Consider the following 72089-nt stretch of genomic DNA (forward strand, 5'->3'; position numbering starts at 1 on the left):
TAACCCTCCGGCACTCTGGTTTTATCTGAAAATTCTCCGGAACACTTCCGGTGTCCTAATATAGTCGTCCAATATATCAATCTTTACGTCTCGACCATTTCGAGACTCCTCATCATGTTCGTGATCACAACGGGACTTCGAACAACCTTCGGTATATCATATCGCATAAACTCATAATACTAATTGTCATCGAACATTAAGCGTGCGGACCCTACGGGTTTGAGAACTATGTAGACATGACCGAGACACGTCTCCGGTCAATTACCAATAGTGGAACCTGGATGTTCATATTGGTTCCTACATATTCAACGAAGATCTTTATCGGTCAAACCGCATAACAACATACGTTGTTCCCTTTGTCATTGGTATGCTACTTGCCCGAGATTCAATCATGGTATCTCAATACCTAGTTCAATCTCGTTACCGGCAAGTCTCTTTACTCGTTCCGTAATACTTCATCCTGCAACTAATTCATTAGTTAACAATGCTTGCAAGGCTTATAGTGGCCAGTATTACCGAGAGGGCCCAGAGATACCTCTCCGAAACATGGAGTGAAAAATCCTAATCTTGATCTATGCCAACCCAACAAACACCTTCGGAGACACCTGTAGAGCACCTTTATAATCACCCTTTTACATTGTGACGTTTTGTAGCACACAAAGTGTTCCTCCCGTATTCAGGAGTTGCATAATCTCATAGTCCGAGGAACTTGTATAAGTCATGAAGAAAGCAGTAGCAATGAAAGTGACACGATCATAACGCTAAGCTAACGGATGGGTCATGTCCATCACATCATTCTCCTAATGATGTGATCCCGTTCATCAAATGACAACACATGTCTATGGTTAGGAAACATAACCATCTTTGATTAACGAGCTAGTCTAGTAGAGGCATACTAGGGACTATATGCTTTGTCTATGTATTCACGCATGTACTAAGTTTCCGGTTAATATAATTCTAGCATGAATAATAAACATTTATCATGAATTAAAGAAATAAATAGTAACTTTATTATTGCCTCTAGGGCATATTTCCTTAAGTCTCCCACTAGCACTAGACTTAGTAATCTAGATTACATAGTAATGATTCTAACACCCATGGAGCTTTGGTGCTGATGATGTTTTGCTCGTGGAAGAGGCTTAGTCAACGGGTCTGCAACATTCAAATCCGTGTGTATCTTGAAAATATCTATGTCCCCCTCCGACACTTGATGACGGATGGAATTGAAGCGTCTCTTGATGTGCTTGGTTCTCTTGTGAAATCTGGATTCCTTTGCCAAGGCAATTGCACCAGTATTTTCACAGAAGATTTTCATTGGACCCGATGCACTAGGTATGACACCTAGATCGGATATGAACTCCTTCATTCACTGCTTCCGAAGCAACAATGTACTCTGCTTCACATGTAGATCCCGCCATGACGCTCTGCTTGGAACTGCACCAACTGACAGCTCCTCCATTCAATAAAAATATGTATCCAGTTTGTGACTTAGAGTCATCCGGATCAGTGTCAAAGCTTGCATGGACGTAACCGTCTCTTTTTGACCTTCATAAATGAGAAACATATCCTTTGTCCTTTTCAGGTATTTCAGGATGTTCTTGACTGCTGTCCAGTGTTCCACTCTGGGATTACTTTGCTACCTCCTTGCTATGCTTATAACAAGACATACAACAGGTCTGGTACACAACATTGCATACATGATAGAACCCATGGCTGAAGCATAGGGAATGACTTTCATTTTCTCTCTATCTTCTGCAGTGGTCGGGCATTGAGTCTAACTCAACTTCACACCTTGTAAAACAGGCAAGAACCCTTTCTTTGACTGATCCATTTTGAACTTCTTCAAAACTTTATCAAGGTATATGCTTTGTGAAAGTCCAATTAAGCATCTTGATCTATCTCTATAGATCTTGATGCCAATATGTAAGCAGCTTCTCCGAGGTCTTTTGTAGAAAAACTCTTATTCAGGTATCCCTTTATGCTATCCAGAAATTCTATATCATTTCCAATCAACAATATGTCATCCACATATAATATCAGAAATGCTACAGAGCTCCCACTCACTTTCTTGTAAATACAAGCTTCTTCAAAAGTCTGTATAAAACCATATGCTTTGATCACACTATCAAAGCGTTTATCCCAACTCCGAGAGGCTTGCACCAGTCCTTAAATGGATCGCTAGAGCTTACACACTTTTTTAGCACCCTTTGGATTGACAAAACCTTCTGGTTGCATCATATACAACTATTCTTCCAGAAATCCATTCAGGAATGCAGTTTTGACATCCATTTGCCAAATTTCATAATCATAAAATTCAGCAATTGCTAACATGATTCAGACAGACTTAAGCATCGCTACGGATGAGAAAGTCTCATCATAGTCAACTCCTTGAACTTGTATAAAACCTTTTGCAACAAGTCGAGCTCTGTAAATAGTAACATTACCATCTGCGTCAGTCTTCTTCTTAAAGATCCATTTCATAATCTAATAAGGGAGAAGGTACAATTACCTCATCAAGTTCTACTTTTCTCCCACTCACTTCTTTCGAGAGAAACTCCTTCTCTAGAAAGGATACATTCTTAGCAACAAAGATTTTGCCTTCGGATTTGTGATAGAAGGTGTACCCAACAGTTTCCTTTGGGTATCCTATGAAGACGCACTTTTCTGATTTGGGTTCGAGCTTATCAAGTTGAAGCCTTTTCACATAAGCATCGCAACCCGAAACTTTAAGAAATGACAACTTTGGTTTCTTGCCAAACCACAGTTCATAAGGCGTCATCTCAACAGATTTTGATGGTGCCCTATTTAAAGTGAATGCAGCCGTCTCTAAAGCATAACCCCAAAATGATAGCGGTAAATCAGTAGGAGACATCATAGATTGCAACATATCCAATAAAGTATGCTTATGACGTTCGGACACACCATTTCGCTGTGGTGTTCCAGGTGGCATTAATTGTGAAACTATCCCATGTTGTTTCAAATGAAGACCAAACTTCTAACTCAAATATTCTCCTCCATGATCAGATCGTAGAAACTTTATTTTCTTGTTATGATGATTTTCCACTTCACTCTGAAGTTCTTTGAACTTTTCAAATGTTTCAGATTTATGGTTCATTAAGTAGATATAACCATATCTTCTCAAATCATCTGTGAAGGTAAGAAAATGACGATACCTACCACGAGCCTCAATACTCATTAGACCACATACATCGATATGTATTATTTCCAACAAGTCAGTAGCTCGTTCCATTGTTCCGGAGAACGGAGTTTTAGTCATCTTCCCCATAAGGCACGGTTCGCAAGCACCAAGTGATTCATAATCAAGTGATTCCAAAAGTTAATCAACATGGAGTTTCTTCATGTGCTTTACACCAATATGACCCAAATGGCAGTGCCACAAATAAGTTGCACTATCATTATTGAACTTATATCTTTTGGCTTCAATACTATGAATATGTGTATCACTACTATCGAGATTCAATAAAAAAAGACCACTCATCGAGGGTGCATGACCATAAAAGATATTACTCATATAAATAGAACAACAATTATTCTCTGATTTAAATGAATAACCGTATCGCATCTAACAAGAGCCAGATTTAATGTTCATGCTCAACGCTGGTACCAAATAACAATTACTCAGGTCTAAACCTAATCCCAAAGGTAGATGTAGAGGTAGCGTGCCGACTGCGATCACATCGACTTTGGAACCATTTCCCACGTGCATCGTGACCTCGTCTTTAGCCAATCTTCGCTTAATCTGTAGCCCCTGTTTCGAGTTGCAAATATGAGCAACAGAACTAGTATCAAATACCTAGGCGCTACTGCGAGCATTAGTTAAGTACACATCAATAACATGTATATAAAATATACCTTTCACTTTGCCATCCTTCTTATCCGACAAATACTTGGGGCAGTTCTGCTTATAGTGACCAGTCCCTTTGCAGTAGAAGCAGTCAGTTTCAGGCTTAGGTCCAGACTTGGGTTTCTTCTCTTGAGCAGCAACTTTCTTGCCATTCTTCTTGAAGTTCCCCTTCTTCCCTTTACCCTTTTTCTTGAAACTAGTGGTCTTGTTGACCATCAACACTTGATGCTCCTTTTTGATTTCTACCTCCACAACCTTTAGCATTGCGAAGAGCTCGGGAATAGTCTTGTTCATCCCTTGCATATTATCGTTCATCACGAAGCCTTTATAGCTTGGTGGCAGTGATTGAAGAACACTGTCAATGACAAAATCATCAGGAAGATTAACTCCCAGCTGAGTCAAGTGGTTATGGTACCCAGACATTCTGAGTATGTGTTCACTGACAGAACTATTCTCCTCCATTTTGCAGCTGTAGAACTAGTTGGAGACTTCATATCTCTCAACTCGGGCATTTGCTTGAAATATCAACTTCAACTCTTGGAACATCTCATATGCCCCATGACGTTAAAAACTTCTTTGAAGTCCCGATTATAAGTCATAAATCATGGCACACTGAACTATCGAGTAGTCATCAGCTTTGCTCTGCCAGATGTTCTTAACATCATCAGTAGCATCTGCAGCAGGCCTGGCACCCAGCGGTGCTTGCAGGACATAATTCTTCTCCACATCAATGAGGATAATCCTCAAGTTACGGAACCAGTCCGTGTAGTTGCTTCCATCATCTTTCAACTTAGCTTTCTCTAGGAACGCATTAAAATTCAAAGGAACGGAAGCACGGGCCATTGATCTACAACAACATAGACATGAAAAATACTATCAGGTGCTAAGTTCATGAAAAATTAAAGTTCAGTTAATCATATTACTTAAGAACACCCACTTAGATAGATATCCCTATAATCATCTAAGTGATCACGTGATCCAAATCAACTAAACCATGTCCGATCATCACGTGAGATGGAGTAGTTTTCAATGGTGAACATCACTATGTTGATCATGTCTACTATATGATTCACGCTCGACCTTTCGGTCTCAGTGTTTGGAGACCATATCTGTATATGCTAGGCTCGTCAAGTTTAACCTGAGTATTCTGCGTGTGCAAAACTAGCTTGCACCCGTTGTATGTGAACGTAGAGCTTATCACACCCGATCATCACGTGGTGTCTCGGCACGACGAACGTAGCAACGATGCATACTCAGGGAGAACACTTGTACCTTGAAATTTAGTAAGGGATCATCTTATAATGCTACCATTGTACTAAGCAAATAAGATGCATAAAAGATAAACATGACATGCAATCAAAATATGTGACATGATATGGCCGTCATCATCTTGTGCTCACGATCTCCATCACCGAAGCATCGTCATGATCTCCATCATCACCACCACGACACCTTGATCTCCATCATAGCATCGTTGTCGTCTCACCAACTATTATTACTACGACTATCGCTACCGTTTAGTGATAAAGTAAAACAATTACATTGTGATTGCATTGCATACAATAAAGTGACAACCATATGGCTCCTGCCAGTTGCCGATAACTTTGTTACAAAACATGATCATCTCATAAAACAATTTATATCACATCATGCCTTGACCATATCACATCACAGCAAGCCCTGCAAAAACAAGTTAGACGTCCTCTACTTTGTTGTTGCAAGTTTTATGTGGCTGCTATGGGCTTCTAGCAAGAACCGTTCTTACCAGTCATCAAAAACAACAACGATTTTTCGTCGAGTGTGCTGTTTTAACCTTCAACAAGGACCGGGCGTAGCCACACTCGATTCAACTAAAGTTGGAGAAACAGACACTCACTAGCCACCTGTGTGCGAAGCACGTCGGTAGAACCAGTCTCGCGTAAGCGTACGCGTAATGTCGGTCTGAGTCGGTTCATCCAACAATACCGCCGAATCAAAGTATGACATGCTAGTAAGAAGTATGAATATTATCGCCCTCAACTCTTTGTGTTCTACTCGTGCATATAAAATCTACGCATAGATATGGCTCGGATGCCACTGTTTGGGAATGCTACGTCTTGAGCTAGCGTTGGTTTTCCCCGAAGAGGAGAGGGTGATGCAGCAAAGTGTAGCGTAAGTATTTCAGTTTTGAGAACCAAGGTATCAATCCAGTAGGAGGCTCCTCAAAAGTCCCACGCACCTACACAAACAAACTAAGAACTTGCAACCAACGCAATAAAGGGGTTGTCAATCCCTTCACGATCACTTACGAAAGTGAGATCTGATAGAGATAGTATGATAAGATAAATATATTTTTGGTATTTTATAATATAGATGCAAGAAAGTAAAGATGCAAATAAAAGTAGATTGAAAGAAAATATGATAAGAGTTAGACCCGGGGGCCATAGGTTTCACTAGAGGCTTCTCTCAAGAGCATAAGTATTACGGTGGGTGAACAAATTACTGTCAAGCAATTGATAGAAAAGCGAATAATTATGACGTTATCTAGGCATGATCATGTATATAGGCATCACGTCCATAACAAGTAGACCGACTCCTGCCTGCATCTACTACTATTACTCCACACATCGACCGCTATCCAGCATGCATCTAGTGTATTAAGTTCATAAGAACAGAGCAACACATTAAGCAACATGACATGATGTAGAGGGATAAACTCATGCAATATGATATAAACCCCATCTTATTATCCTCAATGGCAACAATACAATACGTGTCTTGCAACCCTTTCTGTCACTGGGTAAGATCACCGCAAGATTGAACCCAAAGCTAAACACTTCTCCCATGGCAAGAAAGATCAATCTAATAGGCCAAACCAAACTGATAATTCGAAGAGACTTGTAAAGATAACTCAATCATACATAAAAGAATTCAGAGAAGATTCCAATATTATTCATAGATAAACTTGATCATAAACCCACAATTCATCGGATCTTGACAAACACACCGCAAAAAGAGATTACATCGAATAGATCTCCGCAAGAGAGGGGGAGAACATTGTATTGAGATCCAAAAAGAGAGAAGAAGCCATCTAGCTAATAAATATGGACCCGTAGGTCTGTGGTAAACTACTCACAACTCATCGGAGAGGCTATGGTGTTGATGTAGAAGCCCTCCGTGATCGATTCCCCCTCTGACAGAGTGCCGGCGAAGGCTCCAAGATGGGATCTCGCGGATACAGAAGGTTACGGCGATGGAAATTTTGTTTCATGGTGCTCCTGGATGTTTTTGGGGTCTGTCGATATATATAGGAGAAAGAAGTACGTCGGTGGATGCCCGAGGGGCCCACGAGACAGGGGGCGCCCCCTAGGGGAGGGGCGCGCCCTCCTATCTCATGGGGCCCTCGGAGATTTCTTGACTTGCACTCCAGGCTCTCCAGATCAGATTTGTTCCAAAAATAACGCTCTTGAAGGTTTCATTCCGTTTGGACTCCGTTTGATATTCCTTTTCTTCGAAATACTGAAATAGGCAAAAAAACCAGCAATATGGGCTGGGCCTCCGGTTAGTAGGTTAGTCCCAAAAATGATATAAATGTGTAGAATAAAGCCCATAATCATCAAAAAGGGGTAATATAATAGCATGGAACAATAAAAAATTATAGATACGTTGGAGACGTATCAAGTCCCCAAGCTTAATTCCTGCTCGTCCTCGAGTAGGTAAATGATAAAAAGAGAATTTTTGATGTGGAATGCTACCTAGCATAATTCTTAATGTAATTTTCTTTCATTGTGGCATGAATGTTCAGATCCAAATAATAAAAAATAAAAGTTCATAAAGACAGAAGAAATAGTAATACTTCAAGCACACTAATCAAGGTAATCATGTCTTCTCAAAATAACATGGCTAAAGAAAGTTATCCCTACAGAATCATATAGTCTGGCTATGCTCTATCTTCATCACACAAAGTATTTAATCATGCACAACCCCGATGACGAGCCAAGCAATTGTTTCATACTTCAATAATTTCAAACTCTTTCAACTTTCACGCAATACATGAGCGTGAGCCATGGACATAGCACTATATGTGGAATAGAATGGTGGTTGTGGAGAAGACAAAAAGGAGAAGATAGTCTCACATCAACTAGGCGTATCAACGGACTATGGAGATGCACATTAATAGATATCAATGTGAGTGAGTAGGGATTGCCATGCAATGGATGCACTAGAGCTATAAATATATGAAAGCTCAACAAAAGAAACTAAGTGGGTGTGCATACAACTTGCTTGCTCACGAAGACCTAGGGCACTTTTGAGGAAGCCCATCATTGGAATATACAAGCCAAGCTCTATAATGAAGAATTCCCACTAGTATATGAAAGTGACAACATATGAGACTCTCTATCATGAAGATCATAGTGCTATTTTGAAGCAGAAGTGTGGAAAAAGAGATAGTAGCATTGTCCCTTCTCTCTTTTTCTCTCATTTTCTTTTTTTTTCTTTTTTTCTTTTTCTCTTTTTTTTCTTTGGCCTCTTCTTTTTTTCTCTCTTTTTTCTTTTTTTAAAGTCCGAAGTCTCATCCCGACTTGTGGGGGAATCATAGTCTTCATCATCCTTTCCTCACGAGGACAATGCTCTAATAATGAAGATCATCACACTTTTATGGATTTACAACTCAAAGCTAGAACAAAATATGACTCTATATGAATGCCTTGGCGGTGTACCGGGATATGCAATGACTCAAGAGCTACATGTATGAAAATTATGAAGGTGGCCTTGCCACAAATATGATGTCAACTACATGATCATGCAAAGAGCAATATGACAAAAGTAATGTGTGCCATATGAACGGAACGGTGGAAAGTTGCATGGCAATATATCTCGGAATGGCTACGGAAATGCCATAATAGGTAGGTATGGTGGCTGTTTTGAGGAAGGAGTATGTTGGGTATATGGTACCGGCGAAAATTGCACGACACAAGAGAGGCTAGCAATGGTGGAAGGGTGAAAGGGTGCGTATAATCCATGGACTCAACATTAATAAAAATAACTCATATACTTGTTGCAAAAATTTAGAAGTCATCAAAAATCAAAGCACTACGTGCAAGCTCCTAGGGGGATAGATTGGTAGGAAAAGACCATCGCTCGTCCCCGACTGCCACACATAAGGAAGACAATCAATAAATAAAATTGTGCTCCAACTTCATCACAAAGCGGTTCACCATACGTGCATGCTACAGGAATCACAAACTTCAACACAAGAATTCTTTAAATTCATAATCACCCAACTAGCATGACTTTAATATTACTACCTCCATATCTCAAAACAATTATCGAGTATCAAGTTGATCATAGCATCCAATTCACTTCTCATGATAGTTTTTATTATACCCAACTTGGATGCTCATCATTCTAGGACCAACTTTGTAACAAAAGCAAATACCATGCTGTTCTAGAAGACTCTCAAAATGATATAAGTGAAGCATGAGAGACTAGCAATTTCTTCAAAATTAATACTCCATCGTCGTGCTCTAAAAGATATAAGTGAAGCACTAGAGCAAAAACTATCAAGCTCAAAAGATATAAGTGAAGCACATAGAGTATTCTAGAAAATTCTAATCAAATAGACTTCTCCCAAAAGGTGTGTTACAGCAAGGATGATTGTGTTAAACTAACAAGCAAAGACTAATATAATAGACGATGCTCCAAGCAAAACACATATCATGTGGCGAATAAACATATAGCTCCAAGTAAAGTTACCAATGAACGAAGACGGAAGAGGGGATGCCTTCCCGGGGCATCCCCAAGCTTAGGCTTTTGGATACTCTTGAATATATTGGGGTGCCATGGGCATCCCCAAGCTTAGGCTCTTGTCACCCTTTATTCCATAGTCCATAAAGGCTTTACCCAAAACTTGAAAACTTCACAACACAAAACTCAACAGGAAATCTTATAAGCTCCGTTAGTGAAAGAAAACAAAACCACCACATAAGGTACTGCAATGAACTCATTATTTATTTATTTTGGTGTTAAACCTACTGTATTCCAACTTCCTTATGGTTTATAAACTAATTTATTAGACATAGATGCATTGAAATAAGCAAACAACACACGAAAAACAGAATCTGTCAAAAACAGAACAGTCTGTAGCAATCTGTAACTAACGCAAACTTCTGGAACTCTAAAAATCCTACCAAAATAGGACGTACTGGTAAATTTGTCTGTTGATCAGAATCAAAAAGAATCAATGCAAAATCATGTTTCTGTGATTTACTGAATTTTTTCTCGTGAGTGCAAAGTTTCTGCTTTTCAGCAGAATCAAATCAACTATCATTGTAGCTTATCCTATAGGTTCTACTTGGCACAAACACTAATTAAAAGATAAAAACACATCTAAACAGAAAGTAGATGCAGGATTTATTACTAAACAGGAACAAAAGCAAAGAACATAAAGAAAAATTGGGTTGCCTCCCAACTAGCGCTATCGTTTAACGCCCCTAGCTAGGCATAAAAGCAAGGATAGATCTAACTAGTGCCATCTTTGGCACTTGATTCCTCAATAGAGAACTTATAATATTTAGGAGGTTCTCTCCTTTCAGAAATGATTAAAACTTTGGGCAAAAATTCAAGAAATTCGGTTGTAGCAAAAGGTTCCTTAATGATAGAAAGACAATTGGGATGAACACTTATGGATTTGAGGTCCGCGTCTTCCTTACTAGAGGTTTCACCCTTATTTTTAGGAACATAAATAAACTTGGTGGTTTTTGTAGGGGGTTTTGGAGTGTTTTTTATGGGAGAAAATGCCCAACCTAAGTTGTAATTATATCCTCAAGTTTACCAATTCTAGCAGAATCAAGATCTATTTTTTCTTTAACTATAGGTTCTTTCTCTTTAAGGTTTTTCAAAGTGACTCCAATCCTAGATTCATATTGAGTGATAAGATTATGAATCTTTTTATCCAAATTTTCAACCAACTCAACAGTGGAAATTTTATTTTCAATAATATCAAGCCATTGCATAACGTGTTCTAAGCTTAAAACAGTTCCGTTGACCAAAAGAGGTGGTGAGCCAAACAAATCTAACATAGCATTATAAGCATCAAACGTATGGCTACTCAAGAAATCACCTCCGGCGACAGTATCAAGAACACATCTATTCCAAGGAGTGATGCCTCCATAAAAATTGCGGAGAAGAACGGAAGTGGAAAGCTTCCTAGTAGATCTATTTTGAGCATTGCAAATTCTATGCCAAGCATCTTTTAAAATTTCTCCCTCCCTTTGTTTAAAATTGAGGATTTCATGTTCGGGAGTAATAACGAGGATAGGAAGACTAGCCATAATGACGGAGCAAACGAGCAAACACACGGGCAACGGAAAAAGGCAAACGAAAAGAGAGGAGGAGATTGGGAAAGAGAGGGCGAATAAAACGGCAAAGGTGAAGTGGGGGGAGAGGAAAAAGAGAGGCAAATAATGTAAATGCGAGGGAGATGGGTTTGTGATGGGTACTTGGTATGTCTTGACTTGAGAGAAGACCTCCCCGGCAACGGCGCCAGAAATCCTTCTTGCTATGTCTTGATCTAGCGTTGGTTTTCCCCGAAGAGGAGAGGGTGATGCAGCAAAGTGTAGCGTAAGTATTTCCCTCAGTTTTGAGAACCAAGGTATCAATCCAGTAGGAGGCTCCTCAAAAGTCCCATGCACCTACACAAACAAACTGAGAACTCGCGACCAACACAATAAAGGGGTTGTCAATCCCTTCACGGTCACTTACGAAAGTGAGATCTGATAGAGATAGTATGATAAGATAAATATATATTTGGTATTTTACAATATAGATGCAAGAAAGTAAAGATGCAAATAAAAGTAGATTGAAAGCAAATATGATAAGAGTTAGACCCGGGGGGCATAGGTTTCACTAGAGGCTTCTCTCGAGAACATAAGTATTACGGTGGGTGAGCAAATTACTGTCAAGCAATTGATAGAAAAGCAAATAATTATGACGTTATCTAGGCATGATCATGTATATAGGCATCACGTCCGTAACAAGTAGACCGACTCCTGCCTGCATCTACTACTATTACTCCACACATCGACCGCTATCCAGCATGCATCTAGTGTATTAAGTTCATAAGAACAGAGCAATGCATTAAGCAAGATGACATGATGTAGAGGGATAAACTCATGCAATATGATACAAACCCCATCTTGTTATCCTCGATGGCAACAATACAATACGTGTCTTGCAACCCTTTCTGTCACTGGGTAAGATCACCGCAAGATTGAACCCAAAGCTAAACACTTCTCCCATGGCAAGAAAGATCAATCTAATAGGCCAAACCAAACTGATAATTCGAAGAGACTTGTAAAGATAACTCAATCATACATAAAAGAATTCAGAGAAGATTCCAATATTATTCATAGATAAACTTGATCATAAACCTACAATTCATCGGATCTTGACAAACACACAGCAAAAAGAGATTACATCAAATAGATCTCCGCAAGAGAGGGGAAGAACATTGTATTGAGATCCAAAAAGAGAGAAGAAGCCATCTAGCTAATAACTATGGACCCATAGGTCTGTGGTAAACTACTCACAACTCATCGGAGAGGCTATGGTGTTGATGTAGAAGCCCTCCATGATCGATTCCCCCTCCGACAGAGTGCCGGCAAAGGCTCCAAGATGGGATCGCATGGATACAGAAGGTTACGGCAGTGGAAATTGTGTTTCATGGTGCTCCTGGATGTTTTCGGGGTCCGTGGATATATATAGGAGAAAGAAGTACGTCGGTGGATGCCCGAGGGGCCCACGAGACAGGGGGCGCGCCCTAGGGGAGGGGCGCGCCCTCCTATCTCGTAGGGCCCTCGGAGATTTCTTGACTTGCACTCCAGGCTCTCCGGATCAGATTTGTTCCAAAAATAACGCTCCCGAAGGTTTAATTCCGTTTGGACTCCATTTGATATTCCTTTTCTTCAAAATACTGAAATAGGCAAAAAAATAGCAATATGGGCTGGGCCTCCAGTTAGCAGGTTAGTCCCAAAAATGATATAAATGTGTAGAATAAAGCCTATAAACATCCAAAAGGGGTAATATAATAGCATGGACCAATCAAAAATTATAGATACCTTGGAGACGTATCAGGGAACACGATAATTTCAAAAATTTCCTACGATCACGCAAGATCTATCTAGGTGATGCATAGCACCAAGAGGGGAGAGTGTTGTCTACGTACCCTCGTAGACCGAAAGTGAAAGCGTTATGACAACGTGGTTGATGTAGTCGTACGTTTTCACGATCGGACCGATCCTAGCACCGAAGGTACGGCACCTCCGCGATCTGCACAAGTTCAGCTCGGTGACGTCCCATGAACTCTAGATCCAGCTGAGGTCGAGGGAGAGTTTCTTTAGCACGACGATGTGTTGAGGTGATGATGAAGTTACCAGTGCATGGCTTTGCCTAAGCACTACGACAATATGCCCGAGGTGGAAATCTGTGGAGGGGGGCACCGCACATGGCCAAACAATCAACTTGTGTGTCTATGGGGTGCCCCCCTCCCCCATATATATAGGAGGAGAGGGGAGGCCGGTCGTCCCTCCTTGGGCGCTCCCCAAAGAGGGGATTCCTACTAGGACTCCAAGGCATAGTAGGTTTCTGTCGGATTTCGGGTTCCGGCAGAACCTTAAGGTTCGAACTCTAGGGTGCGCGCGGAGATCACTCCCCCTACCGGTTCATGTCTCGTCGCCTCACAAAGGATCTAGGCTACACGAAGAACGACACAAGGGACGCAAGGTTTATACTGGTTCAGGCCACCATTGTGGTTTAATACCCTACTCCAGTGTGTGGTGTGTGGATTGCCTCAGGGGCTGATGATGAACAATACAAGGGAAGAACAACCTCGTAAGGGGAGGAGTTCTTGTGGTGGTGTTGTCCCTTTGGTGGGGTGATTCCAGATCCCTTTCTACTATGGTGGCTAGCCCTATTTATAGAGCAAGGCCCTGGGCCTCTTCCCAAATATTGAGCGGGAAGGGTGCCAACAATTGGCCATTTTGAAGGGGAACATCTAGTACACTTATCCTAACTAAAGTTGGTCCTCGCCTGCCAAAGGCTCTGACGATGACGCCTTCTTGGGCTCCATGATGACCTCCATCCTGCCGTTCTGCTGGTCTTGGTCTTGTTGCACCGAAATGGTCACCTTTGCCTGATGCCTTGGCCTGTGCTTGCCCCCTTTGCACCAAAGGGGAAACAAGGACTCTGCCCAGGCTGTTGCCCGCCTGGCTTCGGTCGTCATGGCTTGTGTCACGGGCACCTTGTGAGGTACCCTGCCTTGATCTCTTCGCCTCGTCGCAAGCCAGCCTAACGAGGCTGCACCTGAGGAAGCTTCCTGTCGCTCGCCCCGCGAGGCCTGGCCCCTCGCGAGGGTCTTGAGCTTGTGTTGACGAAGATGGGCCGTACTGAGCCATTCCTTGAGCCACGCTGCAGGCCGCAGGCAGACAAGTCTGGGTACCCCCGTTCCCAGAACGCCGACAGTCACCCCCAGGCCAAGGCGCGCCCAGACTTGGCTTAGCAGAGAAGCGAAGGGACAAGTGCGAAGCGCCGCGGGCCCCAACAGCCTGCGGCCTTGGGCGCCGCGTGGTGATTGATTGGACGTGGGCATCCCCGCTTCCCCATGACGCCTCGGCCACCGCGTGACTTGACAAGTCCCTGCATGCAAAACGGGTCATGATTACCTGTGATCGTGGAGGCCGACGGTTGGTTTCCTCCGGCTATATGTATGGGATGGCGCGAGCCCTTCCAGTCCATCCCTTTGTGCTACTCTCTTTCTTCTTCTTCTCGGCTACTCGCCATCCCCATGGCTCCGCCGAAGAGGTTCTCGGCCGTGGAGAAGGGAAAGGCTCGTCAGGAAGGGCCTGACTCTCCTCCGACCAAACGTGGCCGGGGCCGCCCTCGTAAGCACCCTACGGCCCCCGCGGTGGCTTCGCGTGGTCGTGGAGGCGGTCCTTTGCACGGAGATGGACGCTCGGCTGCCGATGGGAGGCACGATGTGGCTGCGCGACCCCCCAGGCCGTGCTTCCGCTCGGCGGAGGTGCTACCGGAGTTCGTCGTGTGGTCGGCGGACCCAACCAGCACTTGGCTCCAGCTCCCCCGCTTCTTTGTAGGTGAACTTCCGGCCGGCGCTCCAGGCGGCCTCTGGCTTCAGGCAGATGGTTGTTGTAGCAGGGCCTCCTGGGCATCACTGGAGGTCTCCTTCGCCGGGGAGGCGGCCCTCACCTGCGGCTGGCAAATGTTTGCCCGCGCATGCAGCCTCAGCTGGTGATGCACCCTGCACTTCAATTTCGACGGTGATGCCACCCTCTACGTGAGGGTGTTTGGGGAAGACGGCCGCCGTGCTGGGTGCCCCCCTGAAGACGACGACCGCGGCCATGAGCCCAGCCCCGGCGTTGATCAGGATGAAGGCGGCGGCAGGCACGCAGGCAGTGGTGCCCAGGGCCCGCCAAGCTTCAGTGACTCTCCTTCAGACGACACCTCATCCAACGGTGGTCGTGACCAGCACCCGCGCCATCGCGCCCGCCTGGGGAGGGCAGTGGGTCGGTCCGCCATCGCACCCCGTTGAAGGAGGAGATGGGATCTAGCTAAGCCCCGGAGGCGGAACAAGCCCCCGTCGTGAGTTGGTGCCGAGCGAGTCGCGCCTGTTTTGCTTTTCTTCCTTCCCTGCGCAAAAGAAGGTAGTCTGGGGCCCCGTGGGGGCGTGTTGAACTGTTGCTGTTAATTATCGTGCTATTTCTGCTATTTCCGTGCTATGTTTTCATGCCGCGTGCTCATGCGTGGAAATTACTTGGCTCGAGGAGGCTTGTCATGGTCTTAGCCTCCCGAGGCTGGGGCCTCGCCATGCGTTTCATGTCCTGTAAGGGTTAGTCGGTGGGGGTAGTTTCCATCCTTGGTAGCAGGGGCGACCAACCCAGGTCCCGTGCTCGCGTCGTGATGCCCGTGGGGCACGGACTGGGAGGAGTGCTCCCGCAGCGAACTCGGATAAGGAAGCTTCAAACGACCAGGGGCAGAACACACTCATGGGGGTGCCCGCGTACCCCCCTCGCGAGACTTGTGCGAGAGGAAAACAAGGCAAACAAGCGAAAAAGGCAAAGGGTCACAAACTAGAGATGGCAACAACTTCAACAAAACTTCAAATAGGAATGAACAAGCTAACTGCAGAAAGAAAATGAAAAAACTGTGTCCAGCACCTAATCTAGTCTTCGACATCTTCCCACCAGCGCGGAGCTAAGTGCTACCACTGGGCATGGGCGGGAGCCCCCGAGGCCCGAGGGCGGCACTCCGCAGACTCCGGGGCGTGTACAACCCCACTCATTATTACGTGAGAGTGTCACGGGTGGCGAGCTTCACAGGCATTCGCCTTCTTCATAGGCACCGTGCCTTTTCCAAAACGCAACAACTTCACAGGCATTCGCCTTCTTCACAGGCACCGGGCCTTTTCCAAAATGCGGCAGCTTCACAGGCATTCACCTTCTTCACAGGCACCAGGCCTTTTCCAAAACACGACAGCTTCACAGGCATTCGCCTTCTTCACAGGCACTGGGCCTTTTCCAAAACGTGACAGCTTCACAGGCATTCGCCTTCTTCACAGGCATCGGGCCTTGCTCAGGGGTAAAACCTTCAAAGATGCTGAATGTTCCATGCATTCTGGACGGACACCCCCTCCTGGGTCTCCAAGCGCGTGGGGCCGGGCCTGGAAACATGAACAACCTTGAATGGGCCCTCCCACATGGGAGAGAGCTTGTGTAGCCACTCCTTGGAGAGAACCCGTCTGAGCACGAGGTCCCCTACCTCAAGAGTCCTGGGGCGGATGTTGCGACAGTGGTATCGCCGCAGCGCCTGTTGGTACCTTGCCGCTCATAGCGCGGCCTCTCGATGGTGTTCCTCCCCCAGCACGAGATCCGTCCCCCGCATGGTGTCCTACTGCGCCTCGTCGAACGCCAGGACCCGTGTGGAACGACGGTTAACCTCGTGAGGGAGAACGGACTCAGCTCCGTAGACAAGGAAGAACGGGGTCTCGCCAGTCGGCTTGGTCGCGGTCATGCGGATAGACCATAGCACGGATTGGAGCTCTTCGTACCAGCCCCTGCTGCAGGCCTCCAGCTTCTTCTTGAAGGTCCTGGTTTTGAGGCCCCTCAGGACCTCTGTGTTGGCTCGTTTGGCCTGGCCGTTGCTCCGGGGGTGTGCCACCGAGGCGTAGCATATTTGCATTCCAAGGTTAGCACAGTATGTTTTGAAGAGATTGCTGGTGAACTGCGAACCATTGTCGGTGATAATGCGGTTAGGCACCCCAAATCGGCTCACGAGGCCCTTGATGAACTTGACTGCTAAGCCCGCGGGTATGGTGCGGACAGCTTCCAGCTCAGCCCACTTGGTGAACTTGTCCACGACGACATAGAGGTAGCGGTAGCCCCCTGGCGCCCGAGGGAATGGGCCCAGAATGTCCAGCCCCCAAACTGCGAATGGCCATGAGAGGGGTATGGTCTGCAGTGCCCCCGCCGGCTGGTGGATCTGCTTGGCATGGAATTGGCAGGCCTCACAAGCCTTCACCAGCTCAACAGCGTCGCTGAGTGCTGTGGGCCAGTAGAACCCGCTGCAGAACGCCTTGCCAATGAGGGTTCGCGAGGATGAGTGGTGTCCACAGTCTCCACAGTGTATGTCCGCCAACAGCTCCTTCCCTTGCTCTCTGGGAAAGCAACGCAGGGACACGTCATTTGGTCGCCTCCGGTAGAGCTCCCCATCCTTGATGCAGTAGGCCGTGGCCTGCCGCGCCACGTGCTCCGCGTCCTCTTCCTTCTCCGGCAGGGTCCCTTGCGCCAAGTAGTCCTTGAATTCTGCCATCCAACATCCTTCCTGAGGCTCCAACGCCAGGGGCAGGCGTGCCCCTGAGGCCGGGCCGTAGGCCGAGGCTCCCGAGGCGGGCGGCTGAGGGAGCTCCTCCCTAGGTTGCGCTGTGCTTGATAGCGACGGTGTCACCGAAGGTTTGAAGAGTCTCTCCTCGAAGACGCCAGGTTCCTAACGCAGCCGCCTGGATGCTCTCTTGGCGATGTCGTCAGCCTCTTGATTGGTACCGCGAGGCACATGCTGCAGGTCCAACCCCCAAAACTGTTTCTCCATCTTGCGGACCTCCATGAGGTACGCTTCCATGTGCTCGCCCTTCGGCTCGTACACCTTATTGGAGAAGTTGACGAGGAGTTGCGAGTCACCCTTGACGGTGATTCGTTTCACTCCCAATGCGGTGGCTGCCTTTAGGCCCGCTATCAGGCCCTCGTACTCTGCTATGTTGTTGGAGACCTTCTCCCCATGCTGGAAGCAGAGCTGCACGACATAGTAAAGCTTGTCCTGAATGGGGGATATGAGCACTGCGCCAGCCCCTGCACCCTGCCGTGTGAATGCTCCGTCGAAGTACATTACCCAACCATCCGCCGCTTCGCTCCCCGGGGAGAGCGACCGGTCCTCGCCCATTTGAGCCCTGGTGCCTATGTCCATTCCACCATGAAATCTGCGAGTGCAGCTCCCATATTGACCCTGGTAGTGTTGAATTCTAGCTGGAATGCTTGTAGTTCGATATTCCATTCGGCGACCCTCCTTGCTGAATTGGGGCTCCCGAGTACCCTTTCCAGGGGGTAGGCTAAGACGACCTTGATGGGATGGCCTTGAAAGTAGTGTTGTAGCTTGCGCGAGGCCACCAACAGCGTGAGGAGGAGTTTTTGAGGCATTGGGTACCGTGCCCTTGCATCCCGCAGCACCAAACTAACGAAGTACACCAGGTGCTCGACGAGATTGAGGGTGCTAGCACAGCCCGCGTCCTCTGGAGGTTGAGGTGTCTCCTGAGGCGGCGGGGCCCCCAGTCCTTGGTCGCCTGAGGGGGCCTCCTCCGCTCTAGGCGCGCTCCCTTGATGAGGCTGGTCCTTCTCTGCTGAGGTCGTGGTCCCTACGAGGCCTTCCTGGCCTTGTTCTGTCTCGGCCAGGAGTGCGGCTGCGGCCGAGGCCTGGCGCTCCTTTCTGACCGCCACCAGGGCTGCGCTAGCGGAGTAAGGGGTGGCTACAAGGTAGAGCACCAGGGGCTCTCGAGGGCGCGGGGCCACCATTACTGGGGGGCAGGTAAGGTACCTCTTGAGGTATTGGAATGCTTTGTTGGCCTCTTTAGTCCATTCGAAGGGGCCTTTCTTCTTCATCAACTTGAAGAAAGGTAGCGCCCGCTCTCCCAGCTTGGAGACGAAACGTCCTAAAGCGGTTACATGCCCGGTGAGCTTCTGCATTTGCCTGAGGGTCATTGGCGGGCTCATGTCCTCGACTGCCTTGACCTTCTCTGGGTTAGCCTCAATGCCCCTGTGAGATACGAGGAAGCACAGGAGCTTGCCTGAGGGGACTCCAAACACACACTTCTCCGGGTTGAGCCACAGGTCCACTTCGCTGAGGCTCGCAAAGGTTTCTTCCAAGTCCTGTATCAGGGTTTTCGCCTCCCGAGACTTCACCACAATGTCATCAACATAAGCTTTGGCGTTCCTCCCGAGTTGTCGCCCCAGAGCGATGTGCATTAATCGCTGGAAGGTCACGCCTGCATTGCGCAACCCAAACGCCATGCAGGTATAGCAATACACCCCACACGGGGTCAGGAAGGCTGTTTTCTCCACGTCCTCCACCGCCATATTGATCTGATGATAACCCGAGAAGGCATCCAGGAAGCATAGTAGGTCGCACTCAGCGGTGGAGTCAATGATCTGGTCGATGCGGGGGAGCGGAAATGGATCCTGCGGGTAGGCTTTGTTTAGGTTGGTGAACTCGACACACATGCGTTCCTTTCCTCCCTTTTTTGGCACGACGACAGGGTTGGCCAGCCAATCAGGGTAGCGGACCTCGCGAATGACCCCTGTTGCTTCTAGCTTGCGGGTCTCTTGGACGATGAAGGCCTGCTTTTCAGTGGACTGTCGTCTTGCCTTCTGCTTCACTGGGCGCACGTTGGGCCACACATTGAGATGATGCTCAATTACATCCCTCGGGACTCCCGCCAGCTGATTAGGCTCCCATGCAAACACCTTCCTATTTGCGCGCAGGAAACTAACCAGGGCCTCCTCCTGTTCAGGCACAAGGTTGGTGCCTATGGTGAAGGTAGCACCAGCGGGCTCGTCCTCGTCGACCGACACCTGCTTGGTCTCCGCCTTGTCTTGGCTGAAGAATTGCTTCTTTTTGGCTGGCGTGGCCCTCTTGGACTCGAGCGCGACTAAGCTGGCGGGCTGCGCTACTGCGGCAGTCTTGAAAGCAAGCTTCAGTGCTTGCAATGCATCCCCGGTGTCTCCGTACACGGTAAGGACGCCGTTGCTCCCGGGCATCATCATGAGGTTGTACGCCGAGTTAGTCGCGACCATGAACCGGGCCAGGGCTGGGTAGCCGAGGATGGCGTTGTACGGGAGACCGATGGGGGCGATGTCAAAGTCGATCAGCTTCGTGCGGAAGTTATCGTAGGTGCCGAAGGTCACCGGGAGGCGGATCTGTCCCAGGGAGCCGGTGGAACCGCCTCCGACGCCTGAGAAGGGCCTGCTGGGCTGAAGCCGCTCCGGCGGCACGTGGAGGAGGCTGAAGGCTTCTACTGAGAGCATGCTGAGGCCAGCACCGCCGTTGATGAGGGTCCTGGTGACGGCCACCTGGCAGATGGTGGGGGTGCACAGCATCGGGAGCGTGCCCGAGCAGGCTGGGTTGAAGGGGTGATCATCCGAGCTGAAGGTCAAATCGGCCTGGGGCGCCATCCAGCCCGGGGGGGGTTTCTTGGCGCTTGGAGGCGGCGCCGATCTGGCGGGTGAACGGCTTGATGTGGCGGCTCGAGGGTGGTGCCTTTAAGCCGCCCAGGAGAGCCACAACGACGGGGGGCACTGGCGCACCATAACGGGCAAGGAAAAGGCCGCACAGTTCCCCCCATGAGGTCACAGAAGCTGCCGGCAGGTGGAGCAGCCACATGCGAGCGACACCGGTGAGGGCCATGGAAACCAGTTGGCCATCACCCTGTCGTCGCCCCCCGCCTGGAGGATGACCTCCTCATACGCCAGCAGGAAAAACTGCGGGTCCGTCGTGCCGCTGTAGCGCGGCGGCACCTCTGGCTTGAACTCGCGTGGCCACTGCACCTGCTGCAAGGCAAGGGCCAAGGCTTAGAGCCCCCTGGCCCCAGCACTGGCATCGGCGGCCGGAGCGTGCAGTGCGTTGTCCGCCATGTGGGCGAAACGCGATGTCGGCGGAGAACGGGCCGGCAGAAGGGAGAGCTTTGGCGCACCCCTACCTGGCGCGCCAAATGTTGGATTTCGGGTTCCGGCAGACCCTTAAGGTTCGAACTCTGGGGTGCGCGCGGAGATCACTCCCCCTACCAGCTCACATCTCGTCGCCTCGCAAAGGATCTAGGCTACATGAAGAACGACACAAGGGACGCAAGGTTTATACTGGTTCAGGCCACTATTGTGGTGTAATACCCTACTCCAGTGTGTGGTGTGTGGATTGCCTCAGGGGCTGATGATGAACAATACAAGGGAAGAACAGCCTCGTGAGGGGAGGAGTTCTTGTGGTGGTGTTGTCCCTTTGGTGGGGTGATTCCAAACCCCTTTCTACTGTGGTGGCTAGCCCTGTTTATAGAGCAAGGCCCTGGGCCTCTTCCCAAATATTGAGCAGGAAGGGCGCCAACAATTGGCCATTTTGAAGGGGAACATCTAGTACACTTATCCTGACTAAAGTTGGTCCTCGCCTGCCAAAGGCTCTGACGATGACGCCTTCCTGGGCTCCATGATGACCTCCATCCTGCCGTTCTGCTGGTCTTGGTCTTGTTGCACCGAAATGGTAACCTTTGCCTGATGCCTTGGCCTGTTCTTGCCCTCTTTGCACCAAAGGGGAAACAAGGACTCTGGCCAGGCTGGCGCCTGCCTGGCTTCGGTCGTCATGGCTTGCGTCACGGGCACCTCGTGAGGTGCCCCGCCTTGATCTCTCCGCCTCCTCGCGAGCCAGCCTAACGAGGCTGCGCCTGAGGAAGCTTCCTGTCGCTCGCCCCGCGAGGCCTGACCCTCGCGAGGGTCTTGAGCTTGTGTTGATGAAGATGGGCCGTACTGGGCCATTCCTTGAGCCACGCTGCAGGCCGCAGACAGGCAAGTCTGGGTACCCCCGTTCCCAGAACGCCAACAGTTTCCACCTAAAGGGAGAGAGGGGAAGGAAGGAGAGGGAGAGGGGAGAGGAAAGGGGGGCGCCCCCCTGCTTCCTCGTCCTATTCAGACTCAAGGGGGAGGGGCATGCGGCCTGGCCTGCCCGTTCCTCTCTCTCTCCACTAAGGCCAATCAAGGCCAGATAGTTCCCCCGGGGATTCCGATAACCCTCTGGCACTCCAGTTTTATCCAAAACTTCTACGGAACACTTCCGGTGTCTGAATATAGTCGTCCAATATATCAATCTTTATGTCTCGAGAATTTCGAGACTCCTCGTCATGTCTGTGATCACATCTAGGACTCTGAACAACCTTTGGTATATCATATCACATAAACTCATAATACTAATCATCATCAAATGTTAAGCGTGTGGACACTACGGGTTCGAGAACTATGTAGACATGACCTAGACATGTCTCCGATCAATAACCAATTGCGGAACCTGGATGCTCATATTGGTTCCTATATATTCTATGAAGATCTTTATCAGTGAAACCGCATAACAACATACGCAGTTCCCTTTGTCATTCGTATGTTACTTGCCCGAGATTCGATCGTTAGTTTCTGAATACCTAGTTCAATCTCGTTACCGGCAAGTCTCTTTACTCGTTCTATAATACCTCATCCCACAACTAACTCATTAGTTACAATGCTCGCAAGGCTTATAGTGATGAGTATTACCGGGAGGGCCTAGAGATACCTCTCCAAAACACAGAGTGACAAATCCTGATCTCGATCTATGCCAACCCAACAAACACCTTTGGAGACACCTGTAGACCACCTTTATAATCACACTTTTATGTTGTGACGTTTGGTAGCACACAAATTGTTCCTCCGATATTCGGGACTTGCATAATCTCATAGTCTGAGGAACTTGTATAAGTCATGAAGAAAGTGGTATCAATGAAACTGACATGATCGTAATGCTAAGCTAACGGATGGGTCATGTCCATCACATCATTCTCCTAATGATGTGATCCCGTTCATCAAATGACAACACATGTCTATGGTTAGGAAACATAACCATCTTTGATTAACGAGCTAGTGTAGTAGTGGCATACTAGGGACTATATGTTTTGTCTATGTATTCACACATGTACTAAGTTTCCGGTTAATACAATTCTAGCATGAATAATAAACATTTATCATGAATTAAGGAAATAAATAATAATTTTATTATTGCCTCTAGGGCATATTTCCTTCAGGACGGGCCATTGAAATACAATAAAATAGACATGCAACATAACTATAGGGAGTAAGTTCATGATAAATTAAAGTTCAATTACTCATATTACTTAAGAACTCCCACTTAGATAGACATCCCTCTAGTCATCTAAATGATCACGTGATCCAAATCAACTAAACCATGTCTGATCATCACGTGAGATGGAATATATTTCAATGTTGAACATCATTATGTTGATCATATCTACTATATGATTCACGTTCGACCTTTCGGTCTTAGTATTCTGAGGCCATATCTTCATATGCTAGGCTCGTCAAGTTTAACCCAAGTATTCTACGTGTGCAAAACTGGCTTACACCCGTTGTATGTGAACATAGAGATTATCACACCCAATCATCACGTGGTGTCTCGGCATGATGAACTGTAGCAATAGTGCATACTCAGGGAGAACACTTATACCTTGAAATTTAGTAAGGGATCATCTTATAATGCTACCGCCGTACTAAGCAAAATAAGATGCATAAAAGATAAAAATCACATGCAACCAAAATATGTGACATGATATGGCCATCATCATCTTGTGCTCATGATCTCCATCACCGAAGGGTCATCATGATCTCCATCGTCACCGGCGCGACACCTTGATCTCCATCGTAGCATCGTTGTCGTCTCGCCAACTATTGCTTTTACGACTATCGCTACCGCTTAGTGATAAAGTAGACAACCATATGGCTCCTGCCAGTTGTCGCTAAGTCTGTTACAAAACATGCTCATCTCATACAACAATTTATATCACATCATGTCTTGACCATATCACATCACAACAAGCCCTGCAAAAACAAGTTAGACGTCCTCTACTTTGTTGTTGCAAGTTTTACGTGGCAGCTATGGGCTTCTAGTAAGAACCACTCTTACCTACGCATCAAAACCACAACGATTTTTCATCAATTGTGTTGTTTTAAGCTTCAACAAGGATCGGCCGTAGTCAAACTCGATTCAACTGAAGTTGGAGACACAGACACCCCCAGCCACCTATGTGCAAAAGCACGTCGGTAGAACCAGTCTCATGAACGCGGTCATGTAATGTCGGTCCGGGCCGCTTCATCCAACAATACTGTCGAATCAAAGTAAGACGTTGGTGGTAAGCACTATGACTATTATCGCCCTCAACTCTTTGTGTTCTACTCGTGCATAAAACATCTACGCATAGACCTGGCTAGGATGCCACTGTTGGGGAACGCGATAATTTCAAAAAAAATCCTACGATCACACGAGATCTATCTCGGTGATGCATAGCAACAAGAGGGGAAAGTGTGTCCACGTACCCTCGTAGACCGAAAGCGGAAGCGTTTCAATAACGCGGTTGATGTAGTCGAACTTCTTCGTGATCCAACCAATCAAGTACCGAACATACAACACCTCCGCATTCAGCACACGTTCAGCTCGATGACGTCCCTCGTTCTCTTGATCCAGTTGAGGAAGAGGGTGAGTAGCGTCAGCACGATGGCGTGGCGACGGTGATGATGATGTTACCGGTGCAGGGCTTCCCCTAAGCTCTATGATGGTATGATCGAGGTGTGTAACTCTGGAGGGGGGCACCGCACACGGTTATGGGAAAATTGTGTTTTTTAGGGTGCCCCCTTGCCCCCGTATATAAAGGAGGGAGGGGGAGGCTGGCCGGCCCTATGGCACGCCCCAAGAAGAGGAGTCCTACTAGGACTTCCTAGTCCTAGTAGGATTCCCGTCCAAGGAAGAGAGGGGGAAGGAAGGAGAGGGAGAGGGAGTAGGAAAGGGGGCACCGCCCCCTTCCCCTAGTCCAATTAGGACCCAAGGGGGGCGACTAGCCCTCCTGTGTCCCTTCTCTCTCTTCACTAAGGCCCATGGTGGCCCATTAGTTCCCCCGAGGCGTTCCGGTAACCCCTTTGGCACTCCATTTTTACCCGAAACTATCCAGAACACTTCCGGTGTCCGAATAATATGGTACAATATATCAATCTTTATGTCTCGACCATTTTGAGACTCCTCATCACATCCGTGATCTCATCCAGGACTCCAAACAAACTTCGGTCATCAAAAACACGTAACTCATAATACATATTGTCATCGAACGTTAAGCGTGCGGACCCTACGGGTTCGAGAACTATGTAGACATGACCGAGACACATCTCCGGTCAATAACCAATAGCAGAACATGGATGCTCATATTGGCACCTACATATTCTACGAAGATCTTTATCGGTCAAACTGCATAACAACATACGTTGTTCCCTTTGTCATCGGTATGTTACTTGCCCGAGATTCGATCGTCGGTATCATCATACCTAGTTCAATCTCGTTACCGGCAAGTATCTTTACTCGTTCTGTAATACTTCATCCCTCGACTATCTCATTAGTCACAATGCTTGCAAGGCTTATATTGATGAGCATTACAGAGAGGGCCCAGAGATACCTCTCCGAAACATAGGGTGACAAATCCTAATTTTGATCTATGCCAACCCAACAAACACCTTTAGAGACACCTTTAGATCATCTTTATAATCACCCATTTACGTTGTGACGTTTGATAGCACACAAGGTGTTCCTCCAGTATTCGGGAGTTGCATAATCTGATAGTCTGAGGAACATGTATAACTCATGAAGAAAGCAATAGCAATGAAATTGTAACGATCATAATGCTAAGCTAACGGACGGGTCATGTCCATCACATCATTCTCCTAATGATGTGACCCCGTTCATCCAATGACATCACATGTCTATGGTTAGGAAACATAACCATCTTTGATCAATGAGCTAGTCAAGTAGAGGCATACTAGGGACACTATGTTTTGTCTATGTATTCACACATGTACTAAGTTTCCGGTTAATACAATTCTAGCATGAATAATAAACATTTATCATGAAATAAGGAAATAAATAATAACTTTATTATTGCCTCTAGGGCATATTTCTTTCAGATAGGTCCACTTCCCCGTGACCACATTAACACCTGCAGGCTTAGGCACCAAAGACCACATAGAGTTATTCATTAAAGCAGTGTACTCATCTAGCATAGCTTGTCACCAATGAGGGTCTTTGAGGGCTGACTTGTAAGTGGGGGGAATGGGTGAGATGGAGGTGGATGAAGTGTCTGCAAGAAACAGGCGTCTAGGCATGCAAAATCCAGATTTGGAGCGAGTGGACACCTTGTGAGCAGTATGTGGTGGTGGAACATGTACGGCACGGGGCGGGACGTGATGTGGAGGCATGCATGGGTGGTGATTCCTAGGAGGATTCGGTGGGGCTGGTGGTAGGCTGATCCGATCCGTTGGGCACATGGAGCGAGGAAGATGCGGGTACAGTGGAGCTGGCAGGTGCGGCAGAGGCAAGCGGGGTTTGGGGGGAGGTGGTCCATGAGGTAGTGGTGGACCCGCTGGAGCGGCCAATGAGAGGGGGCGCGTGGTGGAGTCAGGCATGTTGCGACGTGTGCGCACAGGCGTGCATGGAGAGGTAGGGCCCATAGGCGTGGGATCCAAGGGAGGTGGATCGGGGCGATCTGGCTGCGGCGGGTCCGAGGAAGTGGGATTGGCGAGGGACCTAGGATGGGAGATTTGGTGTGCGGGATCGTCTGTGGACGTGCGGGTTTGTGGTGGTGTGTACGGGAAATAGGTTTCGTCAAATATGACGTGGCGAGACACTATAACATGCCGTGAATCTAGGTCAAAGTAGTGATACCCCTTGTGTTCGAGGGGATACCCTAGGAAGATGCAACAGACAGAGCGAGGGGAGAGCTTGTGAGCCATGGTGGATGATGTGTGGGGGAAGCATAAACAACCAAATATCCATAGATGATCATACGTGGGATGTGTGCCATGGAGAAGATAGTATGGCGTGACATTGTCTATAACACGAGAGGGGCGCCTATTTAGTAAGTATGTGGTTGTGTGGAGAGCTTCTGCCCAGAAGGGAGGGGTGAGATTGGCTTGAAAGAGGAGGGTAAGAACGATGTCATTTGTAGTCCGAATGAGGCGTTCAACCTTGTCGTTCTGTGACAACGTGTGCGGACAAGAAAAACGGTAGGCTATGCTGTTGGATGAGAAAAACATACGGAGGGAGGTGTTGATGAACTCGCCACGGTTGTCACATTGCATGGCTTTAATCACTACATTGTATTGGCTGTGGACAAAGGAGAAGAAGCGTTGTAGAGTGATAGACGTGTCGGATTTGTGGCGTAGAGGAAAGGACCACGAGTAGTGGGTGTAGTCTTCCAACACAACGAGATAATATTGATAGCCAGAGAAGCTTACAACCAGTGAGGTCCACAAATCACAATGTATTAGATCAAATGGTGCAAATGATTTACTAAAAGAAGAGAGGAAAGGGAGGCGAGGTTGACGGCCAAGTTGGCAAGCATTACAAGGTGAGTGAGCCTCCTTATTACAATCAAGAAGAAAATCTTTAGCTAAACTGGAAAGGGTTTGGACGCCGGGGTGCCTGAGCCGGCGATGCCACAAGTCTGGTAAGGAGAGTGGACTTTGGTGTTGCATTATTGCCAACGAAGGGGTAGAGGTCGTTGTTGCTAATGGAGATCATGAGGATCCGTTGCGTTCGAAGATCCTTCACAAGAAAACCACAAGGGTAAAAATCAATGGAACAAGAATTTTCCGAAGTGAACTTGCAAACGGAAATAAGGCTGGTGACTACATGTGGAGAAACGAGAACATTGGTAAGGCAGAAGTCGTGTGGGGGAAGGGCAACAGTGTCGGTGGCCGCGACGGGAATATGTTGGCCGTTCCCGACAAGAATGTTAGTAGGTGCATGCTTTAAAGAAGAACTGGATGAGGTAAGGTTACCTGGATTGCCGGTGATGTGGGAGGAGGCGCCGCTGTCGAGGTACCAGTCCAGCGACGGAGTGGTAGGGAGGCCACTATTGCTGTAGGCGGTGTTCAACATGGTGAGGTGCTCCCAGGAAGCTGGTGCAGGCATGTAGTATGGGGACGGTGGAGAGGGCATCGACTGGTACATCGGATAGGCGTGGGCATGCGAGCCAGGTCGGGGGCCGAGAACCCCAACAGAGTTGGGTGGCACCCATCTAGAGCAAGGCGAGGGAAGCGCCATGTCGTACGAAGCGAAGTAGCCCGTGAATGGAGGGAGAGAGGGCTGAGAAGACTGGACGTGGCCACCAAATTCATGGCGGCCACGCCCGCGCCCACGTCCACGCCCATGGTCACGGTCGGCACCGCCACCGTAGTCACCACGGCCGCGAGTCTGCTGTTGAGGCGGAGGCGGGGCCTGTGGACAATCAGAACTACAATCATCCGGAGCGGTCGCTATGATCACCTTGGGAGCGCACACCAGATCTAGAGGCATCCCCGCCTGAATGAGTTCCGCCAGGGAGAGCAAATGCCGAGGCGCTCTCCTCGGCTGCACATTGGAACTAGGACTCCTCCGTCAGGACGACGCGAGATAGCACAGTGTCGAATGGCATGGTGGACGCCTGGTCACCGAGGACGACACGGATGGTGTCAAGGCTCTTATCAAGGCCGTGAAGAAACTGGGTGGTGAGATCCACCTCTTTGACGGCATGGTCGATGTCGGCAAGGCCGTCGGTGAGAAGCTTCATGTGACAAGCATACTCGGTGACGGAGAGATCCCCTGCTTCATATTACGGTACTGGAGGTGAAGGACCTTGAACTGTGCAGCCCGATTGGCGAGGAAGAAGTCCTTGATCTTTGTCCAGAGGGCGTAGGTGGTGGTGGCACCAACAACATGGTCAATGAGGGGATCAGCGAGGGTGACGTATATCCAGAGCACAACATGGGCGTCCAGCTTTAGGTATTGGGCATCGGTGTTGGGTGGAGGGGATGCTCGATGAGGAAGGTGACGCCGTAGCGGACGAGGACCAGCAGGAAGAAGGACTTTCACTTATGGTAGTTGTGCTCAGCCGGATTGAGCAGGAACTTGATGTGGTTGGTGATATGATCATAGAAGATCGGGTTGCAAGGAGCAGGAGGGTTGGCACAGGGGCCGAAGAGGAGAATAGTGGGGTGAATTGAGAGGGACCGGAGCTGCCAGACAAGCCAGAGGAGATGAAAGGGGAGGTTCCCGACGAGGTTGCCGCAGATGTGGAAGGAGCAGTCGCTGTAGAGGAGAGGGAGCTCGGCGAGGTCGCAACACTGGTGGTGGCGGAGGCGGAGGAGCCGTGCTCAACCATCGCGTTGAAAGAGGAGGGCCTGGTAACTGATACCAACTTGGAGGAAATAATTCTCTCTCTGTTTATCATCAAGTGTTACACATACATGGTTATATACACCGGGCGCTGCTCGAGTCAGAAGGCACGCGGGCCCTTGATCCTATTTACATGGGCATGCACAACAGCACATTACAACACAACTCAACACTTCCTCCTTCCTCTCCAACGGACGCCACCTACTCCTTCCTCGCCTCCGCCCCATGCCACCTGCTCCCCTCCCAACCCCCTGCCGCCCCACGCTGTTACCATTTTGCTTCCCCCACGCCGCACTGCTGCCGCCGCCCCATGCTGCTATAGAAGCTTGGATTTTTTGCCAACCTACTCTCCGATAGCGAGTTGTAGCGCTGCTTGTCTATATCCGGAGCATTGGGAGTGTACGTTGCCGGAAAGGCGGCGGTGCCTGATACGTCTCTGACATATCTATAATTTTTGATTGTTCCATGCTATTATATTACTTGTTTTGGATGTTTATGGGCTCTACTTTACACTTTTATATCATTTTTGGGACTAACCTACTAACCGGAGGCCCAGCCCGAATTGCTGTTTTTTTGCCTATTTCAGTGTTTCGCAGAAAAGGAATATCAATCGGAGTCCAAATGGAATGAAACCTTCGGGAGCGATCTTTTTGGAACAAACGCAATCCAGGAGACTTGGAGTGGACATCAAGAAGCGGATGAGGCGGCCACGAGGGTGCCCGGCGTTCCCTAAGGGGGTGGGCGCGCCCCCACCCTCATGGGCCCCTCGAGCATCCACCGACCTACTTCTTCCTCCTATATATATCTACGTACCCCGAAACCATCCAGGAGCACCACAAAAAACTATTTCCACTGCCGCAACCTTCTGTATCCGCGAGATCCCATCTTGGAGCCTTAGCCGGCGCTCCACCGGAGGGGGAATCGACCATGGAGGGCCTCTCCATCACCACCAAGGCCTCTCCAATGAGTTGTGAGTAGTTTACCACAGACCTTTGGGTCCATAGTTATTAGCTAGATGGCTTGTTCTCTCTCTTTGAATATCAATACAAAGTTCTCCTTCCTCTTCTTGGAGATCTATTCAATGTAACTCTTTTTGCGGTGTGTTTGTCGAGATCTGATGAATTGTGGGTTTATGATCAAGTTTATCTGTGAGAACTATTTGAATCTCCTCTAAATTCTTTTATGTATGATCGGTTATCTTTGCAAGTCTCTTCAAATTATCAGTTTGGTTTGGCCTACTAGATTGATCTTTCTTGCAATGGGATAAGTGCTTAGCTGTGGGTTCAATCTTGCGGCATCCTTTCCTAGTGGCAGCAGGGGCAGCAAGGCACATATTGTATTGTTGCCATCGAGGATAAAAAGATGGGGTTTATATCATATTGCATGAGTTTATCCATCTACATCATGTCATCTTGCTTAATGCGTTACTCCGTTCTTCATGAACTTAATACTCTGGATGCAGGTAGGAGTCAGTCGATGTGTGGAGTAATAGTACTAGATGCAGAGTTGTTTCGGTCTACCTTTTGCGGACGTGATGCCTATATACATGATCATGCCTAGATATTCTCATAAATATGCACTTTTCTATGAATTGCTCGACAATAATTTGTTCACCCACCGTAATAATTATGCTATCTTGAGAGAAGCCACTAGTGAAACCTATGGCCCTTGGGTCTATCTTTTATCATATAAGTTTTCCATCCACTTTTATTTTCCAATCTATATCATAAAAATACCAAAAATATTTATCTTATCTTATTATCTCTATCAGATCTCACTTTTGCAATTTACCGTGAAGGGATTGACAACCCCTTTATCGCATTGGTTGCGAGGTTCTTGTTTGTTTGTGTAGGCGCATGGGACTTGTGAGGAGCCTCCTACTGGATTGATACCTTGGTTCTCAAAACTGAGGGAAATACTTACGCTAGTTGCTGCATCACCCTTTGCTCTTCAAGGGAAAAACCAACGCATGATCAAGAGGTAGCAAGAAGGATTTCTGGCGCCGTTGCCGGGGAGGTCTTCGCTCAAGTCAAGACATACCAAGTACCCATCACAAACTCATCTCCCTTGTATTACATTATTTGCCATTTGCCTCTCGTTTTCCTCTCCCCCACTTCACCCTTGCCATTTTATTTGCCCTCTCTTTTCTGTTTGCCTCTTTTTTGCTTGTCTTTTGTGTGCTTGTGTGTTGGATTGCCTGTCACGATGGCGCAAGATAATACTAAATTGTGTGACTTTTCCAATACCAATAATAATGATTTCCTTAGCACTCTGATTTCTCCTCTTAATGATGTTGAATCTTGTGAAATCAATGCTGCTTTGTTGAATCTTGTTATGAAAGATCAATTCTCCGGCCTTCCTAGTGAAGATGCCGCTACTCATCTAAACAACTTTGTGGATTTGTGTGATATGCAAAAGAAGAAAGATAAGGATAATTATATTGTTAAACTGAAGTTATTTCCGTTTTAACTTAGAGATCGTGCTAAAACTTGGTTTTCATCTTTGCCTAAAAATAGTATTGACTCATGGAATAAGTGCAAAGATGATTTTATCTCTAAGTATTTTCCTCCCGCTAAGATTATCTCTCTTAGAAACTATATTATGAATTTTAAACAACTTGATCATGAGCATGTTGCCCAATCTTGGGAAATAATGAAATTAATGATTCGCAATTGCCCTACTCATGATTTGAATTTATGGATGAACATACAAAAAATTTATGCCGGATTGAATTTTGCTTCTAGAAATCTTTTAGATTCGGCCGCGGGAGGCACTTTTATGGAAATTACTTTAGGAGAAGCTACAAAACTCCTTGATAATATTATGGTTAATTATTCTCAATGACACACCAAAAGATCTACTAGTAAAAAAGTTCATGCTATAGAAGAAATTAATGTTTTAAGTGGAAAGATGGATGAACTTATGAAATTGTTTGCTATTAATAGTGCTCCTATTGATCCCAATGATATGCCTTTGTCTACTTTGATTGAGAATAATAATTAATCTATGGATGTGAATTTTGTTGGTAGGAATAATTTGGGTAACAACGCGTATAGAGGAAACTTTAATCCTAGGCCGTTCCCTAGTAATTCCTCCAATAATTATGGTAATTCCTACAACCACTCTTATGGAAATTTTAATAAGATGCCCCATGATTTTGAGATTAGTGTTAAAGAATTTATGAATTCTCAAAAGAATTTCAGTGCTTTGCTTGAAGAAAAATTGCTTAAAGTTGATCAATTGGCTAGGAACGTTGATAGACTTTCTCTTGATGTTGATTCTTTGAACCTTAGGTATATTCCTCCTAAGCATGATATCAATGAGTCTCTCAAAGCCATGAGAATTTCCATTGATGAGTGCAAAGAAAGAACCGCTAGGTTGCATGCTAAGAAAGATTGCTTTGTAAGAGCGTGTTCTTTTAGTTTCCATGAAAATAATGATGAGGATCTAAAAGTTATTGATGCGTCTCCTATTAAATCCCTGTTTTGAAATATGAATCTTAATAATGATGGGACTGGATGTGAATCAACTTTAGTTAAAAGGTGTTCCGATGATTTGAAGTATTTTGCTCTTGATGCTAAAATTGGTAAAAGTGAGATTGGAGAGATTAAAACTTTACATAGCAATGAACCACTACTTTGGATTTCAAGGAATTTAATTATTATAATTGTTATTTAATAGATTGTATTTCCTTGTTGCAATCCGTGTTGAATTCTCCTCATGCTTATAGCCAAAATAAGGCTTTTACCAAACATATCGTTGATGCCTTGATGCAATCTTATGAGGAAAAAGTTAATTTGGAAGTTTCTATACCTAGAAAACTTTATGATGAGTGGGAACCTACTATAAAAATTAAAATTAAAGATCATGAATGCTATGCTTTGTGTGATTTGGGTGCTAGTGTTTCCACGATTCTGAAAACTTTACGTGATGTGCTAGGTTTCCATGATTTTGATGATTGCTCTTTAAAGTTGCACCTTGCGGATTCCACCATTAAGAAACCTATGGGAATGGTCAATGATGTTCTTATTGTTGCATATAGGAATTATGTGCCCGTAGATTTTATCGTTCTTGATATAGATTGCAATCTTTCATGTCCTATTATTCTTGGTAGACCTTTCCTTAGAACGATTGGTGCAATTATCGATATGAAGGAAGGAAATATTAGATTCCAATTTCCATTAAGGAAAGGCATGGAACACTTTCCTAGAAAGAAAATTAAATTACCTTATGAATCTATCATGTGAGTCACTTATGAATTGAATGGCAAAAATGGCAATACTTAGATCTATTCTCGCTTTTATGCCTAGCTAGGGGCGTTAAACGATAGCGCTTGTTGGGAGGCAACCCAATTTTATTTTTGTTCCTTGCTTTTTTGATTCTGTTTAGTAATAAATATTTCATCTAGATTCTGTTTAGATGTGTTTTCATGTTTTAATTAGTGCCAAGTAGAACCTATAGGATAACCTTGGGGTGAAAGTTAATTTGATTCTGCTGAAAAGCAGAAACTTTGCGCTCACGAGAAAAAATTCAATAAATCACAGAAGTGTTATTTTGCATTGATTCTTTTTTATGTAGATCAATAGACAAATTGCCCAGGACGTCCTATTTTGGTAGGATTTGTGGATGTCCATAAGTATTTGAAAGTTACATATTGCTACAGACTGTTCTGTTTTTGACAGATTCTGTTTTTCGTGTGTTGTTTGCTTATTTTGATGAATTTATGGCTAGTATCGGGGGGTACGAACCATAGAGAAGTTGGAATACAGTAGTTTTAAAACCAATATAAATTAATAATTAGTTCATCACAGTACCTTATGTGGTGGTTTTTATTTCTTGCACTAACGGAGCTTATGAGATTTCTTGTTGATTTTTGTGTTGTGAAGTTTTCAAGTTTTGGGTAAGGATTTGATGGACTATGGAATAAGGAGTGGAAAGAGCCTAAGATTGGGGATGCCCATGGAACCCCAAGATATTCAAGGATAACCAAAAGCCTAAGCTTGGGGATGCCCCGGAAGGCATCCCCTCTTTCGTCTTCGTCTATCGGTAACTTTACTTGGAGCTATATTTTTATTCGCCACATGATATGTGTTTTGCTTGGAGCGTCTTGTATGATATGAGTATTTGCTTTTTAGATTACCACAATCATCCTTGCTGTACACACCTTTTGGGAGAAACCCACATGATTTAGAATTTATTAGAATACTCGATGTGCTTCACTTATACCTTTTGAGCTAGATAATTTTTGCTCTAGTGCTTCACTTATATCTTTTAGAGCACGGTGGTGGCTTAATTTTGTAGTAATTGTTGATCTCACATGCTTCACTTATATTATTTTGAGAGTCTTTTAGAACAGCAAGGTATTTGATATGGTTATAAAATTGGTCCTAGAATGATGAGCATCCAAGTTGGGGATAATAAAAACTATCATAGAAAGTGAATTGGATGCTATGATCAATTTGATGCTTGATAATTGTTTTGAGATATGAGGATGGTGATATTAGATTCATGCTAGTGGGGTAATTATGAATTTAAGAAATACTTGTGTTGAAGTTTGTGATTCCCGTAGCATGCACGTATGGTGAACCGCTTTGTGATGAAGTTGGAGCACGATTTATTTATTGATTGTCTTCCTTATGAGTGGCGGTCGGGGACGAGCGATGGTCTTTTCCTACCAGTCTATCCCCCCTAGGAGAATGCGCATAGTGCTTGGTTTTTGATTACTTGTATATTTTTGCAATAAGTATATGAGTTCTTTATGACTAATGTTGAGTTCATGGATTATATGCACTCTCTCCCTTCCAGCATTGCTAGCCTCTCTTGTGCCATGCAACTTTCGCCAGTACCATACACCCACCATTTACCTTCCTCAAAACAGCCACCATACCTACATATTATGGCATTTCCATAGCCATTCCGAGATATATTGCCATGCAACTTTCCACCATTCCGTTTATTATGACACGCATCATCATTGTCATATTTCCTTGCATGATCATGTAGTTGACATCGTATTTGTGGCAAGGCCACCATCATGATTTCCATACATGTTACTCTTTGTTCATCGCATATCCCGGTACACCACCGGAGGCATTCATATAGAGTCATATCTTGTTCTAAGTATCGAGCTGTAATCTTGAGTTGTAAGTAAATAAAAGTGTGATGATCTTCATTATTAGAGCTGAAGGAAATATGCCCTAGAGGCAATAATAAAGTTATTATTTATTTCCTCGTATCATGATAAATGTTTATTATTCATGCTAGAATTCTATTAACCGGAAACATAATACATGTGTGAATACGTAGATAAACATAGTGTCACTAGTATGCCTCTACCTGACTAGCTCCTTGATCAAGGATGGTTATGTTTCCTAGCCATAGACATGAGTTGTCATTTGATTAATGGGATCACATCATTAGGAGAATGATGCTCTTCATGACTTATACATGTTCCTATGACTATGAGATTATGCAACTCCCGTTTACCGGAGGAACACTTTGTGTGCTACCAAACGTCACAACATAACTAGGTGATTATAAAGGTGCTCTACAGGTGTCTCCGAAGGTACTTGTTGAGTTGGTGTATTTCGAGATTAGGATTTGTCACTCCGATTGTCGGAGAGGTATCTCTGGGCCCTCTCGGTAATGCACATCACTGTAAGACTTGCAAGCAATGTGACTAATGAGTTAGTTACGAGATGATGCATTACATAACGCGTAAAGAGACTTGATGGTAATGAGATTGAACTAGGTATTGAGATACCGATGATCGAATCTCGGACAAGTAACATACCGATGACAAAGGGAACAACATAAGTTGTTATGCGGTTTGACCGATAAAGATCTTCGTAGAATATGAGGGAGCCAATAAGAGCATCCAGGTTCCGCTATTGGTTATTGACTAGAGACGTGTCTCGGTCATGTCTACATAGTTCTCGAACCCGTAGGGTCTGCACGCTTAAAGTTCGATGGCGGTGATATTATGAGTTTATGTGTTTTGATGTACCGAAGGTAGTTCAGAGTCTCGGGTGTGATCACGGACATGACGAGGAGTCTCGAAATGGTCGATATATTGGATGACTATATTTGGACACCGGAACTGTTCCGGGTAAGATCAGGATAATACCGGAGCACCGGGACATTATCGGAACCCCCTGGGAGGTATATGGGCCTTAATGGGCTTTAGTGGAAAGGAGGAGAAAGGAGCAAGGGAGGGGGCGCCCCCCCAAGCCCAATCCGAATTGGGAGCCCCCCTTTCCTTCCTCCCTCCTTCCTCTTCCTTCCCTCTCCCTCTCCAAATAGGAAAAGGAGGAGTCCTACTCCAGGTGGGAGTAGGACTCCCCCCCTTGGGTGCACCTCCTCCCCTTGGCCAGCCCTCTCCTCCCCTCCTTTATATACGGAGGAGGGGGGCACCCCATATACACAACAATTGATCTCTTTATCTCTTAGCCGTGTGCGGTGCCCCCTCCACCATATTCCACCTCAATCATATCGTAGCGGTGCTTAGGCAAAGCCCTGCATCGATAGCAACATCATCACCGTCACCACGTCGTCGTGCTGATGAAACTCTCCCTCAAAGCTCGGCTAGATCAGAGTTCGAGGGACATCATCGAGCTGAACGTGTGCTGAAGTTGGAGGTGCCATACGTTCGGTACTTGGATCGGTCGGATCGTGAAGACATACGACTACATCAACCGCGTTGTGCTAACGCTTCTGCTTTCAGTCTATGAGGGTACGTGGACAACACTCTCCCCTCTCGTTGCTATGCATCACCATGATCTTGTGTGTGCGTAGGAAAATTTTGAAATTACTACGTTCCCCAACAGTGGTATCAGAGCCAGGTTTTATGCGTAGATGTTATATGTACGAGTAGAACACAAGTGAGTTGTGGGCAATACAAGTCATACTTCTTACCAGCATGTCATACTTGGTTCGGCGGTATTGTTGGATGAAGCGGCCCGGACCGACATTACGCGTACGCTTACGCAAGACTAGTTCTACCGACGTGCTTTGTACATAGGTGGTTGGCGGGTGTCAGTTTCTCCAACTTTAGTTGAACCGAGTGTGGCTACGCTCGGTCCTTGAGAAGGTTAAAACAACACTAACTTGACGAAATATCGTTGTGGTTTTGATGCATATGTAAGAACGGTTCTTGCTCATCCCATAGCAGCCACGTAAAACTTGCAACAACAAAGTAGAGGACGTCTAACTTGTTTTTGCAGGGCATGTTGTGATGTGATATGGACAAGACGTGATGTTATATTTTATTGTATGAGATGATCATGTTTTGTAACCAAGTTATCGGCAACTCGCAGGAGCCATACGGTTGTTGTTTTATTGTATGCAATGCAATCGCCCTGTAGTTGCTTCACTTTATCACTAAGCGGTAGCGATAGTCGTAGAAGCAATAGTTGGCGAGACGACAACGATGCTACGATGGAGATCAAGGTGTCGCGCCGGTGACCATGGTGATCATTACGGTGCTTCGAAGATGGAGATCCCAAGCACAAGATGATGATGGCCATATCATATCACTTATATTAATTGCATGTGATGTTTATCCTTTATGCATCTTATTTTGCTTTGATTGACGGTAGCATTATAAGATGATCTCTCACTAAATTTCAAGGTAAAAGTGTTCTCCCTGAGTATGCACCGTTGCCAAAGTTCGTCGTGCCGAGACACCACGAGATGATCGGGTGTGATAAGCTCTACGTTCATCTACAACGGGTGCAAGCCTGTTTTGCACACGCAGAATACTCAGATTAAACTTGACGAGCCTAGCATATGCAAATATGGCCTCGGAACACTGAGACCGAAAGTTCAAGCATGAATCATATAGTAGATATGATCAACATAATGATGTTCACCATTGTAAACTACTCCATCTCATGTGATGATCGGACATGGTTTAGTTGATTTGGATCACATGATCACTTAGATGATCAGAGGGATGTCTATCTAAGTGGGAGTTCTTAAGTAATATGATTAATTGAACTTAAATTTATCATGAACTTAGTACCTGATAGTATTTTTCTTGTCTATGTTATTGTAGATAGATGGCCCGTGATGTTGTTCCGTTGAATTTTGATGCGTTCCTTGAGAAAGCAAAGTTGAAAGATGATGGTAGCAATTACATGGACTGGGTCCATAACTTGAGGATTATCCTCATTGCTGCATAGAAGAATTACGTCCTGGAAGCACCGTTAGGTGCCAGGCCTGCTGCAGATGCAACTGGAAACGTTGTGAACGTTTGGCAGAGCAAAGCTGATGACAAATCGATAGTTCGGTGTGCCATGCTTTACGGCTTACAACCGGGACTTCAACGATGTTTTGAACGTCATGGAGCATATGAGATGTTCCAGGAGTTGAAGTTAATATTTCAAGCAAATGCCCGGGTTGAGAGATACGAAGTCTCCAATAAGTTCTATAGCTGCAAGATGGAGGAGAATAGTTCTGTCAGTGAACATATACTCAAAATGTCTGGGTATAATAATCACTTGATTCAACTGGGAGTTAATCTTTCTGATGATAGTGTCATTGACAGAATTCTTCAATCACTGCCACCAAGCTACAAGAGCTTTGTGATGAACTATAATATGCCAGGGATGAACAAGACAATTCCCGAGCTCTTCGCAATGCTTAAAGCTGCGGAGGTAGAAATCAAAAAGGAGCATAAAGTGTTGATGGTTAACAAAACCACCAGTTTCAAGAAAAAGGGTAAAGGGAAGAAGAAGGGAAACTTCAAGAAGAACAACAAACAAGTTGCTACTAAAGAGAAGAAGCCCAAGTCTGGACCTAAGCCCGAGACTGAGTGCTTCTACTGCAAGCAGACTGGTCACTAGAAGCGGAACTGCCCCAAGTATTTGGCGAATAAGAAGGATGGCAAGGTGAACAAAGGTATATGTGATATACATGTTATTGATGTGTACCTTACTAGAGATCGTAGTAGCACCTGGGTATTCGATACTGGTTCTATTGCTAATATTTGCAACTCGAAACAAGGACTACGGATTAAGTGAACACTGGCTAAGGACGAGGTGACGATGCATGTGGGAAATGGTTCCAAAGTCGATGTGATCGCGGTCAGCACGCTACCTCTACATCTACCTTCGGGATTAGTTTTAGACCTGAATAATTATTATTTGGTGCCAGCGTTAAGCACGGACATTATATCTGGATCTTGGTTGATGCGAGACGGTTACTCATTTAAATTAGAGAATAATGGTTGTTCTATTTATATGAGTAATATCTTTTATGGTCATGCACCCTTGAAGAGTGGTCTATTTTTATTGAGTCTCAATAGTAGTGATAAACATATTCTTAATGTTGAAGCCAAAAGATGCAGAGGTTATAATGATAGTGCAACATATTTGTGGCACTGCCGTTTGGGCCATATTGGTGTAAAACGCATGAAGAAACTCCATACTGATGGACTTTTGGAATCACTTGATTATGAATCACTTGGTACTTGCGAACCATGCCTCATGGGCAAGATGACTAAAACGCCATTCTCCGGAACTATGGAGCGAGCAACAGATTTATTGGAAATCATACATACCGATGTATGTGGTCCAATGAACATTGAGGCTCGCGGCGGATATCGTCATTTTCTCACCTTCACAGATGATTTGAGCAGATATGGGTATATCTACTTGATGAAACATAAGTCTGAAACATTTGAAAAGTTCAAAGAATTTTAGAGTGAAGTAGATAATCATCGTAACAAGAAAATAAAATTTCTACGATCTGATTGTGGAGGAGAATATTTGAGTTACGAGTTTGGTCTACATTTGAAACAATGTGGAATAGTTTCACAACTCATGCCACCCGGAACACCACAACGTAATGGTGTGTCCGAACATCGTAATCGTACTTTACTAGATATGGTACGATCAATGATGTCTCTTACTAATTTACCTCTATCCTTTTGGGGTTATGCTTTAGAGACAGTTGCATTCACGTTAAATAGGGCATCATCAAAATCCGTTGAGACGACACCTTATGAACTGTGGTTTGGCAAAAAACCAAAGTTGTCGTTTCTTAAAGTTTGGGGTTGCGATGCTTATGTGAAAAAACTTCAACCTGATAAGCTTGAACCTAAATCGGAGAAATGTGTCTTCATAGGATACCCAAAGGAAACTGTTGGGTACACCTTCTATCATAGATCCGAAGGCAAGACTTTCGTTGCTAAGAATGGATCCTTTCTAGAGAAGGAGTTTCTCTCGAAATAAGTGAGTGGGAGGAAAGTAGAACTTGATGAGGTAACTGTACCTGCTCCCTTATTGGAAAGTAGTTCATCACAGAAACCAGTTCCTGTGACGCCTACACCAATTAGTGAGGAAGCTAATGATATTGATCATGAAACTTCAGATCAAGTTACTACCGAACCTTGTAGGTCAACCAGAGTAAGACCCGCACCAGAGTGGTACGGTAATCCTATTCTGGAAGTCATGTTACTTGACCATGACGATCCTACGAACTATGAGGAAGCGATGATGAGCTCAGATTCCGCAAAATGGCTTGAAGCCATGAAATCTGAGATAGGATCCATGTATGAGAACAAAGTGTGGACTTTGTTTGACTTTCCTAATGATCGGCAAGCCATCGAGAATAAATGGATCTTTAAGAAGAAGACTGACGCTGATGGTAATGTTACTGTCTACAAAGCTCGACTTGTTGTGAAAGGTTTTCGACATGTTCAAGGGGTTGACTATGATGAGACTTTCTCACCCATAGCGATGCTTAAGTCTGTATGAATCATGTTAGCAATTGCTGCATTTTATGATTATGAAATTTGGCAAATGGATGTCAAAACTGCATTCCTAAATGGATTTCTGGAAGAAGAGTTGTATATGATGCAACCAGAAGGTTTTGTCGATCCAAAAGGTGCTAACAAAGTGTGCAAGCTCCAGCGATCCATTTATGGACTGGTGCAAGCCTCTCGGAGTTGGAATAAACGCTTTGATAGTGTGTCAAAGCATATGGTTTTATACAGACTTTTGGAGAAGCCTGTATTTACAAGAAAGTGAATGGGAGCTCTGTAGCATTTCTGATATTATATGTAGACGACATATTGTTAATTGGAAATGATATAGAATTTCTGGATAGCATAAAAGGATACTTGAATAAAAGTTTTCTGATGAAAGACCTCGGTGAAGCTGCTTATATATTAGGCATCAAGATCTATAGAGATAGATCAAGACGCTTAATTGCACTTTCACAAAACACATAGCTTGATAAAGTTTTGAAAATTTTCAAAATGGATCAAGCAAAGAATGGATTCTTGCCTATATTACAAGGTGTGAAGTTGAGTAAGACTCAATGCCCGACCACTGCAGAAGATAAAGAGAAAATGAAAGATGTTCCCTATGCTTGAGCCATAGGCTCTATCATGTATGCAATGTTGTGTACTAGATCTAATGTGTGCCTTGCTATTAGCTTAGCAGGGAGGTACCAAAGTAATCCAGGAGTGGATCACTGGACAGCGGTCAAGAACATCCTGAAATACCTGAAAAAGACTAAAGATATGTTTCTCGTTTATGGAGGTGACAAAGAGCAAGTCGTAAATGGTTAATTCGATGCTAGCTTTGACATTGATCTGGACGATTCTAAATCACAAACAGGATACGCGTTTATATTGGACGGTGGAGCTGTCAGTTGGTGCAGTTCTAAACAAAGTGTCGTGGCGGGATCTACATATGAAGCGGAGTACATAGCTGCTTCGGAAGCAACAAATGAAGGTGTCTAGATGAAGGAGTTCATATCCAATCTAGGTGTCATACCTAGTGCATTGGGTCCAATGAAAATCTTTTGTGACAATACTGGTGCAATTGCCTTGGCAAAGGAATCCAGATTTCACAAGAGAACCAAGCACATCAAGAGACGCTTCAACTTTATCTAGGATCAAGTCCAGGTGGGAGACATAGAGATTTGCAAGATACATACGGTCTGAATGTCGCAGACCCGTTGACTAAGCCTCTTCCACGAGCAAAACATGATCAGCACCAAGACTCCATGGGTGTTAGAATCATTACTGTGTAATCTAGATTATTGACTCTAGTGCAAGTGGGAGACTGAAGGAAATATGACCTAGAGGCAATAAGAAAGTTATTATTTATTTCCTCATATCATGATAAATGTTTATTATTCATGCTAGAATTGTATTAACCGGAAACATAATACATGTGTGAATACGTAGACAAACATAGTGTCACTAGTATGCCTCTACCTGACTAGCTCATTGATCAAAGATGGTTATGTTTCCTAGCCATAGACATGAGTTGCCATTTGATTAATGTGATCGCATCATTAGGAGAATGATGTGATTGACTTGACCCATTCTGTTAGCTTAGCACTTGATCGTTTAGTATGTTGCTATTGCTTTCTTCATGACTTATACATGTTCCTATGACTATGAGATTATGCAACTCCCGTTTACCGTAGGAACACTTTGTGTGCTACCAAATGTCACAATGTAACTGGGTGATTATAAAGGTGCTCTACAGGTGTCTCCTAAGGTACTTGTTGAGTTGGCGTATTTCGAGATTAGGATTTATCACTCCGATTGTCGGAGAGGTATCTCTGGGCCCTCTCAGTAATGCACATCACTATAAGCCTTGCAAGCAATGTGACTAATGAGTTAGTTACGGGATGATGCATTACGGAAGGAGTAAAGAGACTTGCCAGTAACGAGATTGAACTAGGTGCTAAGATACTGGTGATCGAATCTCGGGCAAGTGACATACCGATGACAAAGGGAACAACGTATGTTGTTATGCGGTTTCACTGATAAAGATCTTCGTAGAATATGTGGGAGCCAATATGAGCATCCAGGTTCTGCTATTTGTTATTGACCGGAGACGTGTCTTGGTCATGTCTACATAGTTCTCGAACCCATAGGGTCCGCACGCTTAAAGTTCGATGGCGGTTATATAAGATTTTATGTGTTTTGATGTACTGAAGGTAGTTCGGAGTCCCGGATGTGATCATGGACATGACGAGGAGTCTCGAAATGGTCGATATATTGGACGACTATATTTGGACACCGGAATGGTTCCGGGTGAGATCGGGATAATACCGGGGCACCGGGAGGTTATCGAAACCCCCTGGGAGCTCTATGGGCCTTAATGGGTTTTAGTGGAAAGGAGGGGAAAGGAGCTAGGGAGGGGGCACCCCCCCCAAGCCCAATCCGAATTGGGAGGGGGGGCGGCCCCTTTCCTTCATCCCTCCTTCCTCCTCCTTCCCTCTCCCTCTCCAAATAGGAAAAGGAGGATCCCCCTTGGGCGCGCCTCCTCCCCTTGGCCGGCCCTCTCCTCCCCTCCTTTAAATACGGAGGAGGGGGAACCCCATAGACACAACAATTGATCTCTTGATCTCTTAGCCGTGTGCGGTGCCCCCTCCACCATATTCCACCTCGATCATATTGTAGCGGCGCTTAGGCGAAGCCCTGCGTCGGTAGAAACATCATCACCGACACCACGCCGTCGTGCTAACGAAACTCTCCCTCAAAGCTTGGCTGGATCAGAGTTCGAGGGACGTCATCGAGCTGAACGTGTGCTAAACTCGGAGGTGCTGTATGTTCGGTACTTGGATCGGACGGATCATGAAGACATATGACTACATCAACCGTGTTGTGCTAATGCTTCCGCTTTTGGTCTACGAGGGTACGTGGACAACACTCTCCCCTCTCGTTGCTCTGCATCACCATGATCTTGCGTGTGTGTGGGAAAATTTTGAAATTACTACATTCCCCAACAAGAGCATTGTCCCAAGTGAGGAAAGGATGATGGAGACTATGATTCCCCCACAAGTCAGGATGAGACTTCGGACTTTACAAAAAAAAGGCCAAATAAAAAAAGAGAAAGGCCAAATAAACAATGAGAGAAAAAGAGAGATGGGACAATGCTACTATCCTTTTGCCACACTTGTGCTTCAAAGTAGCACCATGATCTTCATAATTGAGAGTCTCCTATGTTGTCACTTTCATATACTAGTGGGAATTTGTCATTATAGAACTTGGCTTGTATATTCCAATGATGGGCTTCCTCAGAATGCCCTAGGTCTTCATGAGCAAGCAAGTTGGATGCACACCCACTTAGTTTCTTTTGTTGAGCTTTCATACATTTATAGCTCTAGTGCATCCGTTTCATGGCAATCCCTACTCACTCACATTGATATCTATTAATGGGCATCACTCACATTGATATCTATTAATCGTGTGTGGGGTTGTGCATGATTAAATACTTTGTGTGATGAAGTTAGAGCATAGCCAGACTATATGATTTTGTAGGGATAGCTTTCTTTAGCCATGATATTTTGAGAAGACATGATTACTTTGTTAGTATGCTCGAAGTATTATTGTTTATCATGTCAATATGAAATTTTATTTTGAATCATTTGGATCTGAATATTCATGCCACAATAAAGAAAATTACATTGAAAAACTATGCTAGGTAGCATTCCACATCAAAAATTATGTTTTTATCATGTACCTACTCGAGGACGAGCAGGAATTAAGCTTGGGGATGCTTGATACGTCTCCAACGTATCTATAACTTTTTATTGTTCCCTACTATTATATTACCCGTTTTGGATGTTTATGGGCTTTACTTTACACTTTTATATCATTTTTGGGACCAGCCCAAATTGCTATTTTTTTGCCTATTTCAGTGTTTCGCAGAAAAGGAATATCACCACAGAGGGCCTCTACATCAACTCCAAGGCCTCTCCGATGAGTTGTGAGTAGTTTACCACAGACCTTTGGGTCCATAGTTATTAGCTAGATTGCTTCTTCTCTCTCTTTGATTCTCAATACAATGTTCTCCTTCCTCTTCTTGGAGATCTATTTGATGTAACTCTTTTTGCGGTGTGTTTGTCGAGATCCGATGAATTGTGGGTTTATGATCAAGTTTATCTATGAGAAATATTTGAATATCCTCTGAATTCTTTTATGTATGATTGGTTATCTTTGCAAGTCTCTTCGAATTATCAGTTTGGTTTGGCCTACTAGATTGATCTTTCTTGCAATGGGAGAAGTGCTTAGCTTTGTGTTCAATCTTGCGGTGTCCTTTCCCAGTGACAGCAGGGGCAGCAAGGCATGTATTGTATTGTTGCCATCGAGGATAAAAGGATGGGGTTTATATCATATTGCATGAGTTTATCCCTCTACATCATGTCATCTTGCTTAATGTGTTACTCTGTTCTTCATGAACTTAATACTCTAGATGCAGGCAGGAGTCTGTCGATGTGTGGCGTAATAGTAGTAGATGCAGAATTGTTTCGGTTTACTTGTTGCGGACGTGATGCCTATATACATGATCATGCCTAGATATTCTCATAACTATGCACTTTTCTATCAATTGCTCGACAGTAATTTGTTCACCCACCGTAATAATGATGCTATCTTGAGAGAAGCCACTAGTGAAACCTTTGGCCCCCGGGTCTATCTTATATCATATAAGTTTTCCATCTACTTTTATTGCATCTTTTATTTTCTAATCTATATCATAAAAATACCAAAAATATTTATCTTATCTAATTATCTCTATCAGATCTCACTTTCGCAAGTTATCGTGAAGGGATGTACAACCCCTTTATCGCGTTGGTTGCGAGGTACTTGTTTGTTTGTGTAGGCGCGTGGGACTTGTGAGGAGCCTCCTAGTGGATTGATACCTTGGTTCTCAAAACTGAGGGAAATACTTACGCTACTTTGCTGCATCACCCTTTCCTCTTCAAGGGAAAACCCAACGCATGCTCAAGAGGTAGCAGGCCCCCTCCTCTCTCGGACTCCACGGGGGGTCATTTCTCCCTTGCCGTCATCGACCACCTCCCCACGAGCGCCACACGCTCGCACCTGCATGCATCATCAAGGAAGTCGTCAACCATGAAGCCAATACCGATGCACCTGCATCTGCACACCGGTGCCACTCACCTGCATCTGCACACATCTGCATCAAGGCAAAGAGCTCACTGGAGTAAAAAGTTCTTCTTTTTCTCGCCATATTCTCCTGCCATCTTATTTTTCTTGTAAAAATGTCTACTGGATTGCTCCATTGTTGCATTCCTGAACTCAATTTGTTCATTTGGCATACAATGTCAGTGGACTTGCTATGCTTGGAGTGGCACTTTACTAGACTGAAGAAATTGTTGCATCACTAGATTGAAGAAATTGTGTTGTCAGTTAGGGACTGAAGAAAATATGTTGCGGATTTTGATTTGCTTGCTGATCTTCAATTAACTCCATCGAAGAGTTTTGTACTAATTCAGTTAACTGACAGCAAGTAACAACATGTTCTAACAGCAACAGTTTTGAAGTAATACTCCAAAGTCCTCCTAGTTGCAGCTCACCTAAATGGTTATATTCGAAGAATTGCAGTGGCCATCAGTGATTGAGAGCTTAAAATTTCCAACAATCCGAACAAAAAAAGTAAAAAGGATCAGTATCTCATCTCAACTAATTTATTCTTCATAAGCACAGGCTTTTGTTTGCTGGAAACTAGCATGTGAAACTGAAATTTAAACTGAGTATGCAGTAAATTATTTTTTGAAATGCTCCAAGATAATCCATGTACTGAATTACTCCTTGCTGGAGTACAGTCATTTAAAAGTAAACTGAATTACTGCCATTTAACAGTAAACTGAAATTTAAACCGAGTACTAGAGTAAACTTGCTGGAGTACAAATTTATGCATTACTCCATATTTTTTGAAATACCTACTGCTATGAGCTATGTCAGCAGGGCTACTCCAGTGCACACACTACAAAAAAAATACACTTACGTGATGATACGTGTTTGTCACAGTAGGTCGCGTTTTTTGTCATGCATGTACATCCATGACGATTTTACCAAAAGAATCAAGATAGTCATACCTGTGCTGTCGTAGAAGTGTTCCATGACATTACCAAAATTATCATCACGGAAGTGTCCACTTCCATGACGATAAATCACGTGTCACAGAAGTGCTTTCGTCAAGGGTGACCGACACGTGGCATCCACCGTAACGGAACACCGTTAAGCTATCGGGTCCGATTTTGGATCCAATAACCCGTTAACAGCCCCGACCAATGGGGATTTTCCACGTGCAAAATCATCACTAGCTGGAGGAAACACGTGTCGGCTCACCATTGGGACAGATGTCATCCACTCATTGGATAGAAGGAGCCTATGATACGTTGACATGTGGCCCGGCCCAATAGAGGCCCATTCCTGTGAAAAGGCCGGCCCGTTTGACTTGGTCAAAAGGTGGCGGGCCGTCCCACGGAAAGCCTGTTAACGGCATGTTCGCATATAGCCCATTTACAACCTGCTAACCCAGGGCCTATTATGACCTCTCTGAATTAGGCCCAGTAGCGTCATCTGGGCCGTCCAATATGATTCTAGCCCATTTTAACTTCCGGCCCATGTGTGGCCCATGACTTCTTTCGGCCCATATGAGGCCCTTCGTAAATCTTGGCCCATTAACGGCCCATTGTGAAACTGGCCCGTAATGAATAGTGTATCACTTTATACCCATTAATGACACGTTATTCCATTGGGCCATTTCCAGTCCAGGTTATCTTTCGGCCTTCTCAGGGCCCATTGGTTCTTGGGCTCATTGAGGGATTCCTGGATAAGGGGGTATCCGGACAGCCGGACTATGTACTTTGGCCGGACTGTTGGACTATAAACATACAAGATTGAAGACTTCGTCCCGTGTCCGGATGGGACTCTCCTTGGCATGGAAGGCAAGCTTGGCAATTTGGATGTAGATCTCCTTCTCTATAACCGACTCTGTGTAACCCTAGCCCCCGTTGGTGTCTATATAAACCGGAGGGTTTAGTCCATAGGACAACAACAATCATACCATAGGCTAGCTTCTAGGGCTTAGCCTCTACGATCTCGTGGTAGATCAACTCTTGTAATACTCATATCATCAAGATCAATCAAGCAGGAAGTAGGGTATTACCTCCATCGAGAGAGCCCGAACCTGGGTAAACATCATGTCCCCAGTCTCCTGTTACCATTAGCCTTAGACGCACAGTTTGGGACCCCCTACCCAAGATCCACCGGTTTTGACACCGACATTGGTGCTTTCATTGAGAGTTCCTCTGTGTCGTTGCTATAAGGCTCGATGGCTTCTCCAACCTTCAACAACGCCGTCCAGGGTGAGACTTTTCTCCCCAGACAGCTCTTCATGTTCGATGGCTTCACACCGCGGGCCAACTCGCTTGGCCATCTAGAGCAGATCAACAGCTACGCCCCTGGCCGTCAGGTCAGGTTCGGGAACCTAAACTACATTGCCGATGTCCGCGGAGACTTGATCCTCGGCGGATTCGAGCCCACGCTAGGAGCACCAAACAATCGCTACGCGCATGACTTAGATCTGCCGTCGGACAGTATTCGGTATATCGCCCCTGCCATGACTCCGGACTTTGATCCAGAGCAGATCGTGCCATCCAAGGATGGGTTGATGGACCCCACCACGGAGGCCGCACACCTATTGGCGTTGGAGCCGAACACAGACTCCGCTTCTAAGGAAATATGTGTCTCCGGACCCCCGGACTTGTCTTCGGTCATAGGTCCCAGACCACGTGCATCCATGCCCATCGAATCTGATTGGGCTCCAGTCATGGAATTCACCGCCACGGACATCTTCCAGCACTCCCCCTTTTGGCGATGTGCTAAATTCATTAAGGTCTCTCTCTCTGTCAGGAGATTCCTGGCCGAACTATGTTCGTCTCGAGTGGTAAGCAGGCGACGAAGAAATTCGTCACCCACCCACCACCCACTTCATAGCCACGGTCGATGATTTGACCGACGAGCTTAACTTTGACTCCGAAGACATCGACGGTATAGACGCCGATGCAGGAGAAGAACAAGAACCACTGCCCATAGGACGCTGGACCGCCACCTCCTCATATGATATATATATATATATATATATATATATATATATATATGGTGGATACTCCCAAAGAAAACAATGGTGATGAGGCAATAGGAGATAACCCCTCAGGGAAGAAATCAAAGCATGGGCGTCATCGGTGCCGCTCTAAACCCCGCCACAACAATATCGGCATAGGAGATGGAAACAATCTAGATACTGCCGAAGATGAATACAGCCCCGATTAGCCTGCCTTCGAACAGGCCAAACAGGAGCACGGGCATGCTAGCCCAGGCAAACAGGCGACGAACGGAGATTTGAAGGAAGACAACTATATGCCTCTCCCCGAAGACAAGGCAAGCCTAGGCAACGACGAATTCGGCATGCCTAAGGATCCCATGGAGCAGGAACGCCTCAAGCGCCGGCTCACAGCCACTGCAATAAGATAGAAGAACCAACAACAACGGCAAGACAGGCGGACTAAGGTCCGGGCAGCCAAGGGATACGGACTCGAGCGCCGAACAAAATGCTACTCAAAGCGCAGGCTGCTACCTCAATTTGAGGAGGAGGCACTAAAAGCCAAAGGACAGCCTACACCCCGCCGACAACACATTATGACGAGGGGCTACTCACAAGATCAGCAATACATGCTAAAAAACAACATAGCAGGCGTCCCGGACACATCAGCAGCCAGCAACAACGTGTGCAAAACTCGCCGCAACAAATATAAGCGCCCCAAGATGAAGGATAATGCCCAGGACACGGCAGTCCATATAGGAGCCAGTAGCCTCCAGCCCGTTCAGTGGGAGAAGACTCCTCAAAACATTAATTCAGGTCCATCCAGTCTGAGCCGCATACTCGACCGCCCATGTCAAATCCATGGTACCCCAGGAATGGCAGCCAATCATACCAATAGAGAATGCTAGGTCTTTAAACAGATCAGCAGATCGGCGTCGGGAACGATAAGAAGGGGTCTCAGTGCAAGAAGTCCATATCATCAAACAACATAGGGAAAAAGAAATTTATTCCGCCAACCCAAACCATGAACACAACAAGAGTCACCCACATAGGAGCGGACGAACAGTCTCTGGGGCTCCAAACTCAACAAAGCAAGTTTCCCCGTCGTATAAAAATATGACCGATCATCTTCGATCGACTAGACTATCTGGCCAAATATCAACCAGAGATATCACCCTATTGGCGGTGACAACAACCCAAACTGGCTGCACCAGGACACGGTGCACCGGATAGGGATCGATCACTCAAGTACCATACCCACTGAAAAACTCAAAGTGTCATAACCAGGCGTGAAGGTCATGTAGGCCACGCCACTCTGGAGATAATCTTTGGATCACCAAAAAGTCGCGATGCCGAAGAATTAACCTTCGACATTACACCTCTAGGCAGTAGCTATTCAAGCACTGCCAGGATAAACTGCGACTCAACGCATTATCACACAAGACCCACGTAATGTAGTCACAATTACGGACAGGGCCGAGTGAGGGAGTCCTGGATTAGGGGGTGTCCGGATGGCCGGACTAAGACCTTTGGCCGGACTCCCGGACTATGAAGATACAAGACTGAAGACTCCGTCCCGTGTCCGGATGGGACTTTCCTTGGCGTGGAAGGCAAGCTTGATGATACGATATGAAGATCTCCTCCCATTCTAACCGACTCTGTGTAACCCTAGCCCTCTCCGGTGTCTATATAAACCGGAGAGTTTTAGTCCGTAGGACGAACAACAATCATACCATAGGCTAGATTCTAGGGTTTAGCCACTCCGATCTCGTGGTAGATCTACTCTTGTACTACCCATATCATCAATATTAATCAAGCAGGAGTAGGGTTTTACCTCCATCAAGAGGGCCCGAACCTGGGTAAAAACATCGTGTCCCTTGTCTCCTGTTACCATCCGCCTACACGCACAGTTCGGGACCCCCTACCCGAGATCCGCCGGTTTTGACACCGACATTGGTGCTTTCATTGAGAGTTCCTCTGTGTAGTCGCCTTTAGGCCCAATGGCTTCTTCGCTCGACAATCACGATACGGTCCAGGATGAGACTTTTCTCCCCGGATAGATCTCCGTATTCGGCGGCTTCGCACTGCGGGCCGACTCGTTCGGCCATCTGGAGCAGATCGAAAGCTACGCCCCTGGCCACCAGGTCAGGTTTGGAAGCTTAAACTACTCGGCCGACATCCGCGGGGACTTGATCTTCGACGGATTCGAGCCACGACCGAGCTGCCGCACTGTCACGATGGGCATGATTTAGCTCTGTGATCGGACAACACCCAGAGCGCCGCTCAGGTGTCCTCTCCGACCATTAGCTCGGAGCCCGCTGCGCCAGTCGGGGACGGACGGTTGGACGCCGCCCCGGAAGCTGCAACCTCTACGGTGATAGAGCCGGATACCAGCCTAGTCCCTCGCAAGGCCCGTGACTCCAAGGTGCCGGACTCCGATCCGGACTCCGTAAATCCCGCACCTCTTCCGATTAAGCCCGATTGGGCTCCGGTCATGGAGTTCACCTCCGCGGATGTCTTTGAGCACTCGCCTTTCGGCAATATCCTGAATTCGTTAAAGTCTCTCTCTTTGTCAGGAGAGCCCTGACCGGACTACGGCCAACACGGTTGGGATACGGACGACGAAGAAATTCGTAGCCCACCCACCACCCACTTCGTAGCCACTGTCGACGATTTAACCGACATGCTCGACTTTGACTCCGAAGACATCGACGGCATGGACGCCGATGAAGGAGACGATCAAGAACCAGCACCTATAGGGAGCTGGAAAGCCACCTCGTCATGTGACATATACATGGTGGACACCCCTAAAGCGGGGGATGGCGAGGAGAAAATGGAGGATGACCCCTCCAAGAAGCAACCCAAGCGCCGACGTCAGCGGCGCCGCTCTAAGTCCCGCCAAAGCAAAAACGGCGATTCCGGCACCGGAGATAACAATACGCCACACAGTGCCGAAGACAACCCCCTCCAGCAGGATTCAGTGCAGGAGGACGAAGGAGCCAGCCCTCATGAGAGAGCGGCTGACAAAGAGGATGAGGACGACAATTACATGCCTCCCTTCGAAGACGAGGCAAGCCTCGACGACGGCGAATTCGTCATGCCAGAGGATCCCGTCGAACAAGAGCGTTTCAAACGCAGGCTCATAGCTACGACAAGCAGCCTCAAGAAGAAATAGCAGCAGCTTAGAGCTGACCAAGACTTGCTAGCCGACAGATGGACCGAAGTCCTGGCGGCCGAAGAGTATAAACTAGAACGCCCATCCAAGAGCTACCCAAAGCGCAGGCTGCTACCCCAACTTGAGGAGGAAGTAACTAAACCTAGACGTGGACAGTTGAGTTGGTTCTAGGGGAAAGTACTGGGAGAAAACTCAGTTTACATCGAAAAATAAAGTGGGAGAAAATTCAGAGACCTGCTGGGTCCACCTGAGGAGAGGAATATGTTGGGAGGAAGGAGATTCAAAGCACGGCAGCCGAGTGAACTAGTTTTTTTAATGGACAAGTGAACTAGTTTACATACATAAGCAAATAGCCACTAAAAAAGCAATCAGGTTAATGGGTTCTTAAAAGAAATATTTCAGACAAAACAGATAATTACGACACATAGGCTAATGCATGAAACACTCAGATGATAAAGGTTCTTATAAATAGATAAAGTACAACATCTAGACCTTCCTGGCACGCTTGATCATGACGCTGCGGCTGTCCGTGTACTCATCGGTTACGGGAAGCAGACACGCCCTCATGTCCAAGATCTGCCTGTACATGTCGTAGGATGCGTATGCGTCCTTGGCCGCATAGGTTATGTAGGCTAGATTCAGAGGTACCTCCCACGTGTGCAGGTCGTCTTCTTTCATGTTGGCATATCAGGGGTCGATGATGGTCTCAGCGAGGTCAACCACGGAGTCCTTCTCCATCCCGTTGCTGATGATCTTGTATTGCTTCTAGATGTCGACAAGCTTGTTGCACCAGATGGCCGAATCGTCACGTTCTTCCTTCTCTCCACCGTAGAGAAGGTGCAGTCGGCGCTACCGATGAAACGGGCGAATGCTCTAGAACCTGGTGCAGCCATAGGACTGAGGCGAGGCAGAGCTTCACTGAGTCCGTATCATTGGTGTACATCACATTCAACTTGGTGCAGCCATAGGACTGAACGGCAAACTAACTCCTTGCTGAAGTCCATATCCAGCAGGCTCACCCCTCGGATCGCCATTGGAGTCTCTTCGAGTGAACGAGTGTGTAGGCAGCGGCAGCAGTTCATTTTTCAGCTCTTGGGGAACTGGATTCAACAGTAAGCTGAGTGTGTACAGGCAACAACAGTTACTACCCCTCCCTCATCCGTTGCACGCCCGGCAGAAGATGCACCCTCGGCGCATTCAAACGCCTCCATTAAGAAACCTACTCCGGCCACACGTCGGTTCATGAGCGGGTCTGTATTGGTATTGTAATAACAGGAGTTAGTGGTCACTTTACTTAAATTTAATTAGCTTTAATAGAAATTTATACTTAAAACAAGCAATGCATTGGCTCGTTCTATCAGTGCCACGGGATCAACATGCACAACAATTAGAATTATTATTCTCAGGACGCACACGATCAGCACATTTGTCGCACTTTCACAAAGATAATACTACCAAGTTTGAACTGTTTGTTATCGTTGCTGTCCTCTGCATCATCATGCCGTGTTTCCCAGCTTGCAAGATTCAGAACCAACAAGTAAGATCCAAATAATAAGTACAACAAAGATGCCTACACATCTCATTGATTCCCAGCTTGCAAGATTCAGAACCAACAAATAAGATCCAAATAATAAGTACAACAAAGTTGCCTACACATCTCATTGATTCCTAGCTTGCAAGATTCAGAACCAACAAATAAAATTCAAATAATAAGTACAACAAAGATGCCTACACATCTCATTGATTCCCAGCTTGCAAGATTCAGAACTAACCCATTAGAGCCTTTTGATAAAGTGAATATCGGGATTAAATCCATCTTGGCTAGCCATGTCATACAATCGAAGAACTTGGCGAATGCTCTTGACCGTCACAACATCTGTAGTTGAGTATTCCTGTTTGCACAACATGTTTGCACAGCACAAACAAGGAGACAGGAAAGCATGATTTCACTTTAATAGCGGCCTCCTTGAACTCAAACTCTAGGTCCACCAGGATGAGGTCTGCCTAGAGTTCCATGATTCAATTCATGCGCCTTTTTCTGTGGTTCACCTGAAATGAAGCAAAGATTGCATCATTCAGCTAGCAAGAAGTACTTGATCTTGTGAGCTGGCAGGTTCTTCTTTAGTAGTTGCACTAAAATTGAGGAACATTAAGGTTGGTTGTCCGGCTCATGTAAGGTGCAACTATAATTTTCTTATCCTTTTGTGCAGTTCCACTAAAATAAAGTGCCATTGTGGTGACAGTGACGGCTCCATCTTGCAAAGGCTAATAAAATGTTGCACGAGATTACCCGCAGAACTTGACGTAGATTTTGGAAACTCCAATCACCATTTTGTGCAGTTCCACCAAAATTGAGAGATGTTGCCCACGTGACATTTTAGTTGAACTACACAAGACACTCATTCCAAAAAAATTGTTTTGTGCAGTTCACCAAAAGGTCACAATAGCAATAAGGTGAAATGGATATCCCTATCTGCACAAAATGATAGAAAGGAAACAGTTGCTGGTCAATAAGAATATACGAAACATATACAAAATGAAAAGAAGCATCTTAATTATGTTCATGCCAATCATGCAAGGACAGTAGAAATTTTAAAAGTCAGCAATGCTTCATGTTACCAGAAGCATTACGATCAACAATGAGATTCCTCAGATATGGGATTACTTTAATGGTGGCATTGCTTGTTTACCAGACACAGTAAATCAACAACAGCTAAAGAGTTGGTTTAAGGGCATGGGATCGTGGGAACACCAGGACACTCAGCAGCGTAAAGGAGGAACTTACTTATCATACTGGGGAAAACAGCAGGAGTGCCATTTGTAACACAGTTTAATTGCATCTTATCACTCGAGGCATTAGATTAACAATAACACTGGTTAGACATGTCCCTAAGGTAACAGTGTGATTGATTCGTTTTACATGCGCCCTTACATTAACAACAGCAAAAGGTTGGTATAAGGACATGCAACAGTGGACGCATCAGCACAATGTGCCTACAAGGAGGCATAAAGTGGTGATGCCGAGCTTGTTCACGCTATGTGAGGGCAGCAAATCTAATCCTAGAGACCTTTTACTATGTGAGGGCAGCAAATCTAATCCTGCAGACCTTTTACTATGAGAGGGCAGAAAATCTAATCCTGAGACCTTTTACTATGTGAGGGCAGCAAATCTAATCCTGAGACCTTTTACTATGTCAGGGCAGCAAATCTAATCCTGAGACCTTTTACTATGTGAGGGCAGCAAATCTAATCCTGAGACCTTTTACTATGTGAGGGCAGCAAATCTAATCCTGGAGACCTTTTACTATGTGATGGCAGCAAATCTAATCTTGGACATACTCTGTTGACTTGTCCACCAGCCGCCACTTTCTATCCTTTTTTCAACCAATAATAGATCTGTTCCTTATCTAGTTTGTACTGCGTTTTCCCATTATTTACCTTTTCAACCAAGAGACCGGTTGGGTATCCGGTCTCTACTACTTTCACCATATTATTTCCTCTTTGAATCAAGTCCTAGATTCATGCTACAACTTTCCCCCCTTTCTTCGTTGTTTGAACAAAGCCCTAGATTCGAATGCATGAAGTAGCTTTACCTCTAATAATACTAAAAATTTAGGTGGCTTTGGAAGAGCTGATGGGAGTAGAAAAAGATGCACATGCAGACATGTGGGGATCTGGGGCAGTAGAGCAAGGCCGCTTTCGAAGAACTTATACCTGATGGTCGCCCGGATGTCGGCGGCGACAGGTCGGATCTGCGGACAATACGACAAGGAGGAAGAAGGGTCGGAGGACCTCCCGAGCTGGTGCTGTGTCGGAGAGAACGGCATGGGAAGAGAAACGGGCCCCTCCGGCAGCTATAGGTTTCCTCCCTCGGCGGTGATGACCGCGTGAATGATGCACCTTTTATTCCTATACACACACCAGCCGAAGGGATCTGGCGGATCTGTGACCAGCGGTGAGTAGAGAGAAAATGTCGCTACCGCTGTCTTGTTTATATCTGGAGAGGATGAGAGAATGAAGAGAGCAACCCTAGTAAAGCAAGCGCTCAGGCCCCTGCGTCCATATATAGTGGAGTGATTATCTTTTTTCTCTCCACAACAAGCGTTTCAATTTGTGTACGTGGCATTAAAGAAAAGAAACTCTCTATTTAAGGTGACTACTCTACGACTCCTACTTACTACTACCTCTGTCCTGGTTTATTAGTCCCATATGTAGTTTGTGCTAAATTTTGACCAAAGATTTAACTGACAAAATGTTAGTGCATGTTAACAAAAAATATAATGCTGGGTTCATATTCGAACATAGTTTTCAAATATATAATTTTTTGTGACATGCGTGAGCATTTGGTTAGTTAAATTTATGGTCAAAATTTGGCACAGATTGCAATGAGGACCAATAAACCAGGACGGAGGTAGTACTACAGTATTGTTCACTTGTGCTCCCCGCCCCTCCATTCATTGAACAACCCCACAGGTGAATAAACATACAATAAGTACTGTATTTATATAGAACGAACAAGCTCGGACTATTTTCGCATAGTTAAAAGTTGAGGGCGGGGCTTTTCCCGAGCAGTACGCGTGGCAGTTTTCGGGTAGGCGCTTTGACAGAGAGGCGAGGAGGGTGAGTGAGTGCGGCTGTGCGATTTGACGGCGCGTTACTGCTGGAAAGACTTGTGATATGACAACTCACTATAGTCATGAATTACTGGCGCTCCGACCGGGGTGATGCCCCCCTTCCGTTCCGCGCTCTAATCTGGTGCATGACACGTCGACCCGGATGCTGGCTCTCCCACATGTCGGAGTAGTAAGAAGGAGCAAAGAATGATCCGGTATATACTAGTACTATACTACTCCCTCCGTTCCTAAATATAAGTCTTTGCAGAGATTTCACTATGGACCACATATGGAGAAAAATGAGTGAATCTACACATAAAATGCATCTATATACATCCGTATGTGGTCCACAGTGAAATATCTACGAAGACTTATATTTAGGAACGGAGGGAGGACTACTCAGGTCGGAGGAGTGCGAACCACGGCAGCCCAGTGAACCAGCCGTGTGAACCACGGTAGCCCAGTGAACCAGCAGTAGAAAACAATGTGGTGATATAGCCATAAAAAACAATGTGCTACGGTCCACACTATAGCATGTATAGTAACACTCCTCTTTGTTTGGATCCCTGAGTTAGAGCTAGTTTGGGTTGAAATAGCCTCAAATTATCGAAACAAGAGGGGTTAGTTTGAGCTAGTTTGCTCTGACCCAGCTAAAAAAACTAGCCCGGTAGAGAGGTTCTAATTGGGTTAGTTATCCTCGGGCCCACTAAAAGAGAACTAAAAATATCTCACCTACCCATACCAGATCGCTCCCTTAAAAAATCTCCCCTGCCCGCACCAGATCGCTCCCCCCTCTCGCATGACTCCACTCTGTTCCCCATAGGGCCACCCGCCCAAGCGCCGCTCGCCCTCTCTCTCCTACGGCCGCCCTCTCCTTCCGGCCTCCGCCGCCCTACTCCGGCCGCCCTCTCCCTCCGACCTTCGAAGGTCGCCCCGCTCCCCCTTCACCAGTCGTTTTTCTCCCTCTGTCGTGCACGGCAGCAGCGCATCTACCAGGGAGGTCGCGAGAGGGGTGAGTTTGTTCGTTCCTTCTCTGTCTCATGGCCATATCATTGATCTTGCTTGCTCTAGCGCTAATTCTGATTTGGAAAAGTAGATCCTGATCAAACTTGCTATAGCTTTGTGGTGCACGCATGGAATTGTTTGATGCTGCCTGAGGAGGTAATAAATCTTTCTAGAGGCCCAAAGATTCAGGTCACCTTTCTAGGTATTTCAATTTCAGGCTTGCATTATTTGTAGAGGCCCAAAGATTTAGTTCACCTTTCTAGGTATTTCAATTTCAGGCTTGCATTGTTTCTAGAGGCCCAAAGATTCAGTTCACCTTTCTAGGTATTTGAGTTTCAGGCTTGCATTATTTCTAGAGTCCCAAAGATTCAGTTCACCTTTCTAGGTATTTTAGTTTCAGGCTTGCATTATTTCTAGAGGCCCAAAGATTCAGTTCACCTTTCTAGGTATTTCAGTTTTAGGCTTGCATTATTTCTAGAGGCCCAAAGATTCAGTTCACCTTTCTAGGTATTTAAGTTTCAGGCTTGCATTATTTCTAGAGACCCAAAGATTCAGTTCACCTTTCTAGGTATTTCAGTTTCAGGCTTGCATTATTTCTAGAGGCCCAAAGATTCAGTTCACCTTTCTAGGTATTTTAGTTACAGTCTTGCATTATTTCTAGAGGCCCAAAGATTAAGTTCCCAGTCGGCAGCAAGTGACCCTGCTACCCATGCCGGTGTCGACCTCAACTCGCAAGGGCCGGCGTCGGAGGGGTTCTCGGGGCTTGGGCTCTACAGAGCCTTCCTCCAGAGCAACGATGGCGAGCTCCTCCCTCGGTCCGTGAGGGGCTCCGGGCTCCCTCCCTATCGTGAATGACTTCCATGATGAGTTAGCTCATTCTTTGTTTCATGAAGTGTTTTTTTATTTTGTGAAGCTTGATTGACGACTTGTATGTTTAAGTGGGATATCTCATTTGTATGGACAAAGTAAAAATTATCTTGTTTTGCATGCTTGATTTGTATAGATGGTTCGTTTATGTCAATTGTGAGCGGGAGGAGGCCACAGAAGAGCTGGCCACACCAAGAGGGTGCTTGGATCCAAGGGACTTATTTTAGTCTGACTAAAAATAGGGTCCAAAGTAGTCAAATGATTGAGATAGAGCATTTATTGTCAATCTAACCCTGCCATCCATACACCTCTTTGGTTTAGAGTTAGTTCAGGGTTAGAATCTAACTCTAACCTCTAACTGAGTTAGAGTTCTCCTCGTCTCGGTTCATCGCCATCATACTTTCCCCATTCCTGTGTTTTCAGTATCCTGCGAATCAAAGAGGCCCTTTTTTTGGGAAAAATCAAAGAGGCCCTTAGACTGGTTTAGGTCCGGTCATTTTTATAAACGTGTTATGTCCAAAATTTAATGAATGTGCTCCGGTTTCCATGAAAATAATCCGGTTTCATGTAGTAATTCATTGATTTATTTATTCTTCTGCGGGGGGTTTGCATGTAATTCGTGAGGTCTGAAATGTAAAGTACCCCGGCATATGCTCCGAGTCGTGCATGCACTACGACACATATGCTCTATGTCCCACATGTCGGCGAATGGAAGCACGTGGAAATAGCCTAGGAGTACATATAGGAGGATAAATGCGTGAAAAAATATGTACTATGAAGCGTAGCCGTGGTTCGAAAAGGAGACCTAAAGTGATGACAGCTATAGGTCGCACGCACCCAACTAGTGGTACTAGACATACGACTAATTTTTTCCTCAAAAAAAAAGAGGCACGAGTGCACAGTACTCCTATTCTATAAACACGAGTCCCATCTGACAACAGCGTCCGTGCTACAGCTAGCTCTCCTCCCTCGCTCTCTTCTAATTCTAAACTCGGCCGACGCCCGGTGGGTGGGGTGGGTTTGCTCAACTGCAGCCCCACCTCACAGTGAAAATGTTACGATTGGAATAAAAAATGCCATATACTCCCTCCGTTCATAAATATAAGCCTTTTTAGATACTAGTTCAAATGCAATACATCATACAGATGTATGAAGACATAGTTTAGAGTGTAGATTCACTCATTTTGCTCCGTATGTAGTAGTCACTTGCTGGAATCTTTAGAAATACTTATATTTGGGAATGGAGGGAGTACTATACTAATAAAACATTAAAGCCGTGAGGCGATGCAGTGCTGGTTACAGGAGGCAAGAAGAAGAGATGCATCCATCGACGACGTCCACCTCCTCAACTCAGGGCGCCGGCCCACCGAACGGCGCCTATGTAGCAGCGGCTTTCGCGGCCAGGTCGACGAGCTTCTGAACAATGGCGTCCAAAGATTCCAGCCGCTGGAAGAAGGCCAACGTCTTTCTGCCCTCGCTTGCCTTGTAGTGGCCTATGTAGACGATTTCCTCGTAGACGTGGATGTGCCGGTCGACGGTTTCTTGCATGGCGAGGCGCTGCGTGGCGAGCGCGGCCTCGAGGTGCACATTCTTCGTCGCGACCTCCGGCACCTGCAGGGCCACCAGGGCTTGAAAGAGTTCATCACCATGTAGGCCGATGAGGGTGGCAGGCAATGATGAGCTTGGTCGCGCGGGCTGGAGCAGTACAACAAGGTCGTCCGTGCGCTTCTTGACAACGGTGAACTTGCGGATGGAGTTGACCATCATGTCGTCCATGCGAGAGGCGAAGCCGGCGTCGGCAAGTGCTACGAAGCCTGCGGTCGCCAGCACCGTCTAGAAATGCTGCGCGGTGCGGGGCCGCAGGCCGGCGCCTTGGATGATTTGGCACAGCCGACTGGCACTCGCGTCCATCGCCTCCATAGGTGCTTGTGGCTTCTGGTCACTTGGTCTTGGATTGGAGTGAGCAGTGTTGCGCAGAGACTTGGGAGTAGATGGATTGGAGTGGTGGGGCGCCTTTATTATATGAGAGTCCAAACTCTGTTGCATTCACATCGTGCTGGCTCTAGTCTGCTTCTCCAATTAATTCCCTCTGCATGTAATTGAGGATGCATCATTGACCGTTCAACGTCTCGGGAACCGCTACCCTCTTCCTCCTTGGGATTCAAGCACCTATGGACCCGTCGACGACGAGGTGCCTATGGTGACTTCGTAAATTTCAAGATGATAGTGCCGTGCGTGTGTGCGTTCATAGTGGTGAGTGTATGCGCGTGTATATGAGCGCTTGCGTCTGTACTGTGTCAAAAAAAACATAAATGCGTGTCAAAAAGAGACTAGTCAGTATACTCAATATTGTGCACCTCGGAGAGCAAAATGATAGAACTAGTACGTATTTATTTACGATGCAGATTCACTCATTTTGCTCCATATGTACTCCATCTCGGTGTAGTCTAGTCACTTGTTGAAATCTCTAGAAGGGCAAATACCCCTTTCTGGTTTACAGGGCTATACTAGCAAGTAGTTGTACATACTAGTACAATAGTGGGCTCACATAGCAATTTTGTCTCATGCAAGAGCCTGGCTATATGCATGCTCCAATGTTCGCAACTGCAACGTTCGGTTTGCGCTTGGCTCTTCGCCTCTTCGAGAAGACGAACAATGATGTTACTACTACTGCTTCTACAGTGTTGAATCCACTGCTGCATGTCCGTCCACCGCGAGCGGGACGGATAGCTTGTTATAGACCGCCGACCCATGGGCGAGGGAGAAGGCGTGTAGTAAAATCAAGCTTCTCCTCATTTACGAGTTGACACGACACATCATAGCACTGGCCCCACATGCTTGCCTCCAAACTTGGCTGAAAGACCCGCAGTGTACAATATATTTGCTGCAACCTCTAACATTTACCCACCACAAATTAAAATATATGTGGCCGTATGCATCATTCTGATGCAGAGGTCGGGGAGTCCCCCTTTTTGAAAAAAATATATTAAAATATATATTCCTATCTTGACCAGATGAGCGTGCAAACTACAATCACCAGGGTGACAGGTAGGGCCAGAAGACTATTTTAATTTAAAAAAAACTTCGAGATGGCCACATAGCATGGAGCTGACCCCAACGATTTTAAGCTTACAGGCACGGTACACACTATCTAGACTACTCTACACATGAAACTGCCACACGAGCGTCCGAGCTGCGCTTGGTTCTTCGCCTCTTTGGGAAGTCGAACAATGATGGTGTACTACTGCACTGGAGGAGTACTACAGTATGCTTCTGGCCATCTGACACCGATTGAACTGCTGCATGTCCACCGCGTGCGGGAGGGAGAGCGTGTAGTGAAAGCTTCTCCTAGTCTTGCCAGCCACCACGCTCATGGGGGAGGGAGGTACGCTCCTGTCTTTGCATGTATGATAGGTGGGCCCGACAGGTGTGTGGCCAACCTGTCATACAACCAAAGACAGGTGCAGTTAAGTCCGTGAGGGAAAGGATAATCAAACTTCTCGTTGATGTACGAGTTAACGCGACACATCAAAGCACTGCACTCGATATATTTCAATAATTTAGGGTTACCGATGCATTAATTACAACGCATGCATGCATGCCGTGACTCTCCTTTTGATACTTGCATGTGTTGATTAAATGCACCTTGAAGTAGTACTCCCTTCGATTCCTTTTACTTTACGTATAACTTTTTCTTGTTTTTCTCAGATTAGTCTGCGCGTCCGCGTTGGTTTCCATCTGTGCCCCCGCTCGATTAGTTCTGCCCCCATTAATCGCGCCAGTTTCCAAAGCAGAAAATGGCTACAGGCAAACGCGTGCAGCACCGGATGCGGCTTGACCGCCTGGGGAAGCTAACTCAAGCGAAAAGGAAGGAGGACCAGTCAACCATTGCATGCGCATTTACTGTCGATATTTATGCAGCTTACTCATGTGCAGGGGCAAATTTGTCCAGAAAACTCAAACTACTGCCTTCCTTGGTATGCGGGAGGACAGCTATGCGCAGAGTATAAAATATGTGACGGTAAAGCTTTGTAATGCCCCGGCCCAAGCGAGAGATGGTTGTGCACGAGGAGGGCGAGATCATGCAGATGGAACAGGAACCGACGAGGGAGCTCACTAAGGTCTCGATGGACCTCACCGTGATCCACTGCCCCTTGTGCCCCCACCCCTTGACGCCTCCAGTGTATAAGGTTCGAATACACCTCGTCCATTCGGGTGAATGAGCAAGGTGCAGGTTTCTTGATTGATGTGTTGTTCGATTGATTTCTGCAGTGCAAGGGAGGGCACCTGGCCTGCGTGGACTACCGCGTCGAGCGCCCTGGGAACCAGCGGCAATGCCAGAAGTGTGAGCGCGGCGGTGGCTTCGACATGCAGAACACGGCTGTGGACGCCGTCGTTTCGTCGCTGAGGGTGGAGTGCCCGCACAAAGGCTGTGGGCTCTACGTCACTTACCACAAGCTCGTCGATCACCAGAGCGTGTGTCCGCTCGCGCCCTGCAAATGCCCTGTGCCCGTCTGCGGCTATGAAGGCCCGCCGCCGGTGCTCTACCACCACATCAGCAACGCGCATCCCATGCCCGTGCACAGGATCCAGTACGGCAAGGTGCTCCAGCTGCAAGCTCCACTATCGGAGCCACGGCTCTTGCTGTTCGCGGAGGAGGACCGCCGCGTGTTTTTCTTGGTCGGCGGCGTGCTCGACATCGGCGTGCCTATCGCCGTGTTGGTCGTCTGCATTAGAGCGGGGTGTTCCCACTGCCTCACTACTGGGCCAAGTTGTGGGCAAACGGCCCGCCGGGGGAGCCCAAAGGCACGACCGACGTCGTCGAGGTGGAAATGGAGGTGACAAGCAGCAAGGATCCCGGCGACGTCGACGTGCAGGAGCTGACCTTCTTGACAGTTTCACCCAAGCTGCTGGCCGGAGCTAAGCTTGTGCCCCTCCACATTCAGATTGACAAGCTCACGTCCTAAATGTTTCGACAGTGCCTTCTGTTTATCTTAGTAAAATGCTAATATAGGGATTACCTTGGTCTACTTTAGCTTAAGAAATGGTGGGTTTTGGTGGTGATGCAACAATTACTTTGACATCAGATCAGTAATTTCCAATAGTCGAACGGATATTTTGTGTCTGCTGGATATAAAGTTTCTTTGGGTAAGAAGTACTACTCCCTCTGTCCAAAAATACTTGTCATCAAAATGGATGAAAAGGGATGAATCTAGAACTAAAATACATCTAGATACATCCCTTTTTATTCTTTTTGATGACAAGTATTTTCGGACGGGGGAGTACTTGTCATCAAAATGGATAAAAGGAGATATATGTAGATGTATTTTAGTTCTAGATACGTCCCTTTTTATCCTTTTTGATGATAAGCACTCCCTCCGTTCCACAATACATGCCTCCCATTTGTGAAAATATAGATGTATCTAGACATGTTTTAGTATATAGGTTCATCCATGATAGTGCCAATCGGACGGTTGAGAACACTACAATTCATAGCTACAGATGCGTCTGTGACTCCCAGATGCAAAGGCCGGGGGTCATCATCCTCCTTTTCGAGAAAAAACAAACGCGTGTGTGAGAGGACGAGTGGGTGTGTGCACCTCTTCTCTTCTTGTATAACGTACTACTAAACTCAGAGTACAAGTTTTTGTGGGTGGCACGATGGTGCGTGCGAGAAGTCCCGAGAGATAGGTTTAATGCGTCTGAAAAAAGGAATAGCCTAGAGCTTGCCACGTGGGTATTTATAAATTTTGAGCTTGCATCTCGTCACATTCCAAATTACTCCATGCTATATTGCAGACCCGTTCACACCGATCACAACCTAAACGGTTTCCCACTTAGGAGCGTATTAGTACCATGCTATATTGAATTACAAACTTGTTCACACCGATCAATACCTAAACATTTTTCCACTTAGGAGCGTATTAGTACTCGGTTATAAATACTAGTATGCCAAGATGACTGCACATTCCTCCTCAACTCCTCGTCCACAAAAACAAACAAGTCATTCAGCATCCTTCCCTTGCATCTGCCATCGCCAGCGTGAGTTCTGGGTCGAGAGATTGCCACCAGGGAGAGGCGAGCATGGAAGCGGAAGCACGAGAGATGTCCCGCCTTGCTGCGAGAGCAGCCGACATGTCCCGCCGTGTGGAAGTAGCAGCATAGAGGTCCCGCCGCGCCGCTGAAGCAGCACAGAGGTCCCGCCGCGCCATTGATGCAGCAGACTGGTCCGGCCGCGCCGCGGAAGCAGCAGAGATGTCCCGCCGCGCCACGAATGCAGCAGAGATGTCCCGCCGCGCCGTGGAGGCCTGGGAAAATTTCTCGCGGGCAGGCGACGACTGTTACAAGCGCATTTGAACAGGCTACCCGCGTTTGAACAGATGGATCAGATCTCCGGCTTGGCGAGGTTGCAGGACGATGTGAAAGCCTCGTTTGAACAGGCTACACGCGTCATCCGGCAAATAAGGGAGGGCAATGAGAGGCTCCGGGCTGAGCGCGACCTGCTGAGGGAGAAGATTGTCCGAAGAGCAGACCAGCAGGAGGAGACCAGTGCCTTGTTGAAGAGGACTGGCATCATCGTCAAGAAACTTATGGGCAAGAATGACATGCTCCGCAACGAGCGCCAAAGGCTGGTGGAGGAATCCGTGGATGTTCTCAAGCAGCGTCTTGAGGACACGAAATAGCTCATCGGCACTCGCCGCGGAGACTAGTTCCCGCGGCCTGCAGCAACGCATCAAGAAAGTAGGGATCAGCGAGCCAGATCCTTATCTTCCTTCTTCTTTTGCCCTTGTGTATTTCGGGCGTAGCCACATGTGGGTTTTTTAATTATCTTTCTAATTATGTAAGACAATTAATCGTCCTTATCTTTTTGTGGAAGATCAATGTTGCGAGGCTGGAATGAAGAAAACTCTTGTTGTGGCGACCCTGGCGTTGTTGTTCTTCTAGTTGCTGCTGGGCTTCCTTCAGTTTCCTGGTTTCTTTTGATGTAATAATCGGTTTAGGATGTGGATTGTGTCGTCGGTTGTGAAATGTTGGGTTCTAGCGCGGATGTTTGGCCTTTGTTGGCCTCTTGGGATGTTGCGATTTCAATCTGGTACTCCCTCCGTCTCATGATGTAAGACGGTTTTTAGTCCTTCGTGTTAGGCTGGAGTTGTGCTGAACTTCTTGTGAATTGTGGTGGTTTTCAAGAATGAAGGGCAAGCCCTTCTTTGATCAAAAAAAATTGTCCTTATATATTCATCAGTCTTGCTATAAGTCACAGTAGATGCTATATAGGTCCGTCGGATCTTACATCAAGATCCGTGCTTTCAGATTTTCTTTTTTCTCTCTTAAATCTCAGTCGAGTGAGACATAGCCACGCCATTAAACAGAGGCTCGGGCGGCATTAATGGAGACCTTGGGAGAGAGGTGGACGGCAGATGGAGGTCAAAGGGCTCTCCTCCCGATAAGCATGCGCAGGGGTATGATCGCACGCCTCTCGTACTCAAATAGCTACCCTGCATGGCGCCTCCTAGCTAATAAAAATGGGGATGTGTGGCGGCACGTAAATGGTACTAGTAAGTAGAACGCCCACGGTTTCAATAATACTTGTGTTTCCGATTGTAACGTGACAGCACTTGTTCCAAAATGACTTTGCTGATTGTTAATGTGTGCGCCTTCGCAAATCGGACTGCAAATTTACCACAGCATGTTGGTGCCATGTCATGGCACCAAGCCAAGTTTCATTATTTTCATGCGTGTTTTGGATTTACAGGAATTAAAAAACTAAGTTTCTCAATGTTTCCAACCCAGCCACGACGCCCAAAATTTTAAATTTCATTCCCATTTCTTGCATGGAACCTAGAAATTTACCCGAGGACACACATGTGATTTTTCAACCAAATTTGGTGCACTGGAACATGTGCTTGTATTTCAAATTTGAATTATGCACACAAAGGTGACATGTTCCCTCCCAGAACCACGAGCCTTCTTGAGAGAAGCTCTGATTTGCAAGAAGCTTATACCAAAATTTGTTCCTATTCAGCCAATTTTTTTACCACGGCATGGTACTACCGTGACATGACACCATGCCAAGTTTCATGATTTTAAAACCAAGTTTCTCAATGTTCTCGACCGAGCCACGATGCCCAGATGTTTGAATCTTATTCTCATTTTTTGCATGGGAGTAGAAATTCACCTGAGGACACAAATGTGATTTTTCACCCAACTTTGGTGCACGGGAGCACGTGCTTGTAGTTCAAATTTGAATTATGCACATTAAATGACCAAAAACTAAATTAATGTGTAAATAAGGCCAAACGAAGCCAGAATAATTCCAAAATTTAACAAGGCACTCATGTAGTTCTATGTTGCCTTTGTAAATAAACTCAAGGGGGACAACGTATATCGTTTCGCACTCAAAGGTGACACGTTCCCTCTCAGAACCACTAGCCTTCTTGAGAGAAGCTTCGGTTTGCAAGAAACTTATACCAAAATTTGTTCCTATTCGGCCATTTTTTTACCACAACATGGTAGTACCATGACATCACATCCATGCCAAGTTTCATGATTTTCAGACGTGTTTTGGATTTACAAGAATTTTAAAACCAAGTTTCTCAATGTTCTCGACCGAGCCACGATGCCCAGATATTTTAATTTTATTCTCATTTCTTGCATGGGACCTAGAAATTCACACGAGGACACAAATGTGATTTTTCAACCAACTTTGGTGCACGAGAGCATGTGCTTGTAGTTCAAATTTGACTTATGCACATTAAATGACCAAAGGTGACACGTTCCCTCTTAGAACCACGAGCTTCCAAATCGGCCCATTTTTTTACCACAACATGTTAGTGCCATGACATGACACCATGCCAAGTTTCATGATTTCCAGCCGAGTTTTGGATTTACATGAATTTAAAATCTAAGTTTCTCGATGTTCTCGGCAGAGTCATGATGCCCAGATGTTTGAATTTCATTCTCATTTCTTCCATGGGACCTAGAAATTCAACCAAGGACACACACGTGATTTTTCAACCTACTTTGGTGCACCGGAGCATGTGCATGCAATTCATATTCAGATTGTGCACATTAAAAGTCCAGAAACTCAACTAATGTATAAAAAAGGCCAAATGAACCTGAAATAATTCCAAAATTTAATAGGGCACTCATATAGTTCTATGTTGCCTCTGTAAATAAAATCAGGGGGGAGGCAGCGTATATCGTTTCGCACACAAAGGTGACACGTCCCCTCTCGAAACCACGAGGCTTGTTGAGAGAATCTCCGGTTTTGCAAGAGGCTTATACCAAAACTTGTCCCAATTCAGCCAAAAATTATACATATGAAAACAGGGTTTAGATTATCCCGAACATCTCGCTACCTAGACCAATAATGTACTATGATTTGAATTCAACATAAAATGGATACATATATTTGAATTGGAGAGCGTATGGTACATGTAGTTCATAGTGAAATATGATTACTGCTATATGCATGTCTTTTTGTTATCAGGATAATATTTAAATTATTGTATAACTTGACAACGATCATATTCAAATAAGGAAAATTGATTCAAATTTAGTCCATATGGTAGACGACAATATATATGTTCACATTGTGGAGTAAAATGTTCATATATGATGGAAGATCAAAATGTACGACTACATCAATTATAAACCGCAAGGTCACCTAATGATACATTCGAATTCAACATAACGTGGATTCAAAAATTGAAATTCAAGATCATGGCATCTGTAATCATATAAAAAGGGACATTACTCTTTCTTTAGTGGGAATTGATTTGTTTTTGGTTGTTGTTGAGGGAAGTGCGAATCGATTTGGTACTGTGCAGGGTAATCTTGTTCTCCCGATTTTTTATACATTTTTCTTGTAGTTTTTTCAATGGCATCTATAGCAATATAGTAAAAGGGGACATGACACTATTGTGTCTTGTATGATTTTTTTACACGTTAAGTTTGTTCTGCCAAACAAGGAATCCGCACCTTGTAATCCCGAAATTTTCAAGCTCGAGTATCTTTTGTCCCACCTACTTTCAAACTCCCGCTTCTTCAACCCGCGCCGCGCCTTGTTACCCCGAAATTTGGACGCACACGAGAACTTCCTCCTCATACGAAATCGCTCCCGCAGCCCAGACACGTGAAATCCCCCTTCTACCCCTCAGCCGGAAATGAAGTTCCATGTCGCGGTGTCAAAACCGGTGGGGGTACATTGGTAACTTACTCAACATTTCGGACAAGCGCGTCCCTAATCTTGGCTACCCCTCCCCCTCATTCGTACACCGAGGCCGCCAAAACCCGCGAAACCCCACGCTCCTCCTCGGCCTCCCGACCGCCGCCCGCCGGAGACTCTTCCCCGACTATGTCGTCCATCGCAACAGCTCGCCGTCCCTGCTACCTCTTGAACACTGCGTTGGATTTCCCCAAAGAGGAGAGGATGATGTAGTAAAGTAGCGTAAGTATTTCCCGCAGTTTTTGAGAACCAAGTTATCAATCCAGTAGGAGATCACGCACGAGTCCCTCGTACCTACACAAAACGATAGCTACTCGCAACCAATGCGATTAGGGGTTGTCAATCCCTTCACGGTCACTTACGAGGGTGAGATCTGATAGAGATGATAAATAATATTTTTGGTATTTTTGATATAGAGATGCTAAGTAAAAAGTAAAAGGCAAAGTAAAAACAAAGCAAGTAATAAAGTAATGGAGATTGATATGATGAGAATAGACCCGGGGGCCATAGGTTTCACTAGTGGCTTCTCTCAAGAGCATAAATATTCTACGGTGGTGAACAAATCACTGTTGAGAAATTGATAGAAAAGCGAATAATTATGATGTTATCTAGGTATGATCATGTGTATAGGCATCACGACCGAGACAAGTAGATCGGAACGATTCTGCATCTACTACTATTACTCCACTCATCGATCGCTATCCAGCATGCATCTAGAGTATTAAGTTAAAAACAGAGTAACGCCTAAAGCAAGATGACATGATGTAGAGGGATAAATTCATGCAATATGATAAAAACCCCATCTTGTTATCCTCGATGGAAACAATACAATACGTGCCTTGTTGCCCCTTCTGTCACTGGGTAATGACACCGCAAGATTGAACCCAAAGATAAACACTTCTCCCATTGCAAGAACTACCAATCTAGTTGGCCAAACCAAACGGATAATTCGAAGAGACTTGCAAAGATAACTCAAGCATACATAAAAGAATTCAGAGAAGATTCAAATATTATTAAAAGATAAGCTGGATCATAAACCCACAATTCATCAATCTCAACAAACACACCACAAAAAGAAGATTACATCGAATAGATCTCCACAAGAGAGGGGGAGAACATTGTATTGAGATCCAAAAAGAGAGAAGAAGCCATCTAGCTACTAGCTATGGACCCGAAGGTCTGAAGTAAACTACTCACACTTCATCGGAGAGGCTATGGTGTTGATGTAGAAGCCCTCCATGGTAGATACCCCCTCCGGCGGAGCTCCGGAACAGGCCCCAAGATGGGATCTCGTGGATACAGAAAGTTGAGGCGGTGGAGTTAGGTTTTTGGCTCCATATTTGATCTGACGGGGGTACGTGGGTATATATAGGAGGAAGGAGTACGTCGGTGGAGCAACAGGGGGCCCACGAGGCAGGGGCGCCCCCCACCCTCGTGACATCCTCGGTTGTTCCTTGGAGCAGGGTCCAAGTCTCCTGGATCACGTTCGGTGAGAAAATCACGTTCCCGAAGGTTTCATTCCATTTGGACTCCGTTTGATATTCTGTTTCTTCGAAATACTGAAATAGGCAAAAAAACTGCAATTCTGGGGTGGGCCTCCGGTTAATAGGTTAGTCCCAAAAATAATATAAAAGTGGAAAATAAAGCCCAATATAGTCCAAAACAGTAGATAAAGTAGCATGGAGCAATTAAAAATTATAGATACGTTGGAGACGTATCAAGCATCCCCAAGCTTAATTCCTGCTCATCCTCGAGTAGGTAAATGATAAAAAAGAATTTTTGATGCGGAGTGATACTTTTGCATAATTTCAATGTAAATCTTCTTAATTATGGTATGAATATTCAGATCCGAAAGATTCAAGACAAAAAGTTCATATTGACATAAAAGTAATAATACTTCAAGCGTACTAATCAAAGCAATCATGTCTTCTCCAAATAGCATGGTTAAAGAAAGTTATCCCTACAAAATCATATAGTCTGGCTATGCTCTATCTTCATCACACAAAGTATTTAGTCATGCACAACCCCGATGACGAGCCAAGAAATTGTTTCATACTTTAATAATCTCAAACTTTTTCAACTTTCATGCAATACATGAGCGTGAGCCATGGACATAGCACTATAGGTGGAATAGAATGGTGGTTGTGGAGAAGACAAAAAAGGAGAAGATAGTCTCACATCAACTAGGCGTATCAATGGGCTATGGAGATGCCCATTGAGGGAGTCCTGGATTACGGGGTGTCCGAATAGCCGAATTATCATCATCGGCCGGACTCCAAGACTATGAAGATACAAGATTGAAGACTTCGTCCCGTGTCCGGATGGGACTTTCCTTGGCGTGGAAGGCAAGCTTGGCGATACGGATATGTAGATCTCCTACCATTGTAATCGATTCTGTGTAACCCTAGCCCTCTCCGGTGTCTATATAAACCGGATGGCTTTAGTCCGTAGGATGAACAACAATCATACCATAGGCTAGCTTCTAGGGTTTAGCCTCCTTGATCTCGTGGTAGATCTACTCTTGTAACACACATCATCAATATTAATCAAGCAGGACATAGGGTTTTACCTCCATCAAGAGGGCCCGAACCTGTGTAAAACATCGTGTCCCTTGTCTCCTGTTACCATCCGCCTAGACTCACAGTTCGGGACCCCCTACCCGAGATCCGCCGGTTTTGACACCGACATTGGTGCTTTCATTGAGAGTTCATCTGTGTCGTCGCAATCAGGAAGGATGCCATTTCCCGTCTTTAAAGACGGCATCGTCGTCAAGGGAGCTTTGGCCGCCGGCCAAACTATCCGGCTAGGTGGTTTTCTTATGACCGCCTGTTCGGCCATTGCTCCGACGATGACCTCTCAGGTCATCAAA

This window comes from Triticum aestivum, chromosome 6B, assembly GCF_018294505.1.
Source record: "Triticum aestivum cultivar Chinese Spring chromosome 6B, IWGSC CS RefSeq v2.1, whole genome shotgun sequence".
Classification (NCBI taxonomy): Eukaryota; Viridiplantae; Streptophyta; class Magnoliopsida; order Poales; family Poaceae; genus Triticum; species Triticum aestivum.